Below are 72,089 nucleotides of genomic sequence, written 5' to 3' on the forward strand. Positions count from 1 at the left end.
GAAGGACCTGTATTAGACACACAGTAGACTGAATAAAGAAAACACACGAAGGACCTGTATTAGACACACAGTAGACTGAATAAAGAAAACACATGAAGGACCTGTATTAGACAAACAGTAAAGACCTGTATGTTGGAAGTTTTAGAGATAAAATATTTTAGAAGTTAATACATGATATACTACTTTATCTGTAACATATGTAGGTACAGGAGTATACAATATCATCATATTGTAAAAAAAACCAAGCCGTAAAAAAAGCTTACTCCGAGGGAAAAAATATCAACATGTCAGAAAAACCATGATCAAAACTCAAATTCTTTAAAACGTTTGCAAATTATGAACAAAAGGAACATTTAAATTAAGATTTTCGAAAAAAAGGAGAATAAGACCAGATGTTCCTGAAGAGTAAGCGTTATCGGCAACAGTCGTCATGTATATCTTAGTAAATGTAAAAAGAAATGCCACGTTCTCAGGATAATATTTTATGCAACAAGGTATACAACAGGTGTTTAGAATTAAATTTCTCCTAGAAAGTTGTAGTGTTGGGTTGGAATTAGCAGTATTTTTGCCATCAGGCAAATCAAATGTCAGAAACGAGCATCAATGTAATTGTTATATAGTTTATGAATATATATACATGTAATGATGTATTTTCCATAACCAATCTGCTATACCTGTATATCTCAAACATGACAAATAATTTCAGGAAAAATGCAAATTAACTGTTTACTGCTACCTATAACACAATTGTCGGGGATGTCGGGGATGTCGGGGAAACTATTATATTTATACCAGAAACCTATTGACGAATTCGGGTGTTTTTTTAAAGACATCAATTATTCTGATTTAATCGTTTATTAATTGCCACATCTTTTTTAACAGAAATAAAGAGTTCATATGAAAATATTAACTTGTGTAACTATGCAACCAACCATAAAGGGTCACATGACTTTGTGATAAAAACACATCCGCAAATCAAAGGCCCGCAAGGCCATATGACTTGTGTGATTACATCAGATAAGAAATGGGAGTTGTAATGCTGATAACAGGGTGGTTATGTGATAACTTCCCGTATAAAAATCACTTTCATAACATGCATATTTATTTGTTGTAATTCTTGCAAATTATTTAGCATCTTTTTTTAATAAAAAAAGTTTTGTGTTGCCATGGTGATATGACAAAAAGTAATTTTTACTAGAATAGAGATGTACTCAAGAAGCTGTCACTATATTGTATTACATAATACGACAACAAAAGTATTGTGCCAGGGATCGGTGTCATCATATAAATGACGGGAGTGGATGATATCGTCACGGAATATATATATCTTAGATATATATAATTCTTCGTCAGAATCGGAAAGATAAATAAATAAAATAGAAAGCACACCGTGAATAGTAACCAATCCAATTGAACTATCGACTTGTATAACATTTCTCTTAATAAAACAAAACATATGTTCTATAGCTGGTGAAATATGTATATCTGTATTACTTTATAGATATAATATACTAAAATTTAAAACTTAAACGCTAACATGGATAGACATTCTTCTGCCTATAGAAACATACAGATAATTAAACTCTGTAGACTAATTAACACCCATACCGACTACTGTTAACAGTTTACAAAGAAATACGTGTATGATTGACATAAATTAATTAACTTAGATAAACTAATACACTTACCATTGTAGATAAGAAGGTTCCTAACAACCTGATACCAACAGACACATCCATAGACCTTTCCAAACTCCATATCGTCCGTGAATGTGGCTGGAATTGAGCTGTCAGATCGTCACACTGAACAATGGATAGGTAACTTCGCCATGCTCAGATGATTTACGGTAGATTTTCACGAGGCCATAAAAGACGTATACCTTTCTCCGTAACTACGTTCGATTAATTTCGAGAGTTGATCCTCTTCCAGCCAGAGGCATGTGAAGAGTGTGATCGATTTGAGGAACACAAGGATGTCGATTGGAGAGGCGTCTACCATCACCGCACGTATTCATACCGCTCACAAGGATGGCTAACTATTACATATACCAATTTTCAATGGGATCGTTCTACATAGTTTGAAATCAATAATTGATCGGGATGTGTTTTAAAAGGATTGTGGAAAAGACAAATTAGATATATCAGTAAGCCAATAAAGGAAGTAAACTTCATCACAGAGCTGTTTTGTTCTTGTATGAGTGACAGATAACCAAATGATTAGTTTGCAAATTACTCTACTTCTGATAAAGCCGATGTACAGTTAACAAGGTGCAAACGCACATTTACGTATCATGTTGATGAATATGGCTTGAAAAATCAGTCTCGTTATTCGTTTTCAGAGCTAATTTTAACATTAATAACAATTCTCTGAAATTAATTGACGAGCAGATTTCGGCACTTAGAAAGTATTCATGACATGCAAAAAACAACAAGATAATCCAGGTACAAATTAAATAAAACTAGGGCAAAAGATTTTCAAAGATATTCATAAATAAATACAAGAATAAGACCAGATGTTCCGGAAGAGTGAGCATCATCTGTTTCATCGACGACATCCACCATGTAAACCTTGGTCAATCCGAATAAGTAATGTCACATCCTCAAAAGAGAGGTATACAACAACGGAACCAAACAACAAACTAACGAACATCACACACATCCAGTTTCATATCCCACAAAGAAAAAGGGTATTTCTCAGTGTGATCACAAAGAAGACTGTTCTCCAGATAATTTTCATCATTCTGCATGTCTCACAATCCTTGTTGTGACTTTGTTAATTTTCAACGTCTTGCATCAAAATCATGATATTAGGAACAGATAATTCAATACCGAAACAAATGGGACGTAGAAACATCATAGCTTGGAAATGTATTGATACTACTAGGAAATGGTCAAACACCAGGAGACAACTTGATAAACAGCAGGTCCTTGCTGGTATTTCTGACGCCAAATTATTAAAAATTTTAACTTGTTGAATATGATGTAATGTGATAAGATTAAAACATTTAATTAGTTGTATGTGTGATAGTCAAACCACTAATAAAAAAAATCATATAAAAATGTTAATAACTGTGTATAACGAATAAAAGTATTGTATTAGAGTACGAAGACTTGTTGAAGCTGCTTGTATGTAATTTAAAACGTTTTTGCAAAAGTCAGACAACAAAATAACCCTTTTCATTACAAACCTGTCTATGAAATATAATGCAGTGATGATATGGGCCTAATTTACGGAAGCCCCGAGCCAGGAAAATAAAAAATAAAAAGTGACTGTGAGATATCAACATGTTGTGTTACCATCTACCTGTCTGCTCTAACTCAGTGGTCCTACAGGCTACCTTAAACATGTATCATTTTGTAACGACGTAAGATATGACATCAACAAATGTGTTATGGATTTCCCAGTATTACTGATATTATGGACTCGTTTGAAATGACGCTTTTCCATCGAATATTAAATCCATTCCACTCATTTAGAAAATTACAACAATATGACACCCTACTTTGGTCTTAAAAATCGAAAACCCTTTCTTTTTCACCATGAGATGTCCTAAATTGATGGGATTTTCATTATAATTTTTTCCCGAATAGCTCGCAAGTTTCATTACCACAATAACCTATATATAGACAATAGGTACACCAAAGACATGAAATTTCCGGTGTGAAGTCGCGGAATGTTGAATTTCACTCAATTATATATAATGCATTAAAACCACAACTGCTTGTCATTTTGGTGACGATTTATGAACACCAGACATCAGTGATCGGTTCTTTACTAATATATTTTCCTGCCTAAAAAAACTGATAATGAAGTCGGTAATCTCCGTCACGATCCATGTGTGTCGAAATTGATTTTGCAGTGCAGCTATTGTTGGGTAATCTTCGCACAAGTACAATGTTCACGGATATTGTTCTATTGTAAAGTAACGCCTGTTTACAATAAAACCAGATGTTTCGGAACATTGATCTTATTGCTACCAATATCAAGAAAATGTGATCATATTGACAAAAAATTGATCAAAATTTTAAAATCGGGCAAGGCATGATTTACAGGGACTCTGTTAAATAGCATAAGAAAAATAACATTAGGCGTTCCTAAAGAGTAAGTGTCTTCTGCTTCATCGACAACATCCGCCATGTACATCTAGGCCAATCCAATCAAATATTTAAAATGTATTTTGATAAATGAATATCGCGTTTTAAAAGAAATCAAGTTTTATATTAAGATGCAAACTAAGCTGCTAATTGGGTTGGTTCCCATTATTTTAGTGGTATATAACTTAAGAACATATGCTTGATATACATACTGTACTATATATCGAGGTCCAAGAATCTATTAAGCACTGACACGAATGTTCGTGTTAGCAGAATAGTGGCAAAGAAAATCTGTTTTTTAAAACTGTGGAATATGAACCTCACGAGAACGTGATTTTCCAGTTTGTTTGACTGATATGTAAAAACCAGCTTTATAACATCTGTAAATGAGATACAGTTATAGAATGGCCTGAAATAGTGTTTTAGAATTAGAACAAGCAGGGTTACATATTGTACAACGAGTTAATAAAGGCCGAGCTATGGTATTTATTCGTCTATGGGAAAAGAAATAACAGTGACAGGTCATGACATCAAATCGACATCATTTACTAGAAAGACGTTTCTGTCTGCCGTACGTGTCAACTTATAATGGTAAAGTCTACATGGCAGACATCCATTATTTTAAAAAAATGTAAAATTTCAATGCCCTCGTGCTACATCCATATCTAAAGTCATGTTTACCTCGAATATCAACAAAGATACCCAGATTTTTGTTCATTTGTAGCCAATTTCTTTCATGTCAAATCCAAGATAGCTGTGCTGTCCCCATAACAACCCTATAAATCATATTGAACACGAATGTTGTATGGCTATCGTGCATGAGGAGCTCCAAAATTAGACGTGATTAGAAAAAAAAATCACCATAATATGTTATTCATCAGATTGTCCGTCATTTATTCTCCCGAACATATACAGATATAAGGACAGGTCCGATTCAATTACCTTTTCGCTTTTTTCCTCTCGTTTCTAAGATGTGCTGCCTTTTTCCTCTCCAATTCCAGGACATGTCGCCTTTATTTCCACAGGAAGATCTCTGATTGTTCCTGGAATGAGATCTGTCCTTTACAAGACATTTGCGATAATGTTTTTCTCGTGTCTATTACTGTAATAGATATTGTACAAAAGACAAACAACTACACAGTAACTTTAATTAAAGATCAAGAGTTAGGTACAGCATAGCCAAAAATAAATTAAACTGCATCATGCAGATGTTTCGTCTTTCTAGGACTCCTCAGTGATGTTACATCATACAGCTGTTTCGTCTTCCTAGGGCTCATCAGTGATGTTACATTGTACAGATGTTTCGTCCTTCTAGGACTCCGCAGTGATGCTACATCATACAGCTGTTTCGTCCTTCTAGGACTCGTCAGTGATGCTACATCATACAGCTGTTTCGTCCTTCTAGGACTCGTCAGTGATGCTACATTTTACAGCTGTTTCGTCTTTGTAGGACTCGTTGGTGATGCTACATCATACAGCTGTTTCGTCCTTCTACGACTCGTCAGTGATGCTACATCATACAGCTGTGTCTTCCTTCTAGGACTCGTCGGTGATGCTACATCATACAGATGTTTCGTCCTTCTAGGACTCGCCAGTGATGCTACATCATACAGCTGTTTCGTCCTTCTAGGACTCGTCGATGATGCTACATCATCCAGCTGTTTCGTCCTCCTAGGACTCATCAGTGATGCTAAGGGCCTAACCATTGAAACCTAGGAGACGATTGAGGAAAAGTGATGAAAACAGCTGTATGATGTAGCATCACATGTGTATATTCTGAACCGTGTAACTATTCGAATGAATTAAAATGTGTCATGCAGATTACAGCAAACCTCGGGATCTAAAAGTCCACCATCCGTGGCTATCTCACTTCCATCGTATTCGAATTTGTCCGAAATGTCTAATCTTTTTATATGTTAACATAACGTAGTTATTAAAACAATAATCAAACATGAATCAGACTACATGCGTAAAGTATATCATGCCCAGGAGAAATCAGACATTACAAATAAAACTGTTCGACTTTGGCATGTTTGTAAATGTTCAAGAAACTGTGTTAATACGCAATCTCGTTATCTCCAAACAAACCGTTGTAATAGCTGACAATCATTGTGGGTACCTTAATACTCTGATAAGGTTAAGCATCTCAAGTTACTTCTGTATAATACTGCATGTTTTAAGGATTGACACACAATCTTCATAAAAGGTATAACCAATCGTAATTGGATACAAAAATCCATCGAAATTAATCAGGAAATCTCTTTTTCTCCGTCTCGGGAAGAATATTCTGAGATTGAAGTTAATTTCTGAGATCGAACTGGATATCAACAGACTCGGTTTTATAGCATGAATCACCGAAAACAACATGCTATTTCTGTAAAAATGTTATCAGAAGGAAAGGAATTGGATCAGATACAACCATTTAAGAAAGAAGTTATGTCGCAAACTTCGGTAAAGTTGTCATGCTTAATAAGAAATTTTAAGTAAAGTAGATGATATGTTATCGTTTCGATGTGATTCTATATAATAATAATAAAAACTAGAAATTGTTGTTAACAATTTGGCGGGCTTTTCACTTCTTTGGCGACAAGTTGACCGGAAGTTGACATGTATACTGATAACAATATATGAACTTTGTATCTTGAAACTTTAAGGAGATATAACTACATAATAACGAAGAAAAACAGTTTTTAAAGGTTCAAACATATTTGACTCCTGTGACCTTGAATATTGGTCAAGGTCATATTTGCAAGCCTTATAATGTAACATCTGATGATCAATATATCCCTAATATTAGTTCTCTAGACCTTGTGAAACTTGACAAGAAGATTGTTGAACACTGGTACCCTTTTTTGTATATTTGAACTTTGACCCCTTTGGGAAACCAGAAGTTGACATTTTGAGGGAAGTTTTCCTTATGACAATCACTAGGAAGTATCCACAGAAGGTTTATAATCAATTTTCATCATTGTATGCCTTCTAGAAATTGAGAAACTTCCATTTAACGATTTTTAGTTAATTGACATATGTGACCTTGAAAGTGGGTCAAGGTCATTTATATTATCAAACTTTTTTCCAGTTACATATCCTTCTTGTATATGAAATATCAAGCCTCTAGGCCTTTCAGAACTTGAGAAGAAGTTTTTCAAAGATTGGTACCCTTAATAGCACTTTTCAACTTTGACCCCTACCGAAGACCGGAAGTTGACCTTTGATCCCAGTTTTTATCTTGGGAAAAGTGTTTTCTTATAAATTTACATAATATGATTACAACTGAGCTCACTAGCTTAAACAGTTCTTGAGTTATGGCATTTTAAGTAAAATCGGAAATGACATCATGGTGGCCATTTTGTTTTTCCGATGAATTTGTAAATGTCACTAAATGGTAGGAGATATCTGGGGAAATCTTCTCAGTAACAATTTGATAAAATATAGCCCTTCAATATTGTTCTAGAACGAGTTTTTCCTATTTGTCGGCATTTTTAAAAGATCAAAGGAAATTTTCAAAATTGCGTACAGCGGTAATGGTAAACGTTTCAGAAAAACTGAAAACACTAAATTCATCGGAAGGACGTTCTACATCGATCTGAAGAAGAAAATTTCAATAAAAATTGAAAAAAAAAAACAAAAATTTGTTAAATTTTGAAAACTACCCAACAGCGAGCTTTTTTATTGGACATATTTTCTGATAACATGTCATGACAAAAATTTAGATAAGGAAATTCTCTACAAATAATATAATTGCACAAACTCTGTGTAATCAACGGTTTTCGACATATTGCCGTTTTTTAGTTTTTAACTTATGACGTCATGGCGGCCATATTGGATTTTTTACCTACTTACGATTTAAAAGATTACGAACCCACAAAATTGGAATAATAATAATAAGAAGAAGAATAATAGGAAACCGAACAAAAACAATAGGTCTTTTCACCACTTAGTGAAAAGCCCTAAAAAAAGATAAGCCCCCGCAGAATTGGATGGAACTTTACAAGGAGGTACTGGCTGTGTGGAAATATTAGAGTGGGCTCGTTTGAAGTACTGTTGTCAGCATTACGTTTATGATGTAGGTTCACTTGAAGTAAGAGTTATGAATATTTACATAAACAAAACATTTCCATGACAACTGAAATTCCAAATCACTGAAGTTTTCAAGCCTTGCAATCGCCTTAAGATGGCCGCAAGTTTTTAAAACGTTAGTGATTGTGAATTCTAGTTGCCATGGTAATATTTTGTTTTTATACTTATATATAAGATACGTAAAACATTCCTCTAATTTGAATTCATAACGAGACACTATTCTATCCTATATCCTACACATGCAGACCACGAAATTTAAATTTGTTAAAATATTATTCAACCATTTTGAAAGACAAATGTGAAAATTTTGACTCGTAAAACTTACCAGTTATACGATATTTATATTCCAACAAATATAATAGATATACCCCAAAAACACGTTTCAATATAACTGTTACATGTAACCTTAATTCGCTTCGCAAACAACAAAGTCAACGTTCTCACAACGAGGTCGTTGACGTCACAATACCGATCGCGTGACAATGTTCTGTTAACTATCACGTTATATATCACATATGGCATGCCATTGATCAGCTACTGATGCGAACACTTTATGGTTGTTTGATACGTCGATGTTTTACTGTCGAATCAACAGACAACTTCGTTCAAATTAGGTTTAAGATACGTTAACATCATTGGACTAATGCCCCTATCCATCTCTATTTTGACATTTCTTTCGATCACTTTGGATTTCCCTCAGTAGTCTTCTTGGCTTCTGAAGTTGAGCCTCTACCATCACTAACAAATCCTTCAAGGACGAAATAGCGGTATGATGCAGTTTGGCTCTACTGTATCTAACTCTAAATTTGTATTTAAAGGTGCTATTCACTTGTGTGTATTTTGTACAGTCTTCTAACATTCAACATGAGGCTGTCGTGCCGAATCTTTGACAAAGCCGATATACAGCCGACAAACAACAGCGCTTTGTAACATCAGTCCAACAATATCACACGAATATTAAACTTCATGGGACTTTTGGATCGGGGAACTTTAAAATGCATTTCAAGATGTCGTTGTTGGCGACGATGTCGATCATGGACCTGACCTACAATAACAGTTGACTTCGAACATAAGCGTAATGTTGAAGGCAAGTTTCAGCTAAATCAGGAGAGACGCTACAAATGTAACATGACGAAGGACGCCGGGCGAAGCGTGATGTAAAACAACATAAAATTCGACAAAAATCTGCAGATAAATACCGAGTTAATTACCCAAGTTTTTCTTATACTTTCTATTTCTTTAAGTTGACATTCTGTGTTATATTCTACCTATATCTCAGAGCAAACATATGTCCATTCTCAACAACGCAACACTAGCGCAAACAGAAGGCCATTAATTGTAAAGTCAAAAGTCAAGCTGATGGAGACAGACAGGAGAGGCTTGGTCGTTACTGCATACATGAGCATGGCCTTAATACCCCCCCCCCCTTTTTTTTTTTATCTGATTTAGTTAAAAATGGAATACATATTCTGAAGGGGGATGGGGGGTGTGGGGTGTGTGTGTGTGTGGGGGGGTGGGGGTGGGGGAGGGTGGGTTCAAATATTTGAAACGCTAAATGGTTTCAACTAGAGGTTATGAACTTCGTTTCGAACTTGTCAGCCAAGGACAGAATACTGTAAACATAAATCTTAAGAGGTTATCTGATTCTAGCGCTTTTTGTACAAAAAATATTGAGCTAAAATATGACTCCGTTATTTGCAGTTTCTGTTTGTTGTTTAGATAAATCTTGTGCATGGGTTGCTCCATCACTAAGCAAAAATATCAAACACTAAAAATGTGCTAAATTTTGTGGTACCAGGTGATTTCGGAGGAGAGATAAGTTAAACTGTATTCTTACAACGGATTTAAATTCATGCATTAATTTAGAGGTATATGTATGAGTTATGCAAGCACAACTAACAGGAGTAAAAATAAAATTGATTAATGATCCCCGAAAATGACTTTAATGGACACAAAATTTAATCAAAGGGCAATAATTCTGTAAATTAGAAGTAGACCCTGGGTTTGGTATACAACCCATTCTCTAAGTATGATCAATGTATACACCAAGTTTCTATAACTCCTAACTGATGCAAAAGAGAGGCATGGTTATTGTACACTGCATTTCTCCTCATCCAGATCTATCTTTCCATGAACTTTTATGTTGATACTTGATATAGTGCGTATGATCTGCTCCGGACAAAATCATCATGGACGGGCAGACGGACAAAGTGCCGACTATATGCTCCCCCTTCGGGAAGCATAATTGAAACACTGATAAATATAAAGAAATTGACAATATGTTTCACAACTTTCCTAGAAGAGAGGACATCCGGGCGGGGTTCATTTCTATATCAACCACAAAATCAATTTAGCGGGGATACAAATCTGTGTACCATTTCAGTTAATAGATAGTAAATATAAAGACTGCAGTGCTAAAACTGAACACCAGCAAGCTACGTAACGTTATTCGATATTTAAAATGCTGGAAGCGACAACACTATCGAAAAATCTCATCACTTCGACATGTCCTGCTAATGTAGTTGGCAAACTACCATTGTAACAGACACCGATTCTCTCAAGTTGAGGCCATATGATGCGCTTGATCTCCATTATGATGGTCGACACTACTGTACGGCTAAGGTTTCACGTATATAGGTCTAACACTCCATTATGATGGTCGACACTACTGTACGGCTAAGGTTTCACGTATATAGGTCTAACAACACGAGATGGAATGGCAAAATATGTAAACTGGCCTTCAATATGACACCAAGGAAATTCTACAATCGTATGAAACAACACCCAACACGTGTTTCAGTGCGTATGAAGATTGGTGGGAGAATAAACAATTTTAGAAAGTGTAGTCTTGACTTGAAATAAGCCCAGTCTGGACGAGAAAGTCTGCATTTCTCTTATTATGAAATATCAACTTTTTATGTAAAGACATTCCTGACAGATATCAACCATCACGTGAAAACTATCACGTTTTCCTCTTTCGAAGGCCATTGTACTAACATTATGGTAATGTTAAAGGAGAATGATACAAGTACAAATTCTGAGCTATCACTCCAGGACTCCAGCGAGACTTTCAACCCTCTAAGGACGTCCACGACCACCTCTTCCTCTATCATTTTTGTTTTATAACATAATGCCCAAAGAATGGCCCAACTTATATTTTACTCGATTGGTCCTGATAAGAGTCCGTCTTAAACAATTCATATTTCTCTAAATCTAGAAATCCAGTAGAGCATCTCTATCTCCCTCTTCTGTCTCCCCCGCTTTCTCTCTGTCTCTCCCTCTCTGTCTTTCCCTCTTTCTCTCTCTGTCTATCTCTCTCTCCATCGTCATTGTCTTCGTTCGCTACAAATAAAAACAAAACAAGAAAAAAATGTATTTAAATTCGGTGGCCTGCAATAAATAAAAAAAAATTTAATTCGATTGCTGCGTCTCCTCCGAGTTTGATGATGAAATCACAGAAGTAGGCATTTTCTTTAAAATGAATTCCTTGAATTACTCATCCCCTCTCGCCAAATCCCAAAATTGATTTTATTTTCATACAATAACGTCATACCTAACCTACTAAAAGAAATTTAACACAAAAATATGAATAAGATTAGTAGGTGTAGATATAGTAGGCTGTTTTAATGCCAATTATTTGAAGCAATATTGATAAATATTTTAAAGGCAAAACACTCGGTGTAATGTTACGCTTTAAAGTGTTAGCTATTGCATGTTTTCAATAGCATGCCAAGTAGTCTTCAACTGCCTGTTTTACGGAAGGTTTCGGTTGCCATAATGATCTCATTGAGAAACATTCTGTTTCTTTGTGAGGTATTAAGCTAGAAGTGTTTGATGCTCGTTAGTTTGCCTGTTCCATTGTTGTATACCTTGTTCTCATTTGAGAACGTGACATTACGTACTTGGACTGGTCTTGGTTTGCATTACGAATGTCGTCGATGAAGTAGAAGATGCTTACTCTTCCGGAACACCTGGTTTTATTATATTTGTCCTTTTTTAAGAGTCTCCTTGTAAAGCTTCCTTTTGTCCATTTTTTGCCTAATTTTATGGAACTTGAGTTTGGATTATAATTATGTTGACATGTTGGTATTTTCTTGAATTTTTGTATTGATAGAATGGAAATTTTTATGTACATTATAATCATAATATTTTAAGTTTCAATATGAGCTCACACTAACAATCATAATCAATTGTGAAAGCATATCTTTTTGTCGATTATGGGGACGTGTTTATCTACATTCTGTCATTAGTCGAGTTCTCGATATTATTTGCTTAATCATTACACGATGTCTCCATTTCGTGTTTCAGTATCCAATTTAGATATAGAAAATGCTGGCTCATCTTCCAGAAACTTTCAAATTGTTAATTTTAATTCCAACTGTCGCCGTAAAAACAAGCAGATGAAGAACTACATTAAATATATTTCTTATATTCTAAACGTAATGGAAGTGTTCTGCTTCCTTATATAACCTCCTTTCTGATTCTACTTCGATATGTTTCCTGTTCGTTCTACTATACATTTATTTGATATGGGGTGGAGTTTCTAGCATATATTGGTGTCACAAGTGACAAATTGAAACATGATAAAAAACAATAACTATATATTGTCGACATTACGAGATTTAATACAACCGTGACACTACATATTTCGATTGAACAAGGTTTACATGGCGAGTATTGTCGATGAAGCAGAAGGCGCTTACTCTTTCGGAACACCTGGTCTAATTTAATCCTTTTCCATGTGTCCACGTGTATTTTTTTCATATTTTGCCCCAGATTCATCTAGTGTAAACTTGGATAATGATTATGTTGATGTTTTCTTACTGTTTTTGCCCTAGTTTTATTAGATTAGGGTTTGGATTATGATTGTTTTGATATGTTGATTTTTTAAAAACAGAGTGGTCATTATAACGTAAGGCTTCTATATCAATTTAAAGTCCCGCTGAATACAACGACCATCATGGTTCATCTTAGCAATATTAAAACAATAAATGGTAACCAGATGGCGTATACTGTTGATACGAAGTATACCTCATCTGGAGGCAGTTTGTTGTTTGTATTTCTGATCTCCAAAACTGACGTCAACAAATTCAAATCCGAGGACAGCCGTAATAATACAGTTCCTCGTGTCATTGTAAGTAACAACTGTGTGATCTGATAAAGCCACACGCTTAACCTAATTATTTATATCAAACTTTAACAAAAAAATTACTTTGAGACCGACGCCTAGCAGATAAAGTTGACAAACTTGGTAATCAAGTATGTTATGGCGAAATAGCATGTTTTGTAGCAAAATCACATGTTTGACAAAACAAATTGTTCTGTTATAACTTGATAGCTTTGTAAAGATACATTTTTGTGAATCTAAGTCAAACAACTTGGGATATGACAGTACACAGTATATTATAGTGAAGTGAAAGTGACCGACGGCCAGATTTGTTTACCAAGAAAGACATCCAGACGGACGTATAAAGTCTGATGTTCGTCCTTCTGTTTTAGATAGAACTAAAATGGAAACATGTAGTAGAATAGAAATATACTATTATTGAGAAGTACGTAACGGACATAGCGAGCTGACACCTGACAAAAGTTGACTTTTTATATGACATTTATGGCAAAACTGTGGGTGCGTTATTGGGTCAATTTAAGTAAAATATGTCCGTAGTTTTGTGGCTTCCTCTGCCATGTCTTTCTCACTGCGTCTTCCCGTCGACAGGTCGTTGTCGTGATTCTGAAGCTGAAGAACAGCAGAAACATTACCAGCTTTTGACAACTGTGGAATTATTAATTTTTGTTAGGGTTCCATACATTAATTTCAGGGGCATTCATGTGATACAAGTTCATATGTTTATGAAATGATGAACAGCTGCAAATTTACATCAATGTATATATATTTCTCCATGTTATCAAGTGTCAAATGATAAGCAATTTTCTGGAAAAACACGAAATTTTAAAGCATCAGGAACATAAAGAAAACTCTCAACACTTTTCTAGAGCATATTGTACTTAGAACTAAACAATATTGTGAATTAATGTTTGTATTGTCACAACTGATATCTCGAGCATTTAATGTCGAATGATCTCATTCTACTTTAAAAGAGAAAGAAAAGACAACAACTTACCTTTGAATATATTTCATCGTTTTGCTCAAAATCCCCTGCTCGTCTTGGCAATATGTGCACATGGACATGCTAGAAATGATGATTACACAAATATTTAATGAAAAATTTTAATCTTTCGTAGGAATGTTTTACAGTCCAATTACTAACGGACGATAAGAAATTGACAGAGACAGATGGCAACACCACAGAGACTAGCATTACCGAAGACATCACCGTAAAAATCCAACTATGGACCAGCAGTTTAGCTTCTATGGAAAGCTGATTGCGACGTACATTATATTCGTTTTTAAAAAGTTTCATTTGTTACCATTCTCGGTATCGCAATCGCCTTTATAACTATCATTACGTAAATAATCAATATCATTTGGTGAGTCCGAATAAACACTTGTACAACCATTCCCATTATTAATGGACTGTATATGTGTTACAGGGGAGCGTATTTCATGCATTTTCCTATATACATATGAATGAATAGACTACTTTACAACCATTTTTTCTCCAACTGACACTGTCATTGGCGGATTACATCTGCCACATACATTTTTTCTGTATTCGGCAGTGACGGAAAACAGTTGTCTTTTAGCACGTGCGGTAATTCGACAGAATAACTTTCTGAATTTACTTTAAAAATACTCTTAATAATGTAAATAACTATTGAAATAAGTGATTTATATGTTGTAATTAATGAGTTTATTGACGAAAATTCATGAAATCCGTTCGAACTACATTTCTACGCGGAGCAATTATTTTGGCGTAAGTCATCAAACAAACTTCAGCGTAATGTCAACGACAGGTAAATAAAGCTTGAACAACAAAACTACTGAAGTTTTGATTGTCTGTTTTTCAATCAATACTGCAGGATAGATAGAATTCATTATCAGTATCTCGCCGGAGGCTCGCTTCTTTTGGTTCTTCTTCACCCTCGCCAAAATACAGCTTATATTTTAAGACACTGACCATGTATACTCTATATACAAAATTATCTCCTATTTCTATGACGTCAAAGTTGACAATCAAGCCATTACTGGTGACTGCATATTGTGTCACCATGTAGGCAGCGATATAGGCCTACTGAAGTGGTAGAAGAAACCGTGAAACGAGTGAAGATTTGATATAAAAACACATATGCGTCATTAATAAAGATATTTCTAACGTTTGCTGTTCATATACATAAATTATCTGTATCCCATTTCATATCTACATATAGAGTATTTCACTTTCCTTTTTATTTCTGAAAAGAGAACATCGCTTACAATTTCTGAAGTTTTTGATAATAAAAGCCCTTATCCGCGTCTACAGTGATAAGTATATTAGATTTGCTTTGACCTTAAAACGTCTCTTGTTATCTAGCCAGCTTCCGCATTACATGTCATTTCTGTGCGTGAATGTATACATTTTCCCTTATAAGGAAAATACAGAATTACGGGAGATTGCTATTGCTGATAAGACAAACGGGTGTAAGAATCCGGACGAATGACAAATTCGTCTTTTACATAGAAGTCCTTGACCGAAGTTTTACAAACATTGCTGTCATGTCTTCAGGTGAACATAACGAGTCTAGGGTTCAATGAAAGGAGAATTATTGACATTAAAATTTTATCCTTAATTCCGCGACATCTACAAAGATCACAGAGAAGTTTGTACAAAAGAAACACACGTTAGATATTGTAGTGCATGCAACGATTAAGAGTATCATCTCATATGCAATGTAGAAATCGAAAACCAATTTGATTTCAATCTTATTGTTATCTTAGTTTTTATTGCATTTAAGACTGGATTATGTTTATGTTGACTTGTTGATATTTTCTTGTTGTTTTCATTGTTTCTATCAATACTTTTATCGTCAGCTGTGTCTGTTGATATTCCCTCATTTTTCTTGCAACTATTGATGTTACTTGATTAATAAGAGAACTTAACCCCATACACAGGAACTAATTTGCAATGTTTACCACAGTTTAAACTTCGAGCAAAAGAAATAGACAAGTAATTCTAAAACTAATTTGTTTGTTTCCATCCTTTATTTGTTGTTTGAAAATCTCTGAGTTTGAATCCAGTTTAAAAAAGAAGCTTATGAAAAGTAATTCATGACATTATGAAGAAACTTTTCAATCTATTTGGTGTCCTGAATAACCATCTATCAATTTATAATTGCTTGGATGAAACTAAATACAAATATATACGTTTCTGTTTAATTAAGACTTTTCAATAGTTAGGAATTTTTTTTATTAAGAAAAGTATTATTTATATCAGTCAGCAAACAAACAAAAGTTATTACGGAATTTTCCATCCATATGAGAGGAATGTACAAAAGACACCAACGAGAATAATGAAATCTGTCTTAAAATTTGTGATTTAAGCGTGGTAAATTTCGTGACCGTTTTCATAAATTGAAATGGAAAAGATATATATCGCATAACGCAGATTCCAAGTATTCGTGAAAACTTTGTATTGGAATAAAAAAATCGAAATGATTTTCTCAATCAATATCCTGTTGTCACAATGCATATGACGTCAATAAGCTATAGTGTCACCATAGAAACCATGGAAACCTTCAGCTCCTCAAGGTCATATTACACTTGCCAAATAATGATGATTTTCTTAAACCGATAATATGAGGAGATATGTGATAAAATCTATGAAGTTATCCTGAAAAAAAAGAATTCTGAAAAATACTACTACTAATTAAGTGAGACAGTTAAAAGTGTTCCAGATATTTCCAAAAACACATCTAATGTTATCTAAACCCCTGAAAAATATCTATTTTATTTACCAAAGCGGTGGATAACAAACTTCATCATAGTAGTAAAAAAGCCAACTATATTAGGTACTAACTTTAACCGTTTGTCCGGCTTCAGGTCCGTCCTGCATGCTGACCGTCAGAGAGGACGCTCCATAATGCTGCTCGACAACACGCGCCACCTTTTGCACAGTTGAAAACAAGTCCGATAACTCCGTCTGTGACAGATCCCCAAATCTCTCTACGCATTTTATTGTTGACACTAGTACATGTGCTATTCATTAAGGAAAACATTGTGAAAACCGAGAATTAGAATTCGATTTTTTATTAATTATCATTAAATCCTACCAAACGAATACCAAGTGGTGAAATCTGGTATAGATACGTTCTGTCATTGTGTAAGGAACATCCTGCCAAGGAACACTGATGTTGTGGTATATTTTGTCTGGTATAGATAAATGTGTCTGTCTGTAGACTCGTACGTTCTGTCATGGTGTAAGGTACATCCTGCCAAAGAACACCGATGTTGTGGTATATGTAGTATATTTTGTCTTGGGACGTTGAAAGTAATAATTTTGTGTTTATTTTGAGATGTTTTGTGGTATTGTATGTGCTTGTGTACATGTTGATGTAGTGTATAATTAAGCTAGGAGTCCTTTCAAGGATTCTCAGGGATTATATAAAAGACAAATATGTTATTAGAATTGTACAGTTTTATGCATTACTGAATTATCAATATATTATAACATAGCTCAACAATGAATCAAACTGCATTATACCGCTGTTTCCTCCTTCTATGACTCATTGGTGAAGCCATGAACTATAGGATGCGGCAGAGGATAAACAGAAAAGGTTGAAATTAAAGAAAAGGTGGTGTGCACTAAACTCACAATGTTCGGTACCAGGTGACATATACATAAAAGTTCAAGGTGAAAACTTAATCTCTCACTTCTTTCTTAATGTAACCAGCGTGCCCCGTCTTATTTCATTTGAATAGCAGCACGGTTCAGAATATACACATGTACTTGACTTTCCGCTGATATCAGTTAACAAAATTGAATGGGGTTAGAGCGCCTCAACATCTACGTTTCGACATTACTCTTGATCAGTCTTGATTTGTCCTTATTAGTCAACAAGATTTTAAACTTAGCGTACCTAACGAGTACAGCTTCAATGTATCGTTTGGTTCCAGTGTATCTAATTCCACGCGACATTTGATTCGGCTACTGTGGCCATTGTCAACATATGGACAATGCCCCTACAATGTGTCTGAACAGTGTGGCACTTTACAACCAATCACACGGTATACAGAATTTACGGCACCACGAAGGTTCTGAGTTCAAGTTCCTAATTATACACTCTTTTATGGCAAAGACATACATTTCAGCAATTCATTTTAATATTAATATATTATCAGATATAAAAAAATTCTGAATATCTTTACAACTTGACGACTTTTGTAGATTAGAGAAGATTACGAATTTTAAAGATATGAGACTCTCGATTGGATTTTGCTACAGAAAGGTTTCTTGAGTTATAGCACATTACAATCTGACGAAAGATTTTAAATATAGATAACATGCACTTTCAAATTTTCAATAAAAAAACCCGGTTATTTTCCTGACTATTCAAAGTCCAAGACATAATTCGACAGTTTTTGTAAGGTACTTCAAAATCGCAATGGATATCAAAACTTAAAAGCATTATCAAAATTGCATGATGAAGCCTGTGTATTCGATGCAGTTTACTTGTTCTGTGAAAGCAATGAATATGTGTAGTAAATATTCTATATACTTTCAGTACAAGTATATTTGCACCATGGCAATTATTAGCATGGCGGGAATCCTCGATATCATTATGTAAAAACCGGTCTTATTCTACCAGTACTTTATCATGGGACTTCCTGTAAATCAATGTTATGTCAATTTTTGGTCACCATTTCATCTATTTTGAGTTTGAATCAGATTCCGTTGACTTGTCGATATTTTTGTGCTGTTTTTGTTGAAAATACATCACGATATCGAGTATGCTTATGTTCTGTATGAGAATCTATGTGTTCTATAAGAGAATTTATGTGTTCTATATGAGTGTTTATGTGTTCTGTATGAGAACCTATGTGTTCTATATGAGAATCTATGTGTTCTATATGAGAATCTATGTGTTCTGTATGAGCATTTATATGTTCTGTATGAGTATTTATGTGTTCTGTATGAGAATCTATGTGTTCTGTATGAGCATTATGTGTTCTGTATGAGTATTTATGTGTTCTGTATGAGAATCTATGTGTTCTGTATGAGTATTTATGTGTTCTGTATGAGAATCTATGTGTTCTGTATGAGTATCTATGTGTTCTGTATGAGTATTTATGTGTTCTGTATGAGTATTTATGTGTTCTGTATGAGTATTTATGTGTTCTGTATGAGCATTATGTGTTCTGTATGAGTATTTATGTGTTCTGTATGAGAATCTATGTGTTCTATATGAGAATCTATGTGTTCTGTATGAGAATCTATGTGTTCTGTATGAGTGTTTATGTGTTCTGTATGAGAATCTATGTGTTCTGTATGAGAATCTATGTGTTCTGTATGAGAATCTATGTGTTCTGTATGAGAATCTATGTGTTCTGTATGAGTGTTTATGTGTTCTGTATGAGAATCTATGTGTTCTGTATGAGAATCTATGTGTTCTATATGAGAATATATGTGTTCTGTATGAGAATCTATGTGTTCTATATGAGAATCTATGTGTTCTGTATGAGAATCTATGTGTTCTGTATGAGAATCTATGTGTTCTATATGAGTGTTTATGTGTTCTGTATGAGCATTATGTGTTCTGTATGAGTATTTATGTGTTCTGTATGAGAATCTATGTGTTCTATATGAGAATCTATGTGTTCTGTATGAGAATCTATGTGTTCTATATGAGTGTTTATGTGTTCTGTATGAGAATCTATGTGTTCTATATGAGAATCTATGTGTTCTGTATGAGCATTATGTGTTCTGTATGAGTATTTATGTGTTCTGTATGAGAATCTATGTGTTCTATATGAGTGTTTATGTGTTCTGTATGAGCATTTATGTGTTCTGTATGAGAACCTATGTGTTCTGTATGAGAATCTATGTGTTCTATATGAGTGTTTATGTGTTCTGTATGAGAATCTATGTGTTCTATATGAGAATCTATGTGTTCTGTATGAGAATCTATGTGTTCTATATGAGAATCTATGTGTTCTGTATGAGCATTTATGTGTTCTGTATGAGCATTTATGTGTTCTATATGAGTGTTTATGTGTTCTGTATGTGTGGTGTGTTTATACGTGAACCAGTATGAAGATGTAAACCAATAAATGACTGATACTGTGAATCGATTCGATTTGTATGGTAAAATGTGGATTCAATTTTTTTTGAAAAAAAATAGTAATCCTGCACTACTCTACATCAATATAAACTTTTTATATCGATATTTGAAATTCATTCTTCAACAATTTTATTTATTTTATGAAAGGATATGACCCTGAACTACCGGTTTGACGTTGACAAAACAAAAACTCTTAGCAGAGCGATGGAACACACAGGAACTAGGGATGACATGTCCTCCGAAATCGTACACTGTACTGTTAACAGATTCTATAATAAAAAACATACATATCTGTATTTTATTTTATTTATGTCAGAATTCAGATATAACCTACTGTAAAATGTAAAATCTTTTTGTTACTTTCGAGGGAGATCACATACAATGAGTTAACACTTCAAAGAGCAATTTGATCTTCCAGAGTTACTGCCCTTCGTTTAGTACATGATGGTATAGCGTTAAGCTTGAAAGCCGACGGGGACCGAAAATGGTAAAAGAGTTGATAATATTTATTGAAATACATAAACTTTACCTGTTGCTGGATTTTGTATATCCACGAAATGAAGTGAATGGGAATTTATTTCTTGTTATTTCATCCGAGATCGAGGAAATGTATCATTCTACAGTTTACCGATTGCACGTGGCCCGTGTGATCATGGACGACTTACCGAGATTGTTTAAGTGTATGTGGCCATAAAGGTCATGACGGCGGTGATTCCAGACCGGCATGTCTCTGCGAACTTTACGTAGAAAAGACAGGTCGACATCAGCCACACAAAGCCCTGGGTCTTCCTCACATTGTGCCACAATAGTTCCCCATGGATCAATGACCTTAAAACAACAACCAATGTAAGGAGATGAACAGACTGCAAGTGCCGACTACTTATTTCCGAATTATCATTCTTATGTAATGAAATACGGTTAAAACTTCATCAACAGCTTGCGGACCCACTACCTCAACACTTCAGCCAAACATCATACACTGAATTTAACTCTCACAAAACAATTACCTCAACACGTCAACAGAGCATAACATTTATCTCTCACCGAGACGGTAATCCAAAACATCAACCAAACATCAAATTTATCTCTCACGGAGTCACTACCCAAACTTACCAACAGAATATTCAATTTAACTCTCAGGGAACCAGTTCTACAATATCAGTTTTGTCTCTTATGGTACAACTTCCTCAACACACAGAATATTCAATTTAACTCTCATGAAACTACTGCCTTTAAAAATAAATCAAACGATTAAATTCTTATGCAGCCACTACTCAAACATATCAATCAAAAAGTTTAACACTCGTGGAGTCACTACTTTAACACATCAATCAAACGATTAAACTCACGTAGAGTCACTACTTAAACACATCAAACATTTAATCCATCTCTAACGGAACCAATACACCAGCAAGCACATTAACAGAACATTAAAGGTATCTTACGAAACCCCTTCCTAAAGACACCGTAATAGAACTGAATTAATCGAGATTTATGTATAAAGACAAACGAGATTATGTTGACACAGCAAATATGAATTAAAGGATGCTTTTTATTAAATCACGTCTGATCGCATTAACAGACATGAAAACTGCGTCGATTACTCCAATCAAGAAAGCATGAAACCTTATCGAATCATATCTAATATATCTTCTTACCGATGAAAACATTTCCTGTCTCATGCCACACTTGTCAAATCTATTTGTTGAGAAACTGTAAGGAATGCGTTTCCGTTCGGCTAATAAGAATCCTTATATGTGACATAATGCAAAATTGATTTGAAACAATTATATACATCAACATAATGTTCAATTACCTCATCTGCGGTGTACAGATTGAACGAGGGATATTGTTATACAATCTACTTAAGACACAATGTTGCTTGTCACAACAAATAGTCATTCTAAATCGTAACAAGCTGACGTAGGACTAACACATGTTTGATAAGGTATTCTAGACAGGATGACAATGATAACACCTCAGGGATTAAAAAGCGACATAAGATACAAATGTGCTTTTAATATAAATCAACAAGGTTTATTAGTGTTTCTGTCTCTTTAAAGACACGTGTAATGCCATTCCTTGAGAGTCCAAATTGTATCTTCGCTCCATAATTGAAAGTAATATGTAAATATGAATTTATTAAAACTAAAAAAAAACCCTCAAAACATCAATAAAATACCAACATGGCAACATAATCATAATTCAAATTCCATAAATCTAGGGCAAAATATGAACAAAATAAAGATTTACACGGAGACTCCTGAAAAGGTACAAGGAGAATAAGACCAGGTGTTCCGGAAGAGTAAGTGTGATTACTAAAATGTTTTGCTGTATCTTTAATTTGGAAGTATTTAGATATTTCTGTAAATTATAAAATTGATTTTATGTGAAATAGTTGTAAATTACTTGGCTATGTTGGGATTTAACGATTTTCAGCTTGATAATCCTTAAGACCTGAAGTCTCAATCCAATCAGTTTGTAAAAACCTTCAAAAGTTAAATAATCATTTTACATACCATACCCCACTCTGAACCCACAAAATTGCTTTGGGCCCAAATCTGATGTTTTTGAATGACATACAATTTGAAGTTGTGTACTAAAGCGTCTTAGCACTATATGTGCGTACGCCTATCCCCGAATGATCTCAGAGTGTCCAAACTTGGCACTCCGCCTTTGTATATTAAGCTTACAGGTCACATGTGCCTTGATTCACTTAGCCTTAATTTCAATTCACAGTGTGAATCCGCATCTAGAGTTACCTCAATATTACAATATTAGACTCAATATCCTTTATATTGCAACTATAGTTGTCGTTCTTTAAACTCTGAAGTAATTCCAGATACCATTAGTCCAATCACCCCTCCTTCTACTTACCATAGTGTGACCATATGAGGCACGCTTGTCATTATGTTTTCCTGTTTGTGCTGCAGCAACAACATAACACTGATTTTCCACTGCCCGACTGCGTAGCAACACCTAAAAACATTGACAAAAACTTTGACCACAAACAATAGTTGTACCTAGTCATCGACCAAAGCATTGACCACAAATTTCAATAAAAGGACCGAGAGACTTTATTCCCTTTTTAAAAGTTGAATATTTTCTTTTCTCTTCTTTCCTAAGTTTTTTGTCTTAATGATATGAAAGTGAAAATTCTTCAAGAAATAGTCATAGTTATCTTTAAATTGTCACCTGTCTGATCAGTCCCAAAATTTAAAGGACATAACTAGGCAGAATGGGTAAGCTATGTATAAAATTTGAGAAAGGTCTACCTTCTGACTAAATAGCGATATCAAACCCTTGTCGTGAAAATCACCGACGGTGGATTATCGGTCTTTGTTTTTTTTCAAAAACAGAAAGAGCACAACAGGGGCTCAATGTATATTTACATACGAAATTGGATCCATCCAGTCCTTCCCATGAAATAATGATAACAGATTTTCATAGTCAAAATCAACCGTCGACCATCTTGTTTTTCTGATTAGTAAAAAAATTCAAGAAAAAAAAAAAAAAAAAACGGCACAACTTTACAATAAGGCTAAGGTATGCAACATCTTTGATAAAGATTCATCAAGTATTTTTCTCAAGAAATAAGGATGACAAACTTTAGTTGTGAAAAAATGTCGGTAGCCGTAAAGCCGTTCAGTTTGCCTTACCATATCCAAAACAGTAAAACTGGAGACCATGCAATCCAAGAAATTTCTCTCCAGTACTTTGATATTTGAAATCAATGACGACAGTCAGTCAGATTCGGATCATCCCCAAACTCAAGAAGCCACAACAAGGGACAAAAGGGTACCTTCATATGAAATGTGGGAAAAACCCACCCAGTTTTAAAGAAATAACAATGGCAATATTCCCTTGTCAAATTCCATTATTGCCGACTGTCAATCATTTCACTTTTATGTCAGTCCCATAAGAATACCACTAGGGATCAAGGAGAATCTAGCAGAACATATCAAATTTATGAAAAAATCCAATCCACTACTTTAAAGACAAAGCGATAACAAATTTCCATAGTGAAAATTCCTGATGTCCACATGTCAGTCATATTTGATTCCCGACCATTCCCAAAATCACAGGAGCACAACAACTAGCAACCGTGGGAGACCAACCGATGAGATTTGAGAAAGATCCATGCAGTACTTCTATAGAATTAGTGATAACAATGAACGGATCACGGACACGAGATACTTTGAAGAGCTCACCAGCTGATGATGATGTCCAATCATTAATACCTACAGCGTGACCAAAACACTGACCACTATTTTACCTTCTTAACATCTGGTCAGTTAACAATGTCTTGACCAAAATCATTAACAATTAACTCCTAAGCCCGGATTCCAAGTGAGCTTGTCCTAAAGTCACTGTGCTGAGTGTGGTGAACATACCTTCCAGTGACCTCTGCCTATAGTCAGTATGATGTGTGGGGTGAAATTGCCTTATATTGAACTAATCATGTAGTCATTGTGATGGCTGAAGTGAACTGCATGCAAATGTAGTCACTGTGGTGAATGAGGTTGACTTACCTCCCACTGAGCTCATCCTGTAGTCAATGTGGTGAATGAGGTTGATTTACCTCCCACTGAGCTCATCCTGTAGTCACTGTGGTGAATGAGGTTGACTTACCTCCCACTGAGCTCATCCTGTAGTCAATGTGGTTAGTGATGTACTTACTTCCCAGTGAGGTATTATGATGGTCGCTTTGATGTGTGAGATGAGCTTGCCTCAAAGTGAGCACGTAATGCAGTCACTGTAATAGAGGAGGTAGACTTACCCCATTGAGCTTGTCCTGTAATCTACAATGTGAGGGGATAACTTGACTCCAAGTGAGCTCGTCATGTAGTCACTGCCATTGCTGAGGTGAACTTATCTCCCATTGTCCTGTAGACACTTTGATGGACAAGATGAACTCATCTCCTTTAACTAGTAGGCAGTGGATAGGTGCAGCGAACTTACCTCCCAGTGAGCTCGTCCTGTAGTCACTGTGAAGGCTGATGGGTAGGTCAGGATTTCAGCTCCCTGTTGTGCGAGTGCTATCGACATCTCTGGAAACCTCAGATCGTAACACTGACCTTGTTAGGGATATATCACTTTATGTAAAGCATTCAAAATAGTAATCACCAACAACAAACGAAGCTATATGTTCTAACCCAATTTTCAAAAACGTTACGAATACATAATGAACAGGTGCGAATTCTGTGTCGTTTGCCGAGATCAGTATATATGGTAATGTTACATTCTCTTTCACTAGACACGGGTATTCATGCTATTACGGGGATGAATTTCCTTGCCAGAGGGGCAGAAAGGGAGATCCCCAAGTTAAGTAGATATGACATCACATCATCAATGCATGTTCACCAGAACATCAATTTTATAACATCAACAATACAGAGCATCATATGTATAGAAGCCTGCAGGGGTAAGAAAAAAACTCAGTACCAGTATTTACCATCTTTTGCTTGGAATATCTTCAACTTTTAATTTTGACAAATGTTTTGGGTGTGCACATTATACAAGCAGAAGCTTTGTTTTACCATTTTCAGCCCCAAAAAGTACTTGCGCACATTACATCGGATTTTACAGTATTTGCCATCTTGCCTGGAAGGGGATGAAATATTTTTGAATTGTTTTGAAAATGAGAAAAATGATGAACGTGTAAACTAATTAGGCATCAAATTACATCGCATTTACCAAGATGTCTTATTGTACATGTTTTCTTTAGATTAACAGCCTTCATGCTTTAGATAATGTAAACTTAAGTGAAAACAATTTAGTCATTTAATGATATCTTAAGCATACAGTTCTGGCTTTATATAGACTTCGTATAAAGGATACAATTCCTAGTCCAACATTTCCAACAGGGGAGGAAACAGGGCAGGTAATTCTGTCTCCAGGAATGGTGTAGTCACTCTCACACAACCGGAGGTCACCAAGATCAAGGTCAAACAAATGAACTTTACTATAGGTTGCTTTAATTTCCCCTTGGTCGTCAATGACAACGTGTGTGTTTAGGACACGGTTACTATCGTTCTCGTGGCCCTGTGGGATAATTGAGAGCATCAGTTTAATTATGGTCGATCATCATTCATATATAGCAGAGCTTAATTGTATAATATCTTATACTATTGTACAAACTTATTTCTGATAAGCCTTCATAAAAAAACAATGTTACAATCTGGAAAATATTGTCTATGCTTAGTTAAGCTGACATAATCAACCTCATGAGAAGTGAGCTTGATACTTGATATCTAAAACAAAACATACAGGTTACCACTGAATAACTAGTGGTTCTCAGCAGTATAAAATCGATACAAGTCATGTAACCAACGATGTAAATAAGAAACTTTAATGGGAAAATAGATTACTCTGGAATAAAGGTGTCTCTGATCTTTACTTCACAATCGTCATTTGGCGGGTGCCTAGGTAGACGTGACATTTTCTATACATCGATATGTCATTTGGCGGGTGCCTATGTAGACGTGACATTTTCTATACATCGGAAAGTCATTTGGCGGGTGCCTAGGTAGACGTGATATTTTCTATACATCGGTATGTCATTTGGCGGGTGCCTAGGTAGACGTGACATTTCCTATACATCGATATGTCATTTGGCGGGTGCCTAGGTAGACGTGATATTTTCTTTACATCCATATGTCATTTGGCGGGTGCCTAGGTAGACGTGATATTTTCTATACATCGATGTCATTTGGCGGGTGCCTGGGTAGACGTGATATTTTCTATACATCGATATGTCATTTGGCGGGTGCCTGGGTAGACGTGATATTTTCTATACATCGATGTCATTTGGCGGGTGCCTGGGTAGACGTGATATTTTCTATACATCGGTATGTCATTTGGCGGGTGCCTGGGTAGACGTGATATTTTCTATACATCGATATGTCATTTGGCGGGTGCCTGGGTAGACGTGATATTTTCTATACATCGGTATGTCATTTGGCGGGTGCCTAGGTAGACGTGATATTTTCTATACATCGATATGTCATTTGGCGGGTGCCTAGGTAGACGTGATATTTTCTATACATCGATATGTCATTTGGCGGGTGCCTAGGTAGACGTGATATTTTCTATACATCGATGTCATTTGGCGGGTGCCTGGGTAGACGTGATATTTTCTATACATCGATGTCATTTGGCGGGTGCCTAGGTAGACGTGACATTTTCTATACATCGATATGTCATTTGGCGGGTGCCTAGGTAGACGTGATATTTTCTATACATCGGTATGTCATTTGGCGGGTGCCTAGGTAGACGTGATATTTTCTATACATCGATGTCATTTGGCGGGTGCCTGGGTAGACGTGATATTTTCTATACATCGATATGTCATTTGGCGGGTGCCTGGGTAGACGTGATATTTTCTATACATCGATATGTCATTTGGCGGGTGCCTAGGTAGACGTGATATTTTCTATACATCGATATGTCATTTGGCGATATTTTCTATACATCGATATGTCATTTGGCGGGTGCCTAGGTAGACGTGATATTTTCTATACATCGATATGTCATTTGGCGGGTGCCTAGGTAGACGTGATATTTTCTATATATATATCAAACCAAAATGTTTTTTTTTGTTCGGAGTCAGAAACCTGATTTTATACTCAATAGATATACAAAAACAAAATATTCAGATGAAAAATCAAAACGCGCCATTCCAATATTCACTTCTTTAAAAAGTTACAGTTTCAAAAAGGTCAATATTGAATTTAAATATATAACAATATATTAATATTGATTAAATGATAGTATAGATATCTGTGAGGTATCTCCAATCTGATCATAATGGATCTGACAACAGCTGATGAATCTTTTCTTATACAGAGCCAGATCTGGCAAAACACAGATCATCTTTGGGAGAAAATGTAAGCAAAGTGACATTTTATAAACAAACGCTTAAATAAGACAAAAAATTCAGTTTCAAAAACATTTTGCAACAAATATATCATTATTTTTAAGTATGAACTGTAGGGTCGTGACATCTATCTCATTCAGTATGGTATGAAATGTTGATGAATCTTTTCTTATACAGAGCCAGATCTGGCAAAACACAGATCATCTTTGGGAGAAAATGTAAGCAAAGTGACATTTTATAAACAAACGCTTAAATAAGACAAAATAATTCAGTTTCTAAAACATTTTGCAACAAATTTCATTATCTTTAAGTATGAACTGTAGGGTCGTGAACTCTATATCATTCAGTATGGTATGAAATGTAGGGTCGTGAACTCTATCTCATTCAGTATGGTATGAAATGTAGGGTCGTGAACTCTTGTTCATTAATATCTGGTCATAGCTCTTCAATATCAGGGGTGACAGGGCATATAACAGGGTCAACGGACCTTATAATCAATCATGTATGAAGAAGACATTCTGTGTTATGTTTGAACATTATTTTGACCAAATCTGATCCAAAAATTGATTTACACTTTTTGAAATACTAATCAAAAGTAAAGAAATATCAGGTAATTCTAGCTTTTATTTAAACAGTAACTCTTCAGGAATTGTTCCCCACTCTCATCTCTCCCCACCCCAAGTTTGGATTTCAGCTAATAAGAGAAAGTTGGAGACTTGCTTGTTCATGAAATCCACCAATAGAAATCCAGATGCTTGTTTGTTGGGCAAGTTTTCGGTAATTACTGATTGTCTCTCCTTCAATGCTCTCTGCCATTTCCATGCTCCTCTGTTTCGACTCCCCGATAAAGTCTGCAGCTTCAGGTAAAAACACCATCTGTATTGAAGTGTGATATAATGGTTTACATCAGGATGTTACAACAAGGACAAATAATAGCAAAACCTACACCATCAATATCAATGTATTTAGTAGTCACTGAGTTCATGGCTGGTGATAAAGCACCAGAAACTCCACTGTAGGTATATATTTGAACAGCATGTGAAATTTGTCGTTATTTACACTGTATAGCTATAGTAAACTTTTAATCAAAGAAAGTTAAGTTTTTCTTAAAAAGAGAAAGTGAGAGTTCTTTTGATAAGAAAAAGTTTGAGTTCTTTTGATAAGAGAAAGTTTGAGTTCTTTTGATAAGAGAAAATTTGAGTTCTTTTGATAAGAATTTGAATTTCAGTTAGGAATTTTTTTATATTTCTAATATCCACTGTGCTATAAATTTCTTTTTAACAACTTTGTTGTTGTTCATTGATTTATCTGTTAAATGGATTTTACTGAAGAGAAAAGAGGGGGGATATGGAGATGAAGAGGAGGGGGATATAAAGATGAGGAGTAGGGGAATAGGGAGATGACGAGGAGGGGAATATGGAGATGACGTGGAGGGGAATGTGGAGATGAGGAGGAGGGGAATGTGGAGATGAGGAGGAGGGGAATGTGGAGATGAGGAGGAGGGGAATATGGAGATGAGGAGGAGGGGTAATATGGAGATGAGGAGGAGGGGGAATATGGAGATGAGGAGGAGGGGAATATGGAGATGAGGAGGAGGGGAATATGGAGATGAGGAGTAGTGAGATAGGGAGAAGGGAGAGGAGGGGGAATATGGAGATGAGGAGGAGGGGAATATGGAGATGAGGAGGAGGGGGAATATGGAGATGAGGAGGAGGGGTAATATGGAGATGAGGAGGAGGGGAATATGGAGATGAGGAGGAGGGGAATATGGAGATGAGGAGTAGTGAGATAGGGAGAAGGGAGAATATGGAGATGAGGAGGAGGGGAATATGGAGATGAGGAGGAGGAGGGGGAATATGGAGATAAGAAGGAGGGGGAATATGGAGATGAGGAGGAGGGGAATATGGAGATGAGGAGTAGTGAGATAGGGAATATGGATTTAGAGGAACAGATGGGGAAGGAGAAAGGGAGCAGACAGGGTTATTGAGAAAAGGAGAAGAGTTAACATGGAAATATTAGTCAGAGAGGGTTATCGAGATGAGCCAAAGAGGGGTCAATTAATGGAGACAAGGAGGTGAAAGTTCATTGACAATGGTGATGATAAAAGTTTATTCTGAAGATACAATTAGAATCAAAACTCTAATTAGTTATTAGAATAATTAATAGGCTTTTTTTCTTAGAAAAGATATTTCTACAATACAATTCATATGATGTTCAGGGACCAGATGACAGAGAACAGCTGAATGCCTAGATGTCAAATTAGAGAAGGTTTTATGATACAGAACAAATGTAGTTTAAGAGCACAAGGTTTCAGAATACAGAATACTTAGGAGTCAGACTAAATCATTGTAGCTTTGCTAAACAGTCTTCCCTTGGTTTTCTTTCCTCTAATTCCGAAGGTTGAGAATATCGAGACCCTAAAAACATTATAATGGGGATTTCTCAAACAATAATCATTCTTGCTTGATTTTAATTACAGGTATTTGTTTAATGAAACCCTTTTGATCTTGTCCAGCTTGTACAGATGAAAACTCAATTGTGAAAAGATATACTATATTTCTATATTTGATATTATTTTTACTGTTTTACTTATCAAGTATATTTCATTCTGCCTCATATCATCAGAAACAGTGTCATCTTGGACTGAGTTGAATTCTAAGTTGTCAGGCACTCATATAGAATTTTACTGAACAATCAAAGTGGGCCTGTTCCCAAATGAAGCTGATAAATATCTAGTTACCCCTGAACAACAAACAGGTGGGCTTATTTGAAAGTGACCAGGTGTGTATAATGTGTAAGTATAGGTCAAAGGTCATTTTTACCCTTTTCAGTTTTATCTACGTATTAGGACGGAAAATTCCAACGAACACTCTAACATAAATTTTTGTTTGTAAGCTGGATTCCAAAATTGATTTTCTACAGACACTCTGACCACTTGTATAGAAACAATTTTGTTTACACCTGTTAAAGTTGCTTACCTGTACACCATTATCCTTGGCCTGGTGTATAAATTGTCTACAAGTTTCAAAGTTTTTTTTCTTGTCAGCAGTACAGGTAAGTTGAACAACCCCTATTTTAGATTTTGTTGATGTTACTGATGGGGCTGCTGTTTCTGTAGCCATGCTTGCTCTCACCACTCTGATCCAGTCTGCTCTGATGGAGGACAATGACTGCCAAGCAAGGCGAGACAATCTCCTACTGGTGAAAGTCAGACACACAGTCATGACATGCTGTAATGTTTATCTGTGAATGAAAGTAAAGGCATTGTTATAAATGCATTGTCATGACCAGACACCAATGTATAATCTGTAAGATCTCACACACATGTATAGCTATATAGTGACAGCTGGGATCTCCATCCCTGTGTACTTCACACACATGTACAGCTATATAGTGACAGCTGAGATCTCCATCCCTGTGACCAATATTACCATGTACTTCACACACATGTACAGCTATATAGAGACAGCTGAGATCTCCTCCCTGTGACCAATATTACCATGTACTTCACACACATGTACAGCTATATAGTAACAGCTGAGATCTCCATCCCTGTGTACTTCACACACATGTACAGCTATATAGTGACAGCTGGGATCTCAATCCCTGTGTACTTCACACAAATGTACAGCTATATAGTGACAGCTGGGATCTCCATCCCTGTGTACTTCACACACATGTACAGCTATATAGTGACAGCTGGGATCTCCATCCCTGTGTACTTCACACACATGTACAGCTATATAGTGACAGCTGAGATCTCCATCCCTGTGACCAACATTACCATGTACTTCACACACATGTACAGCTATATAGTGACAGCTGAGATCTCCATCCCTGTGACCAACATTACCATGTACTTCACACACATGTACAGCTATATAGTAACAGCTGAGATCTCCATCCCTGTGACCAACATTACCATGTACCTCACACACATGTACAGCTATATAGTGACAGCGGGGATCTCAATCCCTGTGTACTTCACACAAATGTACAGCTATATAGTGACAGCTGGGATCTCCATCCCTGTGTACTTCACACACATGTACAGCTATATAGTGACAGCTGGGATCTCCATCCCTGTGTACTTAACACACATGTACAGCTATATAGTGACAGCTGAGATCTCCATCCCTGTGTACTTCACACACATGTACAGCTATATAGTGACAGCTGAGATCTCCATCCCTGTGTACTTAACACACATGTACAGCTATATAGTGACAGCTGAGATCTCCATCCCTGTGACCAACATTACCATGTACTTCACACACATGTACAGCTATATAGTAACAGCTGAGATCTCCATCCCTGTGTACTTCACACACATGTACAGCTATATAGTGACAGCTGGGATCTCCATCCCTGTGACCAACATTACCATGTACTTCATACACATGTACAGCTATATAGTGACAGCTGAGATCTCCATCCCTGTGTACTTAACACACATGTACAGCTATATAGTGACAGCTGGGATCTCCATCCCTGTGACCAACATTACCATGTACTTCACACACATGTACAGCTATATAGTGACAGCTGAGATCTCCATCCCTGTGTACTTCACACACATGTACAGCTATATAGTGACAGCTGAGATCTCCATCCCTGTGACCAACATTACCATGTACTTCACACACATGTACAGCTATATAGTGACAGCTGGGATCTCCATCCCTGTGTACTTCACACACATGTACAGCTATATAGTGACAGCTGGGATCTCCATCCCTGTGTACTTCACACACATGTACAGCTATATAGTGACAGCTGGGATCTCCATCCCTGTGTACTTCACACACATGTACAGCTATATAGTAACAGTTGAGATCTCCATCCCTGTGTACTTCACACACATGTACAGCTATATAGTGACAGCTGGGATCTTCATCCCTGTGACCAACATTACCATGTACTTCACACACATGTACAGCTATATAGTGACAGCTGAGATCTCCATCCCTGTGTACTTCACACACATGTACAGCTATATAGTGACAGCTGGGATCTCCATCCCTGTGTACTTCACACACATGTACAGCTATATAGTGACAGCTGAGATCTCCATCCCTGTGACCAACATTACCATGTACTTCACACACATGTACAGCTATATAGTGACAGCTGGGATCTCCATCCCTGTGTACTTCACACACATGTACAGCTATATAGTGACAGCTGGGATCTCCATCCCTGTGTACTTCACACACATGTACAGCTATATAGTGACAGCTGGGATCTCCATCCCTGTGTACTTCACACACATGTACAGCTATATAGTGACAGCTGGGATCTCCATCCCTGTGTACTTCACACACATGTACAGCTATATAGTAACAGCTGGGATCTCCATCCCTGTGTACTTCACACACATGTACAGCTATATAGTGACAGCTGAGATCTTCATACCTGTGTACTTCACACACATGTATAGCTAGGATACACATTCATTTGCAGTGCGAAAGCTACATTTATATACCACATCTGACAAGAGACCTTGAGCGTAGGAATGCAACTGGAAAGAAAATAGAGTTATTTTACCAGGGATTTAACCCTCGACCTCTCTGTCTCTAGTTGGATGCTCTACCACTGATTTACACGGAAATTCTCTAAAATGCAAAGCTAGAGTTTGACAATGATTCCATTTACAATTGAAATCTGACACAGGAACACTAGTCACAGATTAATTTTGGAATAAAAAAATAAGCATATACCTGTATAGACATCATACATTGTATATCAAATATATGCAAGATTTTAACACAAAAAAAAATCAGTTTTTTTTTTTCATGAAAGAGCAGTTGCCTGTGCAGGTAGGTTACAGTTGGGGCAATCACTGTCCTCCATATATCAGTAAATATCCGGAATTTATTTAATATCAAGAAAATAAAAAATTGATAACCAGTTTGAATTATTGAGATCCATCAAACAATGTCGATATTAGATTTAGTTCTGGGTATTTTCAATTATTTCTGGGCATTTAGATTTATTTCTGGGTATTTTCAATTATTTCTGGGCATTTGGATTTATTTGGTGGCGATTTATGGACACCCATAAATAGCGACATTTTTCCCAATTGGCTTGTCATGCTTTGGTATATACAACTTGACTATGATTGAGATGGAGAGAGGTCAGATTACATATATATAGCGTAATTCAGTTAGCATCAAGATGTCAGCAAGACATTGATGTAAGCAATACGTTACGTGTTGAAGATCTATATCTAAAGTTATCTTATTCTGTTTCATGACTTAATACTGTGACATTTTCAGACGCAAGATGCGCACAGCATTATAGATATTTACCTGCGGCTGGTTGCAGACATCAAAGTGAAAGTCACCTCGCGTGTAACACTACAAGTCAGCAGTTACTGAAAGAGTAGCCTCCCTTCTCCCTAATGGTGCAACGTACATCTGCCAAGAGTAGGCAAAACAGGTTCGAAGCTCGACGGGGACAGAAATGTTAAAATTCTACTTTATATTTTTATAAGTTATTATTTTAAAAAATGAATACATTTATTTTGAAAACTATCACCATGAAAATAAAGCTATGATTTCTTCAGCCAACAACTTGAGCAGCTCGAGTGGTCTGTATGGACGGTGACATGTAGCTAGGCATGTTTGAAGAGTAATGATAAGGGAAAACGAAACGAAAGCTAAAAATAAATAATTCCCCAACCCCCACATATTCCATTATTACATACGAAAATCTTAATACCCTTCACGATTTTACTAACCTGTAGGACTATGTTTCAAGAAACGTATTGATATTAAGGTTCGCTAAAACCATAGGTTAATTACGGGTGAGTCATGGTATTGTAAGTGTTCATATTCTAAGCAATTCAGAAGGGGACCCAAAGAAATCCAACCAACTGTGTAAGTGACCAGTCTTTGACGGCTGGATCACCGAACGTTCAGCGGACTGTGGTTATTGATTTATCATTCGAATTACCCCTCACCTGGCCATTTTTTCATGAATATTATAAACAAAACTTAAACATGCAAAAAGCGTAAAAACGTATGTGGATTTAGTTATTATAGGAATTTGATAAATAATGCACATATGACCTTCAATGTACAGGTACATTTATTTGTACCTCTATCTAATTGAACCAGCATAATTGTCATCTTTATCCTGTAGATATTGAGAGTCCCCCTCATTAGTTTTGGTAGTAGAATGCACGTGTCTTAATTTCATCTATCTATATATCGGTATTAGGATACACGTGTCGTATTTTTATCTATTTGTCAGTATTAGGATACACGTGTCTTATTTTTATCTATATATCGGTATTAGGATACACGTGTCTTGTTTTTATCTATATATCGGTATTAGGATACACGTGTCGTATGTTTACCTATATATCGGTATTAGGATACACGTGTCGTATTTTTATCTATATATCGGTATTAGGATACACGTGTCGTATGTTTACCTATATATCGGTATTAGGATACACGTGTCGTATGTTTACCTATATATCGGTATTAGGATACACGTGTCGTATGTTTACCTATAAATCGGTATTAGGATACACGTGTTGTCTGTTTACCTATATATCGGTATTAGATTACACGTGTCGTATGTTTACCTATATATCGGTATTAGGATACACGTGTCGTATGTTTACCTATATATCGGTATTAGAATACACGTGTCGTATGTTTACCTATATATCGGTATTAGGATACACGTGTCGTATGTTTACCTAAATATCGGTATTAGGATACACGTGTCGTATTTTTATCTATATATCGGTATTAGGATACACGTGTCGTATTTTTATCTATATATCGGTATTAGGATACACGTGTCGTATGTTTACCTATATATCGGTATTAGGATACACGTGTCGTATGTTTACCTATATATCGGTATTAGGATACACGTGTCGTATTTTTATCTATATATCGGTATTAGGATACACGTGTCGTATTTTTATCTATATATTGGTATTAGGATACACGTGTCGTATGTTTACCTATATAACCGGTATTAGGATACACGTGTCGTATGTTTACCTATATATCGGTATTAGGATACACGTGTCGTATGTTTACCTATATATCGGTTTTAGGATACACGTGTCGTATTTTTATCTATATATCGTTATTAGGATACACGTGTCGTATGTTTACCTATATATCGGTATTTGGATACACGTGTCGTATTTTTACCTATATATCGGTATTAGGATACACGTGTCGTATACACGTGTCGTATGTTTACCTATATATCGGACTGTGACGATGATAAAACTGATCATGTTTACATGACCATTTAACATGGATTGCTTACCAGACATGAATGATTTATAAAATCAATAATTACAGTCACACACTATATCACTTTCCTGTTTTATCATCTTCTACCATTTACAATGTGTAAATAAATACACGGGAAATAAAACTCTGTCAAGGTCAATGATAATGACGTCATAGCATTTATAATGACATCAGGCGGAATGGAATCCATTTAATAAATATGAGAATGATAAAACATATTATACAAAGTTCTTGTGGATTGAACCAGATAGTCTCCATGTATGATACTCCGTCGAATTTGATAAAAGGGTTGAATTTTACATAGATGACTTTTATCCGAACGCTACAGTCGAATTTAACACCCGTCAAACTCGGATATCATTACAACGGTTAATTCAAATCTGGAACCTCCAGATCAACAACATACTTTTTATGCCAAGAATTTCCAGCTGTCTATCTAACTTCAAAGCATCTTTTTTTGGGAAAGGTCGTTGTGGTGTAATGGTTAGGCAGCGCTTTGATGCTTAGATCGTCAATTCGAGGCCCGGACAGTGTACGACTGAAAAATTGTCTTCGTGTTGCAGAATCCAAATATATAGTTATTGTGTAACTTACATGCATGCATGAATTTATAAATTATTTACATCTAAACATATTAAGGAGGAACTTGTAGACGTTCCTGGAAAAGATTAAGATAACACATGATATAATATATTACGTATAATCGATTTGTGTAGGAAGGAAGAAGGAGGGCACTGACACAGTAGTGTCTTCATAATCAAATCTCATCGATCAGACCTGGAAACAGACATATACTCATAAATGTTTCAGAAGAAGCCAACGGGAACGAGACATAAGATATAAAATAGTACCATACATATATAAATGTGTCAACCATAACGCTATGATATTTGTATACGGACATCAAATATGTGTTAACAAAGATGGTACCATTCCTATAACTCGTTCGCTGACAGAACCAAGACCTGGTGTCTATAATTATATTTACAGTGGAAGAACCCAGACCTGGTGTCTATACATGTATTGACAGTGGAAGAACTCAGACATGGTGTCTGTACATGTATTTACAGTGGAAGAACCCAGACCTGTTGTCTATAATTGTATTGACAGTGGAAGAACCCATACCTGTTGTCTATAATTGTATTTACAGTGGAAGAACCCAGACCTGGTGTCTATACATGTATTGACAGTGGAAGAACTCAGACCTGGTGTCTGTACATGTATTTACAGTGGAAGAACTCAGACCTGGTGTCTGTAGATGTATTTACAGTGGAAGAACCCAGACCTGTTGTCTATAATTGTATATACAGTGGAAGAACCCAGACCTGGTGTCTATAATTGTATTTACAGCGGAAGAACTCAGACCTGGTGTCTGTACATGTATTTACAGTGGAAGAACTCAGACCTGGTGTCTGTACATGTATATACAGTGGAAGAACACAGACCTGTTTTCTATAATTGTATTGACAGTGGAAGAACCCAGACCTGTGCCCGTATTCATGAAACCGTTCTCATACTCAAGCATGAATTTTGTACTCAAGCCTTATGTCTTGTTTAAGTTAAAAATTAATAAATAAGGCTGATTTTACCAAAGTTTAAAAACAGTTTAGAAAGGACTTCAAGTCAAAGTTATATTCAAGGTTTAAATTTGACATTTGTGTTATTTTATATGATTTAGGTGAATAATAAAAAAGGTTTGCTTGCGCACAAAATCTATGCTTGAGCATTGGAATGGTTTCATGAATACGGGCAATGGTGTCTATAATTATTAAATGATGATGATGATGATTATGATGATGATGATGATGATGATGGACTGTATAAGGTAGGTTGTTAGTCGACAAATCATTGTAGTAGAAGAAATGTTTTTATTTTTATTTATTTATATAAATTTGTTTCTTTATCTGTGAGAGAGAGAGCTCTTTTGAGTTGTCTAATATCCACATATCAGTAAATCCCCTTCTAGAGTGAACAGTATCACAAAATAAGTGTAAACTTGATCTTGATATCTAAGAATGGTACATAGGTAACACAAATCTTGAATAAAAGATGAATTGAGAAAGTAGTCGAGACATAACGTTGTTATGATTCCTTTTGAAACATGAATCCAATATAAACAAGGAGGTCCGAATTTTTATCGTGAGCTGAAAATCTGAATTACAATATTGAAGTAGCATTAGTTGATGCTTTCTTTTAAGGAAATGCTGATATGTAAGTAGTTTGTCCATATTAATTTGGATTCAAACACGTAATTAATGATGTGTCATTCTTAATTTGATCGCTGATGTGTCAGTCCTTAATTAGATCGCTGATGTGTCAGTCCTTAATTTGACCGCTGATGTGTCATTCTTAAATTGATCGCTGATGTGTCATCCTTAATTTGACCGCTGATGTGTTATTCTTAATTAGATCGCTGATGTGTCAGTCCTTAATTAGATCGCTGATGTGTCAGTCCTTAATTAGACCGCTGATGTGTCAGTCCTTAATTAGATCGCTGATGTGTCAGTCCTTAATTTGACCGCTGATGTGTCATCCTTAATTAGATCGCTGATGTGTCAGTCCTTAATTAGATCGCTGATGTGTCAGTCCTTAATTAGACCGCTGATGTGTCAGTCCTTAATTAGATCGCTGATGTGTCAGTCCTTAATTTGACCGCTGATGTGTCATTCTTAAATTGATCGCTGATGTGTCATCCTTAATTTGACCGCTGATGTGTCAGTCCTTAATTAGATCGCTGATGTGTCAGTCCTTAATTAGACCGCTGATGTGTCAGTCCTTAATTAGATCGCTGATGTGTCAGTCCTTAATTAGATCGCTGATGTGTCAGTCCTTAATTAGACCGCTGATGTGTCATCCTTAATTAGATCGCTGATGTGTCAGTCCTTAATTAGACCGCTGATGTGTCAGTCCTTAATTAGATCGCTGATGTGTCAGTCCTTAATTAGACCGCTGATGTGTCATTCTTAATTAGATCGCTGATGTGTAAGTCCTTAATTAGACCGCTGATGTGTCAGTCCTTAATTAGATCGCTGATTTGTCAGTCCTTAATTAGACCGCTGATGTGTCAGTCCTTAATTAGATCGCTGATGTGTCAGTCCTTAATTAGACCGCTGATGTGTCAGTCCTTAATTAGATCGCTGATGTGTCAGTCCTTAATTAGATCGCTGATGTGTCAGTCCTTAATTAGATCGCTGATGTGTAATTCTTAATTAGACCGCTGATGTGTCAGTCCTTAATTAGATCGCTGATGTGTCAGTCCTTAATTAGATCGCTGATGTGTCAGTCCTTAATTAGACCGCTGATGTGTCATCCTTAATTAGACCGCTGATGTGTCAGTCCTTAATTAGATCGCTGATGTGTCAGTCCTTAATTAGACCGCTGATGTGTCAGTCCTTAATTAGACCGCTGATGTGTCAGTCCTTAATTAGATCGCTGATGTGTCATCCTTAATTAGATCGCTGATGTGTCATCCTTAATTAGACCCCTGATGTGTCAGTCCATAAATAGACAGCTGATGTGTCAGTCCTTAATTAGACCGCTGATGTGTCAGTCCTTAATTAGACCGCTGATGTGTCAGTCCTTAATTAGACCGCTGATGTGTCAGTCCTTAATTAGACCGCTGATGTGTCATTCTTAATTAGACCGCTGATGTGTCATTCTTAATTAGATCGCTGATGTGTCAGTCCTTAATTAGACCGCTGATGTGTCAGTCCTTAATTAGACCGCTGATGTGTCATTCTTAATTAGACCGCTGATGTGTCATTCTTAATTAGATCGCTGATGTGTCAGTCCTTAATTAGACCGCTGATGTGTCAGTCCTTAATTAGACCGCTGATGTGTCAGTCCTTAATTAGATCGCTGATGTGTCAGTCCTTAATTTGACCGCTGATGTGTCATTCTTAAATTGATCGCTGATGTGTCATCCTTAATTTGACCGCTGATGTGTCATTCTTAAATTGATCGCTGATGTGTCATCCTTAATTTGACCGCTGATGTGTCAGTCCTTAATTAGATCGCTGATGTGTCAGTCCTTAATTAGACCGCTGATGTGTCAGTCCTTAATTAGATCGCTGATGTGTCAGTCCTTAATTAGATCGCTGATGTGTCAGTCCTTAATTAGACCGCTGATGTGTCATCCTTAATTAGATCGCTGATGTGTCAGTCCTTAATTAGACCGCTGATTTGTCAGTCCTTAATTAGACCGCTGATGTGTCAGTCCTTAATTAGACCGCTGATGTGTCATCCTTAATTAGATCGCTGATGTGTCAGTCCTTAATTAGATCGCTGATGTGTCAGTCCTTAATTAGACCGCTGATGTGTCAGTCCTTAATTAGATCGCTGATGTGTCAGTCCTTAATTAGACCGCTGATGTGTCAGTCCTTAATTAGATCGCTGATGTGTCAGTCCTTAATTAGATCGTTGATGTGTCAGTCCTTAATTAGATCGCTGATGTGTAATTCTTAATTAGACCGCTGATGTGTCAGTCCTTAATTAGATCGCTGATGTGTCAGTCCTTAATTAGATCGCTGATGTGTCAGTCCTTAATTAGACCGCTGATGTGTCATCCTTAATTAGACCGCTGATGTGTCAGTCCTTAATTAGATCGCTGATGTGTCAGTCCTTAATTAGACCGCTGATGTGTCAGTCCTTAATTAGACCGCTGATGTGTCAGTCCTTAATTAGATCGCTGATGTGTCATCCTTAATTAGATCGCTGATGTGTCATCCTTAATTAGACCGCTGATGTGTCAGTCCTTAATTAGACCGCTGATGTGTCAGTCCTTAATTAGACCGCTGATGTGTCAGTCCTTAATTAGACCGCTGATGTGTCATTCTTAATTAGACCGCTGATGTGTCATTCTTAATTAGATCGCTGATGTGTCAGTCCTTAATTAGACCGCTGATGTGTCAGTCCTTAATTAGACCGCTGATGTGTCATTCTTAATTAGACCGCTGATGTGTCATTCTTAATTAGATCGCTGATGTGTCAGTCCTTAATTAGACCGCTGATGTGTCAGTCCTTAATTAGACCGCTGATGTGTCAGTCCTTAATTAGATCGCTGATTTGTCAGTCCTTAATTAGACCGCTGATGTGTCATCCTTAATTAGACCGCTGATGTGTCAGTCCTTAATTAGATCGCTGATGTGTAATTCTTAATTAGATCGCTGATGTGTCAGTCCTTAATTAGACCGCTGATGTGTCATCCTTAATTAGATCGCTGATGTGTCAGTCCTTAATTAGACCGCTGATTTGTCAGTCCTTAATTAGACCGCTGATGTGTCAGTCCTTAATTAGACCGCTGATGTGTCATCCTTAATTAGATCGCTGATGTGTCATCCTTAATTAGACCGCTGATGTGTCAGTCCTTAATTAGATAGCTGATGTGTCAGTCCTTAATTTGATAGCTGATGTTTCAGTCCTTAATTAGATAGCTGATGTGTCATTCTTAATTTGATAGCTGATATTTCAGTCCTTAATTAGATTGCTGATATTTCAGTCCTTAATTAGACCGCTGATGTGTCAGTCCTTAATTAGACCGCTGATGTGTCATTCTTAATTAGACCGCTGATGTGTCAGTCCTTAATTTGACCGCTGATGTGTCAGTCCTTAATTAGATCGCTGATGTGTCATTCTTAATTAGACCGCTGATGTGTCAGTCCTTAATTTGACCGCTGATGTGTCATTCTTAATTAGATCGCTGATGTGTCATCCTTAATTAGACCGCTGATGTGTAAGTCCTTAATTAGATCGCTGATGTGTCAGTCCTTAATTAGATCGCTGATGTGTCAGTCCTTAATTAGACCGCTGATGTGTCATTCTTAATTAGACCGCTGATGTGTCAGTCCTTAATTAGACCGCTGATGTGTCATTCTTAATTAGACCGCTGATGTGTCAGTCCTTAATTTGACCGCTGATGTGTCAGTCCTTAATTAGATCGCTGATGTGTCATTCTTAATTAGACCGCTGATGTGTCATTCTTAATTAGATCGCTGATGTGTCAGTCCTTAATTAGACCGCTGATGTGTCATTCTTAATTAGATCGCTGATGTGTCATTCTTAATTAGATCGCTGATGTGTCAGTCCTTAATTAGATCGCTGATGTGTCATTCTTAATTAGATCGCTGATGTGTCATTCTTAATTAGATCGCTGATGTGTCAGTCCTTAATTAGATCGCTGATGTGTCATTCTTAATTAGACCGCTGATGTGTCATTCTTAATTAGATCGCTGATGTGTCAGTCCTTAATTAGATCGCTGATGTGTCATTCTTAATTAGATCGCTGATGTGTCATTCTTAATTAGATCGCTGATGTGTCAGTCCTTAATTAGATCGCTGATGTGTCAGTCCTTAATTAGATCGCTGATGTGTCAGTCCTTAATTAGATCGCTGATGTGTCATTCTTAATTAGATCGCTGATGTGTCATTCTTAATTAGATCGCTGATGTGTCATCCTTAATTAGACCGCTGATGTGTCAGTCCTTAATTAGATCGCTGATGTGTCATTCTTAATTAGATCGCTGATGTGTCATCCTTAATTAGACCGCTGATGTGTCATCCTTAATTAGATCGCTGATGTGTCATCCTTAATTAGACCGCTGATGTGTCATTCTTAATTAGACCGCTGATGTGTCATTCTTAATTAGATCGCTGATGTGTCATCCTTAATTAGATCGCTGATGTGTCATTCTTAATTAGATCGCTGATGTGTCATTCTTAATTAGACCGCTGATGTGTCATTCTTAATTAGATCGCTGATGTGTCATTCTTAATTAGATCGCTGATGTGTCAGTCCTTAATTAGACCGCTGATGTGTCATTCTTAATTAGATCGCTGATGTGTCAGTCCTTAATTAGATCGCTGATGTGTCAGTCCTTAATTAGACCGCTGATGTGTCATTCTTAATTAGATCGCTGATGTGTCATTCTTAATTAGACCGCTGATGTGTCAGTCCTTAATTAGACCGCTGATGTGTCATCCTTAATTAGATCGCTGATGTGTCAGTCCTTAATTAGACCGCTGATGTGTCATTCTTAATTAGATCGCTGATGTGTCAGTCCTTAATTAGACCGCTGATGTGTCAGTCCTTAATTAGACCGCTGATGTGTCAGTCCCTAATTAGACCGCTGATGTGTCATTCTTAATTAGATCGCTGATGTGTCAGTCCTTAATTAGACCGCTGATGTGTCATTCTTAATTAGATCGCTGATGTGTAGACCGCTGATGTGTCATCCTTAATTAGATCGCTGATGTGTCAGTCCTTAATTAGACCGCTGATGTGTCATTCTTAATTAGATCGCTGATGTGTCAGTCCTTAATTAGATCGCTGATGTGTCAGTCCTTAATTAGACCGCTGATGTGTCAGTCCTTAATTAGATCGCTGATGTGTCATCCTTAATTAGACCGCTGATGTGTCAGTCCTTAATTAGATCGCTGATGTGTCAGTCCTTAATTAGATCGCTGATGTGTCATTCTTAATTAGACCGCTGATGTGTCAGTCCTTAATTAGACCGCTGATGTGTCATCCTTAATTAGACCGCTGATGTGTCAGTCCTTAATTAGACCGCTGATGTGTCATTCTTAATTAGATCGCTGATGTGTCATCCTTAATTAGACCGCTGATGTGTCAGTCCTTAATTAGATCGCTGATGTGTCATTCTTAATTAGACCGCTGATGTGTCATTCTTAATTAGATCGCTGATGTGTCAGTCCTTAATTAGATCGCTGATGTGTCATCCTTAATTAGACCGCTGATGTGTCATTCTTAATTAGATCGCTGATGTGTCATTCTTAATTAGATCGCTGATGTGTCAGTCCTTAATTAGATCGCTGATGTGTCATTCTTAATTAGATCGCTGATGTGTCATTCTTAATTAGATCGCTGATGTGTCATCCTTAATTAGACCGCTGATGTGTCAGTCCTTAATTAGATCGCTGATGTGTCATTCTTAATTAGACCGCTGATGTGTCATTCTTAATTAGATCGCTGATGTGTCAGTCCTTAATTAGATCGCTGATGTGTCATCCTTAATTAGACCGCTGATGTGTCATTCTTTAGATCGCTGATGTGTCATTCTTAATTAGATCGCTGATGTGTCATCCTTAATTAGATCGCTGATGTGTCATCCTTAATTAGATCGCTGATGTGTCATTCTTAATTAGATCGCTGATGTGTCAGTCCTTAATTAGATCGCTGATGTGTCAGTCCTTAATTAGACCGCTGATGTGTCATTCTTAATTAGATCGCTGATGTGTCATTCTTAATTAGATCGCTGATGTGTCATCCTTAATTAGATCGCTGATGTGTCATTCTTAATTAGATCGCTGATGTGTCATTAGATCGCTGATGTGTCCTTAATTAGATCGCTGATGTGTCAGTCCTTAATTAGATCGCTGATGTGTCAGTCCTTAATTAGATCGCTGATGTGTCATTCTTAATTAGATCGCTGATGTGTCATTCTTAATTAGATCGCTGATGTGTCATCCTTAATTAGACCGCTGATGTGTCATCCTTAATTAGATCGCTGATGTGTCATTCTTAATTAGATCGCTGATGTGTCATCCTTAATTAGACCGCTGATGTGTCATCCTTTATTAGACCGCTGATGTGTCATCCTTAATTAGATCGCTGATGTGTCATCCTTAATTAGACCGCTGATGTGTCATTCTTAATTAGATCGCTGATGTGTCATTCTTAATTAGATCGCTGATGTGTCATCCTTAATTAGATCGCTGATGTGTCATTCTTAATTAGATCGCTGATGTGTCATTCTTAATTAGACCGCTGATGTGTCATTCTTAATTAGATCGCTGATGTGTCAGTCCTTAATTAGACCGCTGATGTGTCAGTCCTTAATTAGACCGCTGATGTGTCATCCTTAATTAGATCGCGCTGATGTGTCATCCTTAATTAGACCGCTGATGTGTCATCCTTAATTAGATCGCTGATGTGTCATCCTTAATTTGATGTGACCGCTGATGTGTCATCCTTAATTAGACCGCTGATGTGTCAGTCCTTAATTAGATCGCTGATGTGTCATCCTTAATTAGACCGCTGATGTGTCATCCTTAATTAGACCGCTGATGTGTCATCCTTAATTAGACCGCTGATGTGTCATTCCTTAATTAGACCGCTGCTGTGTCCTCCTTACTTAGATCGCTGATGTGTCAGTCCTTAATTAGACCGCTGATTTGTCAGTCCTTAATTAGACCGCTGATGTGTCATCCTTAATTAGATCGCTGATGTGTCATTCTTAATTAGTCGCTGATGTGTCATTCTTAATTAGACCGCTGATGTGTCATCCTTAATTAGATCGCTGATGTGTGTCCTTAATTGTCAGTCCTTAATTAGCTCGCTGATGTGTCAGTCCTTAATTAGACCGCTGATGTGTCAGTCCTTAATTAGATCGCTGATGTGTCATCCTTAATTAGACCGCTGATGTGTCAGTCCTTAATTAGATCGCTGATGTGTCAGTCCTTAATTAGACCGCTGATGTGTCATTCTTAATTAGACCGCTGATGTGTCAGTCCTTAATTAGACCGCTGATGTGTCATCCTTAATTAGACCGCTGATGTGTAAGTCCTTAATTAGACCGCTGATGTGTCATTCTTAATTAGATCGCTGATGTGTCAGTCCTTAATTAGACCGCTGATGTGTCAGTCCTTAATTAGACCGCTGATGTGTCATTCTTAATTAGATCGCTGATGTGTCAGTCCTTAATTAGACCGCTGATGTGTCAGTCCCGCTGATGTGTCAGTCCTTAATTATGTGTCAGTCCTTAATTAGACCGCTGATGTGTAAGTCCTTAATTAGATCGCTGATGTGTCATCCTTAATTAGACCGCTGATGTGTCAGTCCTTAATTAGACCGCTGATGTGTCAGTCCTTAATTAGACCGCTGATGTGTCATTCTTAAATTGATCGCTGATGTGTCAGTCCTTAATTAGACCGGTGATGTGTCATCCTTAATTAGATCGCTGATGTGTCATTCTTAATTAGACCGCTGATGTGTCAGTCCTTAATTAGTTCGCTGATAATTTATCCTTTAATTAAACCACTGATGTTTCATTTCTTAATGTCCAAGCCTGTGAATCATTTCCTAATGAGGCAGCTTATGGATCATTTCTAAATGATACACCAATGAGGCTATCTGTGTTTACAAATGAGGATACTAATGTTGTTCTCTTTGATAGAGGCTACCTATGTGCCATTAACAAATTACAAACACAAGTTTTGTCATTTCAAATGAAAAATCATGTACATGTTTAGGTATCAAGGTGTCATTTTTATAACATTTAGGTTCCAGGTTGTCGGGTGGCGCAGTGGTAACGCACTCGCCTTTCACCTAGCCGTCCGGGGTTTGATTCCCGGAATGGATGTGAAAAGGTATTGGGTAACCTGCCCAACCACGTGGGTTTCCCCCGGGGACTCCAGTTTCCTCCCACACTAAGACTCCTCGCGCGCTTCCAACCGAGCCAACAAGAGTGGTTCATATAATCTGGAAAAGCTTCGCAATTGTATATTTTGAAGCATGCACGTGCTTATTTGAAATATTTAACAGGTGAACATGTTTTTGTACAATTAAGTAATCCAAATATTCTACATACATGTAATTTTTTAAAAAAAATCAAAGATTCGAAATAATTTTGAAATATTCTATTTCTTTGTTTGATATGACGCTGAGCATGTTTGGTGCTCGCCAGTTTGCCTGTTGGTTCCGTTGTTGTATACGTATACGTATGACGTTACTTACTTTGACTGACCAAGATTTACATGGCGGGCGTCGTCGATGAAGCAGAAGATAATCACCCTTTAGGAACATCTGGTTTGATTCTTCTTCTACTTTTTCAGCTTTTCCGTGTAAATCATTCTTTTCTTCATATTTTACCCTAGTTTTATGGAATTTGAATTCAGATTTGAATTATGTTGCCATGTTGGTTTTTGTTAAACACATCATCCTGGCTTACCATACATTCACCATGTTGTACTTAACTTTTGTTTGGTAATATTTCAGGTACAGAGACTTGCATACATGGACAATTTTATGAAAATAAGGACGACCCAAAAAAATATTTCAGTTGTGGGTCTGGCGTTTTGGAAGAGCAGATCCGCCCTGCTGGATTAGAGTTTGATGTTAACATTTTAACGTGTAACTGGCCGTGACTGTTGTACATATAATATCAAACAATGATATCATGACGTGTAGCTTCGCTATTCCGAAGCAGTTCACACATCACAGATATATTTAGTGCTCATTTGTATAAAAAAAATAATAACTTGAAACAGATAAACAATTATTCTAAGATATACTATGAATTGTAGGTTATTGGTCCGCTTCTAGACTTTAAGCTTATTTTTGAAATTCAGAAACTAATCAGATTCAATCAGTGATTAATGATAAATAAAGACTGACACAGGGGTAAGTACATACAGATTCAGGCAAGTGATGAACATAACTTCTCAAAATCTCCATTTGTTTTTCATGATATTCTTTATCAAATTAGAAAATCTTGATTCCTCCTCATTGCTTTGTCTTTTTTACTACTGAATGGCATGTACACATTACCGACAGGACAACATGCATCTTCTTGTTGTTACTTTTACCTAATGCTGCAATATTGGACAGTCTGCCTGTCTATCTGTCTGTCTGTCTGTCTCTCTCTCTCTCTCTCTCTCTCACACACACACACACACACACACACACACACACACATATATACGTGTGTATGGATTTGGTAAATTAAATGAATCAAAATTTTCAGTATGTAGTATCTATTGTTGAATGTTCTCTAACTTGTTAACGTAGAATTATCCTGTAAATAGTCATTTTTTTTGTATTGTTATGGAGGAGCGGTAATAATAACATCTTTAATTAATGATAATATCCAAAACATTTAAATCAGTTTATTGTCAGCTATCACACTGACCCACATGTGTATACACAGCTGTTCATTCGATATGAAGTTATACATTAAATGCTATTGTAACTAACAGCTAGCTGACAAGGATTAGTCGTCTGTGACGTCATTGTCTATAATATTGTTCTATATGTGTGTAACGAGACTTAACCATTGCACATATATGTGTATGTTCTTTTAAACTTTACCGTGATGTTAACTTGTACGGACTAAAGTATTGTCATCAAATACATATATGAAGTGAGAAAGGTATCAACAGGCCGGAAGTAACGTTTTTCGATATGGGATCCCAGAGAAGTAGTCTTGCGCGTCTACTTATCTTCATATTACGTAAGTAGAGATTGGACACATTGAAATAGATTTTTTTTAGTTTAAGCTAAAATTTTTCATCACTTGACTTATCTTTCTGTAATGGAAGAGTATCTGTCCTATTGTCTTGATTAATTATCATCGGTCCAAACACTACATCAGAAACATAATTGTGATTAAGATCGTGGTGACATAAAAACCTTTGCGATACGACACTGCACCACTTTGATAAGAAGCCCGTCAGCGTTCAGTGGACCATGACATCAATGTAAGCTGACCTTATATTTGTGCACGACTTCCTTCCGTTTAAAAATGACGTCGGCGCGTTTCGGCTCAGGCTCTATCACTTCGCCGTCCCGATCTAAATCATCAACATAGTTTATGAAGGACATGAATTGATAACGGAAGACTCTGTTTATCAGCCACAACTATCTGATGTGTTAGGCTTTGGTAAAAGTATTGTTCCGGCAGATGTCACCTACACTATGTAGCTAATGACCTGCTAACACCTTTCTGTCACCTCAGCCTCCTTTCCAAATACATCTCTTTTAAAGTCTAATTGTGTTTTTGAAGTATGTAGACTGGTGTTAATAGGAAGCAACCGGTGCCTTTTGTAGTCGAAGCTTTTTTTGTCGTGCTTTCGGCACACCTCGGTGTTTTTCCATGGCGATTTGCATTTTCATGTTTTATTGAAAAACAAACTCCGCAATATAGCTTATAATCCACTATCTGTGGATTCCTATTTTTCTGTTGTTGTGACAAGTTTGTGATGACATTTGTGAAGTCAGCCACTGTAATTACACCTTGTAGATTACTTCTGATCGTCACTGAATCTGTACACATCGAGTGCAGTCAAATTGACCTTTGTAGTGACCAACTTCTGTTTGGTAGTTCAATACCGAAAAGTAGTACCCTTCCACGTGACCCGTCAGACGAAATAGGGTAAACATCATTTGACGAATAACCACACACATAAACGTTGTCATTCTTGTCCAGTCAAATACCGACAGGATGCCTCAGACCAGAGCCTCAGTATCTGTAGACTGCCTCGTTACTGTCCACACGTCTATACAGGTCGAAGTAACCTCCCCTGTTCCTTATTGATTTGTTAGCCTTTCCGTCTTCAGTCAGGACCTGGATACTACAAACCGCACTGACCAGAATATTGTTCCCAAGAAATGCTACACCGCGGATATCAAGTGGAGCGCTGTTGCTGTTTATAACGGAAAGCTGAAAGTTCTTCAGTGCACACTTCAGTATGGCTGCGTCAGGTAAAGCCACAAATATCTCACCAACAGAACGCCCGTGTGCTGTATCATTTTGACTCCCCATAATTTTATATTTTCTCCGGTAGTGATACATGCCATCATACAACAGAAGTTTTTTTTGTTAAAACTATCTCTGAGAAGTCGTTGAAGATGTCTTCCGGTAGCTTTGGATGTCATAATCCTTGTTATCGTACGGCATGCACGCGAGAAACCGAGCCAGTCCATATATCCACTTCACTCGTTACCTGAGTCGTCTCTACTGTCAGATGTTGCAGATCTAGAGAGCCTGTGAAGTCCGAGGTTAAAGTGTTGTAGCAGTAGACACTGAAAGCTTCGTCTCAGTAAAGGTACCTGTGTTCTTTTCAACACTCTATGATGTTGATGATGCTGTTGATGTCACGACAATATTCCCCAGTTTTATAAACTTCATGATTTTATCAATAACTGTCCCGAACCTGAGTTTGGTGTCGATTCGGTAATTTCTTTGTGGTTAGGTCTAGATGACGGTATGTGCTGATATGTGATGTCTAGTCCGATCCCTGATGAAAATTCTGTGACGTTCTGATAACTGTTGATTTTTGATTTGTTCGGCACTGGTGTGGAATGTGTTGACACATTTCCGTCTGGGGGATAACTGTTTCCTTTGTGCTTTACATTTCTTTTTGGGTTCTGATTGTAATGCTGCGTTAAGATTATCAAGCTTGTCTCCAGCTTTCTGTATGTCTGTCACCTCCGTCGATATTTCCTTTTCGGTGTCAACTTTTCTATTTCTAATACCATCTTCTTAGTCTCCCCTGTCAACTGCTTCCATTTTGTGTTATGATAACTCCGTGCAGACCTAGTCCTCCTGATGACGTCCTCTATTGGTTTAGTTACATTGCCTATGTGACACACATCTCACGATTTTGCTGTAAGTTTAGCAAACAATTCATTTCTAGGAAAACATGTTTCTACATTCGTATCGATGTCTTCCGGAACAGTCGGCGCCTCACAGACAGGGCACGGGGAGTAGTGTCGATCCTCGTCCACTGTGACGTGTCAGGTACTACGTCAGCAGAAAGTGTGGTCACAGCGCAGAACCATCGGTTCTTCATAAGGTGATGTACATATCAAACATCTTTATTCTGGAGTCGGGTCGCCTTCTGCCATGCCTGTATCGGAAGTCTATCGGATGTTTTTTTTCTCTGTAACACAAGGACACGTCTCTGGACATATTAATAAAAAATTATTGCACTCTCAAACGATCATCAAATTTGTTTTCTTAAACATGGAAATTAGGTTTCCTATTTACTGGATTTTTCTTTCCAAACCACACCATAGCGTCACCTCCGATTACAAAACAAGAAAACGTTGCCCAAGGGAGGTAACTCGTAAAAAAAGTACTATGGTGTTTTTATTCGGAAGTAAACATGCTAATTCTCATATGTGTACATGTACGTTGAAATGATAGAACTAAACACCAGAGAATGCAACGATATGATGACGAGGTGATTTACTGCCCTGACCACTTGAGTCGAGCTTATGTGAACGAGACAAAAGACGTTTTAGTTCCGGAGCTTTTGGTAAACGATATGGATCCGCTTACCTACGTACCAAAGGACTCTGAATTTACCAATTGTGTATTTTTATTGCAATCATAGACATGTTAAATGATAAATAGTGGGAAGAAGTTTTCTTCTATAGTTATATACTGTATCTAATTCAGCACAATGCAGGGACAATGATATAATACATACATGCCCATAGCCTATAAATCAAAACTTTAAACGGAAAGATGTAATGTATTGTCAACTTGATGTGGAACTCTCCTATACTCTGAGGTAATAAAAGAGTGTAGTCTAAAGATTTAATTAAAAAGACGACATAATATGATATGTTTTTCTGTCACCAAGGAGATGCTATACCTAGTCTGTTTACCAGCATTCGTATCGCTTGTTGGAGTAAAATTCAATCCTATCTTGTTCCGGTAAGACATGTGATCTATAGGATTAAGGGTAATTATTACGTAGATTAATTAATAACTCTAAATTTACTTCCATATCATAATACCTTATATTTAAGTTTAATTTTTGAGGTCCGCCGCACTTTCTATAAAGCAATCCATAACTATTTGTCTAACCCATAGCTTCTCAAATTACCAAATATGATGAGATCATATAAAGTAAAACAAAAAAATAAAATGCAAAAGTAAATAATAATAAATAAAATCAAATAAAAAAAAAGAAATAAAATGAGGATGGGCCCTAACAAAGAAACCTTATTTTCAGTTTTCAGGTGCCACCTATAACTCTAGTCGTTCATCCCATGTTTGATTCATGAAGAAACTTGGGGGAATTCAAATGGGTCGAAATGAATGCAAAAGTCTGGAGGGGAATGTGAACTCTAGAATTCTGTACTGTAAGGTAGTTATGCCATACCTCGATGAGACGCAATACCGAGTGGTACAATGTATTAGAAGTTATCCCTCTTTGTGTGTAGTGTTCAGACAACAGCATCCACAGGGGACACAGATAAGGTTATCAATACATTAAAAAAAAAAAAAAAACAATATGACGTCATTGGTACCGACCATCGTTCGACGGTTAATAACGAGATTATTTTATCACGCGCAAATTCTAACAATTTGTTTCAAAATCTGATTATGTAATTTTACAATTTTGTCCAGTATTGTGTGATCCGTTCTTACTTCAACCCTTCTGTAACAGTGACACGCAGAAATAATTCTGGTGTCCGTTTCTCGCGTGCATTTGTCTACCTAGAGTCCATTTCCCCCCTGCACTAATCCACTTAGAGTCCATTTTCCACCTTCACTTATCCACCTAGAGTCCATTTTCCACATACAATAATCCACTTAGAGTCCAGTTTCTACCTGCACTAATCCATCTGGAATCCATTTTCTACCTGCACTAATCCAACTAGATCCATTTTCCGCCTGAACTAATCCACCTAGAGTCCAGTTTCCACCTGCACTAATCCACCTAGAGTCCAGTTTCCACCTGCACTAATCCACCTTGAGTCCATTTTCCACATGCAGGAATCCATTTAGAGTCCATTTCCACCTTAACTAATCCACCTAGAGTCCATTTTCCACCTTCACTAATCCAACTAGACTCCATTTTCCACATGAACTGATCCACCTAGAGTCCATTTTCCACCTGCACTAATCCACATAGAGTCCATTTTCCACCTGAACTGATCCACCTAGAGACCATTTTCCACCTGCACTAATCCACCTAGAGTCCAGTTTCCACCTGCACTAATCCACCTAAAGTCCATTTTTCACCTGAACTAATTCACCTAGAGTCCATTTTCCATCTTCACTAATCCACCTAGAGTCCATTTTCCACCTTCACTAATCCACATAAAGTCCATTTCCCATCTTCATTAATCCAACTAGAATCAATTTTCCACCTTTACTAATCCATCTAGAGTTCATTTCCACATCCACTAATCCACCTAGATCCATTTCCCCCCTGCACTAATCAACCTAGAGTCCATTTTCTACCTGCACTTATCCACCTAGAGTCCATTTTCTACCTGCACTTATCCAACTAGAGTCCATTTTCCACCTTCACTAATTCATCTTGAGTCCATTTTCATCATGCACGAATCTATTAGAGCCCATTTCTACCTGCACTATTCCACCTAGATCCATTTTCTACCTGCACTATTCCACCTAGATCCATTTTCTACCTGCACTATTCCACCTAGATCCATTTTCTACCTGCACTAATCCACCTAGATTCCATTTTCTACCTGCATTAATCCACCTAGAGTCCATTTTCTACCTGCACTAATCCACCTAGAGTCCATTTTCTACCTGAACTGATCCACCTAGAGCCCATTTTCCACCTGAACTAATCCACCTAGAGTCCATTTTCCGCCTGCACTAATCCACCTAGAGTCCATTTTTTACCTCCACTTATCCAACTAGAGTCCATTTTCCACCTGCACTAATCCACTTAGAGTCCAGTTTCCACCTGCACTAATCCACTTAGAGTCCAGTTTCCACCTGCACTACAGGTATTAAATTTTCGTGAAATCCCAGAGTAATCAGTTCACTCGTAATTAATACACTTCTTGGTCAGCCGAGAACGTTCAGACAATAAGTGTCAAAATTTACATCATAACTATAACTTGTAGATAGGACGGGGATCGTTTGTTTATAGAGCAACCAAATAACATGTAATCTATTATCATCCGATCCCAAGGGAACTATTTTCTTACAGAATTGAATACAGAGGAACATTGCCCCATTATGTGTAAAGTAGGTCATATCCTCCGTCCGATTATTCCGCTTTAAAGAGATAATTCTCGACAAAATATATGATAATGATTAGTGTTATTCTGTGCTAGACACCCTGGTATCCTCTGGGGTAGTTATAGACTCAATCTGCTTGTACTGGCCACCGACAGATAATTATAGAACAGGCTGACCTAACAATTCCCTGGTCACTTGGGGATCACAGAAACTCGAAAAATATTATTAAAAACGGACCATAAATCTGTCAAGAATTATGTTTTATTTAATATGTGTCATAAAATCATGATTTATAAAGGTATGTTAAATGTGTACGAGTTTCCTTGCGAACAATGTCAAAAGCTGACCGATACATGCAGTACAAGGAATATTATGGGATGTAAGTATGTACGTTGGAGCCTCGTTATCTCGAACACGTATAACCCGAGGACCTTGTTTGATACGAAGCATTTCGTCGGCCCCTGCTAATTTTTACACAAAATAATCAAACTCACATAAATCGAATACTTGGTTATCTCGAAGTTTTCTCAGGGGCTCCACCGAGTTCGAGATAACGAAGTTCGACTGGATCCCCTCTACAAAAATCAAATTGATGGGAGGAATTATTTCTAATCTTTGGAGGGGAAGATGGTCACACTGTTACAGGTAATATACAAACATTTACAGTACGAGATGGTGAGCAATCAACCTACTTTTCGGTTGTATTATAATCCTATGTACTGTAAGGTCAAAAATAGTATGACGAGATGGTAAACAGATAATAGAAAAGGAACACAAAGTTATTGAAAACAAAATTGAGAAGCGAGGAAACAATATTCAGCGCAAAGCTGACCCCCGACCGGTTATCGAGTGAGTCTCGAGGACACATATTGAAGCACATAAAGGAAAGAACAAAACAATTACAACGGTTTTATTCTCATAAACATTACTGTGTAGAGAATACAATCATATTCTGTGGAAAAGGCATATTATTGACAAATTGGAAAAAGCCGAGAAAGAATTACTACAGAAGTTTTCAGGAATTCACTGCCCATCACAATATCGTAAAAATTCAAAATTCGCATTTGATGATCAAATAGATCGTAGTATGCTTTTCCAAGACACCTTCTAGTACAGAAAGTTGACAATACTATCAAGGTATTGGCCTATTGTGAAAATACCCTCAATTTCAGATCACCCCTAGCACCAGCCAGAAGTTGGGCGTGGTACGAATTTTGCTCGACAGATGTAAAAGGATTGTCACAGAAGAACAAGACAAGAAACAAAAACAAAATCACATCCATAGGGCAAGGCACATACCCTGATTGGGTAATCCGGAAAGTTAACAATGAATTGGGTGAAAACAAAGAAAAGACTAAGAGACGAAACACCAAAGAAAAAAAGGACAAGTAGCCATCCTGTACATTACATGACATGGTAACAGAACACCCGTGAAACCTCACAAGACTCTCCGAAGTATCTAAGTCCATCCTAAGGAAATAGACAATTCGGGTCTGACAGAGCGAAAGCAGTTCCTGTCCCAGATCTTTAAATCGGCACTAAGATATAATTTCACGCAGAAAGAATCATATCGTGGTCCCGGCATACTTCAAATTACTCAACAGGGAAAACAAACCTTTTCCGGCGGCTGGTCAAGGAGGCCATCTGGATACGCCGCAATGGGTCAGTACTAGACGAGGTGGGGGCACAGATCCGAACAACTGTGAACAGGTTTTAAGCAAAACTAGTACAAAAACTTGCACGCTAGGTATGTCAGTGATGGTATCTTCACATGGTCATTGTTTGGTGAGAGGTGACCGTGTAGAGGTATGTCAGTGATGGTATCTTCACATGGTCATTGTTTGGTGAGGGGTGACCATGTATAGGTATGTCAGTGATGGTATCTTCACATGGTCATTGTTTGGTGAGAGGTGACCGTGTAGAGGTATGTCAGTGATGGTATCTTCACATGGTCATTGTTTGGTGAGAGGTGACCGTGTAGAGGTATGTCAGTGATGGTATCTTCACATGGTCATTGTTTGGTGAGAGGTGACCGTGTAGAGGTATGTCAGTGATGGTATCTTCACATGGTCATTGTTTGGTGAGAGGTGACCGTGTAGAGGTATGTCCGTGATGGTATCTTCACATGGTCATTGTTTGGTGAGAGGTGACCGTGTAGAGGTATGTCAGTGATGGTATCTTCACATGGTCATTGTTTGGTGAGAGGTGACCGTGTAGTCGTCGAAACGTCACACTGTACTCTTCTACTGGTTGTTTTATAAGATGAAAGTGACTGTGTTGTCATGGAAACATCACACTCTGATCTTATACTGGTTGTGTACAATATACTGTTAATTCGAACTCGCCGTGTTTTGCTTCCCCTACAATATACTGTTATATTAAACTCGCCGTGTTTTGCTTCCTCTACACTTTACTGTTAAAGCGAACTCGCCGTCGTTTGCTTCCCCTACAATAGACTGTTATATTAAACTCGCCGTGTTTTGCTTCCTCTACACTCTACTGTTAAAGCAAACTCGCCGTCGTTTGCTTCCCCTACAATAGACTGTTAAATCGAACTCGCCGTGTTTTGCTTCCCCTACAATATACTATTAAATCGAACTCGCCGTCGTTTGCTTCCCCTACCACATACTGTTAAATCGAACTCGCCGTCAAATTTTAAATAGCCATACCCACTCCTCTACCGATATTATTTTATATAAAAAAATAATGATTTTCTATTTTTCTCGGGTATCAAAAGTTCTGACTAACCCTGTAATACCGCAATTTTAAAGTAAATCGCTACCAATCTAACGCAATAAATAGTTTTAAAAAATAATTCGAAACGACTCAGTGCTAATTCATAATTATGCAGGAAGTCCTGTCCTCTGACGCATGCGCAAAGAACTGTAAATAAACCTGAAGCCTTCCAACATGGTAGAAAGCGTGCGAGGGAAGAGGGGAAGTAAACGTGTTTCGGGTTCTTCCTCACGCTCCGCGCCCTCGACCGGCTGGTTCATACTTTGTATCGCTCTCTGTTTGGTTCTCTCGTGTATTATCACTCTAAAATAATATTCATAAATACTCTTATCATCGAAAATTCGCTTTAGATAGATCCATTTCGCGATGTTCTATATGTTCGTTACCGTATCGTAGCCCCCATTTGAGGGTCTCTTTGCAATTAATCGTAGTTTTTCTCGTAATCTGCACGTTTTTTTGTCATATCTAAGCATTGAAAGATGTGATCAATACATACGTTAGATGATTACCATACAGGATATATAGAGTATTGATTGCATTTATCGGTAAAATTTCTTTACAAGCGATGTCACATGGACGTACTACTCACCTCTTCCTCCATTTTTGTTTTGGTTCTGACCGCGTCTGAACATATCACGTGACTTTTCCTCATCAATATTCATATCCTGCTAATGATTAATGAGACTAATTCCGGGACCGATATCTCCGGTACCCTTTCAATTTCAAGTTTGAAACTTTATACAAGTCTTTATTTATATATTATCTATTAGTATACAAAAACATTTCCAGTCAATAAAATATGAAAAATATCAATAATGGAGTGGGTCTGGCTCTTTAAGGATAAACTTTCACAAAGATATATGCATTTTCTCCAAGGAAGGCTTCACTTTAAAGTAGTTAAAACATAATTGCATTTAACTATTGTTTGCCGTAGATTCGTATCACGTGATTGCCTTTTTTGAGTATTGCCTCTTGAAATTTGCGTACTGCAACCTGTTGTGACATCAGGATCAAATATTGACGTGATGTCAAAAATTTGCGGATTTATTTGTGACGTCATTATGATGGAGACGAGAGGACATCAATTGAAACAGATTTTTTTCCCTCGCAATTCTTGTTGGAATATAAGGATACGAAATTCATTAGCATTTCAAACGCGATTTATGAAACTCGTCAATTTCTTTTGCTAAAAGCAGATCAAAATAAAGAAATAAAAAAATGTATATGTATTACCTAATTAGTATGTGATATTAAAATTGGACCAAATACGAGTCTGTATATGTCTCGATTCTGGAGATACAGAATCTCACGAGTTCGAAATGATGACAGATATCTTTTTCATCACAACTCGACGCCAGATTCATTGCATTCATACATCAGTGGATACTATCAATCACAGATATATATTGTGACTAATATCTCATATCTATTTTCTTTATTGAGAAGGACTTTATTTTTATGATTGAATTAACTGTACGAAAAGCAATTCAGCAAAATTCTCCTTTGTAACCATCCTTTTAGCGAAACAAAATATGACGCTGAGAACAGGGGTGATCAATCCTGTCTTTCAAACGTGTCTGTCGCTTAAGTTCCAAACAATATTTCAAATTAAAAATAACCTCCTTTACCCGCCGCCATTTCATTGATTTTCTCATACGGTTGTAGTGTTATATGGTAGCCAAAATCTTTAGCATGTTTAGAGTTGAGATTTAAACATATCACGTTAACATGGTAAAATGTTGCCTGCAGTTCATGTGATATAAGATTCTGTCATGTGTCGAGATTTAGGATAAGGATATATGTGGGGTCAGAAAATGTCCTAAAACCCTGGACTTTGCCCGGAGTATCCCACATTTTGTAACCTCAGAGGTGAAATATCCCATCCTTCACATCGACATATGAAGGATATCTTTCTCTCGTTTCTCATTGTAAATAGGAGGAAAAAAATGCTTCAACGTAGACAAAGTACCACAAAGGACGCCACATTACACAAACTGACAGAGAAAATGAATTCCGCGTACCTAGATTTGGCAAACCAAGTTTGTCCTAAAAAATTTCAACAAAATTAAATTGTCACTACAAATAACAATGTGTACACATGTGTATACATTGTATCAGGCCATGATGTCAATCAGAAGGGTCACTTCCTGCATTACATGGGTGGTTGTGTAATCAAGAACATAGAACCTGGCTATATTGCCCTGGACACACCAATATTACACGGGTAGAAATGAGAAAAAATGATGAAAGCTTTGCTGAAATCCTCCATAAACGGTATGATGACTTCATTAGCGGACACTTTTCGCGACTTCCAATGTACAACGAGAATACGACGAGAACCTCCCGGCACTTTGATTTAAAAGTGACAGAAATAACAGAGGTATATATGATATATTAGTCAGTAGCTAGAACTAATGGTGACTTTAGTTTAGACGGTTTATTCTGTGTAAAAGGGGAAAACATTTCTTAGTTTGAAATTGAACATTTATACAGATTTCTGACAATAGTATGTCTTATTTCTTTTAATACCTTGACAAACGTCCACAGCCAAAGACAACATGTCTTCAAGACGAACGATTTAGGTACAAAATTTATGTATTAGGGAACACAACGAAAGGAATTTAAACAAAGACATTATTCCTCATCAAACAAGATAAAAAAAAGGCCTTACTTGGCAACGTCCTTTTACAAAAAAGACTATACAGGGACAACGTCTTTCAACAATCAAGGTTATAAACGGTCAATGTTCTTTTACAAACAAGGTCATACAGGGACAATATCCTTTTAAAAGCAAAGTTGCACATCCGCATTGGTCTTTAACAATTAAAGTCATGGTGCAAGGTCAGTCGAAATAAAATTCACAAAGTGAAAATGTCAAGGTCATATGAAGATGAATTAAGTCTTTGTATCTATCATTGGAGTCACATAAACGATTGATTCATACAAGACAACACACAAATGTATCGAAAGGTATTTGTACTAGTTGTATCTGAAAACAACTTATCTACAGCAGGACCCCGTGGTACATAGACTGCTGCAAGGTGCTGAAAATGCGCTCTGATTGGTTAAGTAATTCGATTTCATTTTAAAACTTAAAATATTTTAAAATATTAAAAATATTAATAAACATTTGCATTGGGTTTTTCAAGAGAAACACTGATGAAAATCAGACTTTATTTTCTACAGCCACTGTCGTATGTGATGATTGTTGGATCGCGCGGACCGGACAGACGGAATGGTGTAACGGATACTGCTGTGATACGCCGATCAACGGCTGGGGTTGTTGCTGTGATGAAGGCAATGATGTGCAGATGTAAGTATGTTGACGGACGGATTGACGGACGAATGGGCGTAACGGATTATGTTTTGGTTCGCGTATGAAGCGGCAATGTGTAAACTGATATAACGGTGTTCAATGAAAATGTACCGATGTAAATAAATAGACGGACGATAAGACAGAATGATGTAACTTGTTTTTCTTTTGTATGAGATACACGTACTATAGTATGTCATTTTAAATGTCTGTCTGTAATGGAATTTGTCTTGTTCGACAAGCTACAACTTTGACATTCCTTAGATGTAATGAAGAACATGTTAATACATGAAAAAGTCCACTACGTTTACTTCTTCGCGAACTTTCTTACATTGTATGAAATAACTTACATCATTATTGTCCATAGAGAAGAAAATCTCCATCATTAAGATATCTCCTTAACACAAATACAAGTTAAGAAAAATCCGATGTTTTCAAAATACCTATAGATAATGAGCCTTCGTGAGAAATGACAAGGATTTTCCCCGATAACTGTTATCAATAAAAATTTGATTCTTTATGTCTTGTTTCTTTATCAAGATAAAAAAAGTACAATATTTTTTTTTAATTTTGTCATACTACACATTAATTTCTGTGTTCATTTTCCTTATTTTTTTAACAACAGGATCGCTCTAGGCGTTTTCGCCATTATACTTTGGACGTTGGGAGTGATCCTATATGTTGTCAAAAAGATCCTGTGCTATATCGGGAGAGATTTATTTTCCGAGTTGAATGGAAAGATCAAACGGAGAATAGGTAAGTCACAGATTCGTTTTTCAAATATTTTGTCAAAAGAGGGCGCTGTTACTCCATGTGGATGACGTCGACACATGGTGTGTACTTTCAATTAATTTATCAATTTACGATATATATATTTCAGCGAAATGGCGGAAAAACAAGGAGGAACACTATTCACGTCAACTTGCTGAGGAAAAGCAATTTCGCCGTCTCTTCAAAGAAAATATTTCCGAAATAGAGAATGAGGATTGGCGAAAACTGGTGGAGCTGTACAGTCTACAGGAGGATGAAGACGATGAAACGGGGCATGAAGTTTCTTGTTTGTGTTGTGATAGGTATCGTATTTCATTCAACAAAGTGTAGAGGCAGAACAGGAGCTGACTATGGTTTCTAATAACACTTGTATTAGGACTAAATTCTGATCCTAAAGTTTCTTATAATGTAAATGATTTCACAAATTTCAGTATTGAAGATCAGAATAAAACATATATTTTTCCCTTGTGTCGTTGAAACTTTATCCTCTTCAGTATACACAAAATAACCTGTAAGTTATTTCTGGCAGACAGTTTTAATCTCCGTTGTATGATCGTTGATCTTATTGCGATTTGCTCTGCTAGTAATGCTTTGGCGAAAGTAGAAAAGAAACAAAAGCAAAGCGCGGCTAGACACTAAAAAATAATTCGACACCAAAATGATCGTATACACTATCTGGTTCGTACCAGGATATTCTCAGTCTTACCGACATCAGAATATTCCGACAAACTGCCCTGACTGACACCAAAATATCCTCAATTACTGTCTTATCCGACATCAGAATATTCCGACAAACTGCCCTGACTGACACCAAAATATCCTCAATTACTGTCCTATCCGACATCAGAATATTCCGACAAACTGCCCTGACTGACACCAAAATATCCTCAATTACTGTCTTATCCGACATCAGAATATTCCGACAAACTGCCCTGACTGACACCAAAATATCCTCAATTACTGTCCTATCCGACATCAGAATATTCCGACAAACTGCCCTGACTGACACCAAAATATCCTCAATTACTGTCCTATCCGACATCAGAATATTCCGACAAACTGCCCTGACTGACACCAAAATATCCCCAATTACTGTCCTATCCGACATCAAAATATTCCGGCAAACTACCCTGACTGACACCAAAATATCCCCAATTACTGTCTTATCCGACATCAGAATATTCCGACAAACTGCCCTGACTGACACCAAAATATCCTCAATTACTGTCCTATCCGACATCAGAATATTCCGACAAACTGCCCTGACTGACACCAAAATATCCTCAATTACTGTCCTATCCGACATCAGAATATTCCGACAAACTGCCCTGACTGACACCAAAAATTCCTCAATTACTGTCCTATCCGACATCAGAATATTCCGACAAACTGCCCTGACTGACACCAAAATATCCTCAATTACTGTCCTATCCGACATCAGAATATTCCGACAAACTGCCCTGACTGACACCAAAAATTCCTCAATTACTGTCCTATCCGACATCAGAATATTCCGACAAACTGCCCTGACTGACACCAAAATATCCTCAATTACTGTCCTATCCGACATCAGAATATTCCGACAAACTGCCCTGACTGACACCAAAAATTCCTCAATTACTGTCCTATCCGACATCAGAATATTCCGACAAACTGCCCTGACTGACACCAAAATATCCTCAATTACTGTCTTATCCGACAACTATATATTTTTATGATCTGTTCAACACGTCACCAAAATAATTTCACGCACTGTCCAATTCGACACCAGGGTATATTAATTTAATATCTTATCCCACACCGTGCTATTGCCATATACTCTACGTCTGACACCGAAACATTCTCTCCGACATAAATATATTTCGATGCACTGTCGAATCCGAAACCAGATTTTTTTTCTCTGTTATCAACTTTTGTTTAATACGACACCAAAATGCTTCAATGCACTGTCCAGTTCGACATCACAATACGTTCGTTCTATTATCTGATGAAATAAATGATCATTGTTAGTCCTGCTTTATAAGCATGTGACTACAGAATTTGGTCTGAGGCTCTCGGATCTAATACTCACGTTACCTACACTTGTGTCGTAATGATATAGATAGGCTCTTATTTTTTATATATAAACTTGTCTCAAAGTTACCTGTGTATAACGATTACCTATCTATAAAGGTCATGCGTACGTAACAAATATGTTTCTACAAAGGTAACCTGTGTATATAAATACCTGTCTATAAATGTCATCTGTTTATCACAAACGCCTGTCTATAAAAGTTACCTGTATGTAATAGATAATTGTATGTAAAGGTCACCTCTATAAAGAGATATCTTTGTATAGAGGTCATTTGTTTGTCGTAAATGCATGTCTATAATGATCAAATATATTACAGAAATACCTGCATGTGTTGAAAGGTCGCCTGTATATAACAAGTTCCTGTCTTACATGTATAAGAAATATTTTTCATTAGAGGTCAATGGATTCAAGCCTCGGTGCAACGCAAATCATAATACAAAAGTGTAGTGTAACCTCTATATACAGGTCAACTGTCTATAAAGACCACCGGTCCCTTCTCTTTTAAATGTTTACACAAATACCAACACCGCCACATATTCCAGGGTGATGCTCGTGGTGTGTAAATTTACGATCACCTGTATTAACAAGTTATTTGACTCATGGGAAAAGTTGCATCATACAGTAATATTAAAAACTGAAAAATCATTGAACCATACGTTAATTTGTGAAATGCATTCACAGTAAATGAAGTTATCTTTGTACTTCCTTTTCAATACACACACTTTCGTCTAAAACAGCAAGTGATCATGTATATAGCTTTCACTTTTCGTATTATCTGTCGATCAAACCATTTATTTTAATTTCAGAACTATAGACTTCCACAACTAACAGTATCACGATCTTTAATCGAAATCCCACAACCATTGGATCAGTATATGAAAAGCAAATTAGATTGAACATGTTTGTCCTGCACGGGTCTGACAATATCAGCTCGCGTCTAGGAGCCCCTGGGGAGCTTGGGAGAAACCCCGTGGAATAATTGTCCCACGAACGCAAGCGCTGAAAATGTAATCTATCAGTTTCGAATTCCTGTAGTCGGTTTGTGTAGAATGGCTTAGGTCATTTCAAATCCAGATATGTTCGCTTTGTCACCGATATACAGATGCCCATAGAAAATTGTGAATGATAATTCCAACCAGCAGAAAGTCAAACATTTCTAATTAAAAAACCTTGATAATTATTTTCTTTAAAGATAAATAAAATCCGGTCATGTATGTAATGAAATGAACATGTTGTACGTTTTTAGTACAAGCTGAGGATACTTCGCCGGAAGTAGAATTTCTGCAGTAGCCGAATGCTATACAGAACTAGCTTTGCATGTAAATTGAGTTAATATGTGTTACAGTGAGGAAAAATACACTACATACGCCATCCTCACTACAAATATAAATAATGCATTGCGCCAGAAGGTCACAATGGGTAGATCCGATGTGTAATTTGACAAATGGTTGTAGCACCTGATGAACAATGTCTAGGCTTGAGATATTTTCTTGGAAGAATTAGAAGACCGTCATTTCTTTTGTTTTATATATACATGTACACGTGTATATCATTTAGTAACAAACTTCATATACGCATTGTAACACTTTCATTCGTGATTCCGGATCTCCAGTCCAGCATTGTTTTGTGTGATAGAAACACACACGATATAACGTGACCAGGAGTATAAGAAACATTGTTTCGGCGATTCATAAAAAACGGTCGATCTTAATAGCTTTTCATGTTTTTTTTTATCAAAATTAAATTAAAGTAAAGAGACATTTAAAAAAGATACATCGTTAACATTATTCAGGTGGAAATCATAGAATGCAGATTATTAGATTCATTCTATGTATCAATGGCACAGTTGATTTCATTTGATATTCAAAACTGCAGCGTCGGAAACATCGTGACGTCATCGATTTAGTCGTTTGTTACAATGATGTATACTTTGCATAAATACGTTAATGTGCTATGTATCATGAAGTAACATTAACATACATGTGTCTGATCTTCGTTTGTATTAAAATGTGTTTTCTTGGACGTCTTCAACCAATGTAGGTTTTGACTTTTCGGTCAGTAAATTTTGGTTTTCCTCAGACGCTTCACAGGTATTAAAATGTAGGCCCTTGACATCACTAACGAGTCCTAGAAGGACGAAACAGTTGTATGATGTAGCGTCACTGACGAGTCCTAGAAGGACGAGACAGCTGTATGATGTAGCATCACTGACGAGTCCTAGAAGGACGAAACAGCTGTATGATGTAGCGTCACTGACGAGTCTTAGAAAGACGAAACAGCTGTACGATGTAGCATCACTGACGAGTCCTAGAAGGACGACACAGCTGTATGATGTAGCGTCACTGACGAGTCCTAGAAGGACGAAACAGCTGTATGATGTAGCGTCACTGACGAGTCCTAGAAGGACGAAACAGCTGTATGATATAGTTTGATTATTTATTTCATTCTTCTGTATCTAATTCTAAATTTGTAAATATGTTGATATGTGCTATATACTTCGCTAGGTAAAGTTAAAGCGAAAGGCCATATTGATTACCTATGATAATTGCATTTATATATATGGTCTATAACCGCGTGTTATTTCGTCGTAAATAAAATCAGGTTTTATGGGCCGTATTTGTAAAACCTGTGACTAGGAAAAATAACTTTTCAAACGATAATTTAAATAAGGTTTCACAACAGTGCCTCTTTTGACATTATCTAGATTCTTGTCACATATATTAAGTTAATTGGCCTGTTTTACTTCGACGGTCACATGGCCTAGACACCATTTTGCATCCCCACGTGGTCCGTTCCTGTGTATTATATAAGTATATAGATAAAGACGACGGGGTCCCCGTACCGTTAGTATTATTTAATATTTTTTTTAATATCATGTGACTTTTTCTTAGATTATAATGGTGCTAATCTGTCAAAACTGCCACCATTCTCATATTTATTTGAATGTCAACAACAGGTTAAACTTACATCCGGTTCCGCAATTGCCATTTTCTGTAAATATGAATGACGTCACAGAAAGTGACACCACTGACATACAACGCAGGATATATGTATGATCTATTTCAAAATACCATTGTGGTTTTTAACAAATACTGTCTCCCAGGCCGAAATAATCGATAATGGATTATAAGCGATATTCAGTGAAATTGTTCCCGCTAGCAGTGGAGTTGATAATATTAAATAATCGGCGATTTACAACCTAGACCAATTAACGTGATAAAACACAATGTTCCCTTTAACTGCTTACCCGGCTATTACAGACAGACGTTTTTACTCCACACGAGTCCCATGTCAGATCATGGCAACTACACTCGGTCAGAGACGAAAATTGTACTCCTGCCGGACTTATACTCAAATGTGTCGGCCATTGTTTTGTCAATCCATCACCTGTACAAGATGTATTGAGAGAGAGAGAGAGAGAGAGAGAGAGAGAGAGAGAGAGAGAGAGAGAGAGAGAGAGAGAGAGAGAGAGAGAGAGAGAGAGAGAGAGAGAGAGAGAGAGTCACACTCAATCAAATCCCTATTTTACTTTTTTGCAATTAAGAGATATCATCATCTTTGCTTAATTTCTGATCTCCAAATATGTGTAAATCTAATCAAATTCTCAAAGAGAGGTTGTAACTGTCTTATTAATAGATTTTGATTATGAATGTATAGGGGACAAACATCAAAATAGTAATAAAAGTCTTCACATTGGTTGCTGCATCTACATTCAGCTGTATTACCTTTTGCTCTGAGAATGCGTAATCAAGAGATCTGGCAGGATTTCTCAAACGGAAATGAAGTATGTTTAAATTACGTAAATCTCATACCTAAAAACATTTGTCATGTATTATTTCTGTCTTACTGGTGATTGATTTAAATGTATTGGGAGAAGGAGAGTTCCTTATAGAAATATCTATGTCATACCACATTTTTTGTTGTTGACGAGGAAAAATTTCGTACGCTTAAGAGATAACCTGGAGTTCTAGTGATTGGAAACCATTTGAGAATTGAAAGATTTATGTTAAGATTAAATTTCAACTCTCAAACAATCAACGATTTAATTGTTTCATTATTTTTAATGACCTCTAACGAAACAAAATAGAAACAATGTGGTGAAAGTTTCGATATCATGTAATTTCCCTTTTCAGTTTAAAAAGAAATGTCAACTGAGGTTTCGATCCATGCACCTTTGGAGTCGAGAGCGGAGAGCTTACCACTGTGCTATCGTTACGTTACACGTGACAAAGTGAACATTTAGGAATCTTATTAAGTATGTAGTTTACCCCATCTATTGAACATATTTTATGTTGGTGTGAAATGAAAAACAGGTGTCAAGAAAAACAAAGATGACAATGATGTGGTCAGTACATTAATGACTGATTATGCTAAAATGCCAAAAGTTCAAATATCTCCATATCAACAAGCACTGCACCCCTACCCTTACACTAAAAATCACCCAAATAATATACATTACACAAGTCTGATCTTTTATTGATGACACAAAGTATCTATTCGCTAGTTTTTTGTTCTGTAAGTGTACGTTAAATGTCGTACGACAGATAACCTGTTTTATACTGTAAGATGACGCCAGCAGTATGTGTTTCACATTGTCTATGATTAATGTATAATACAAAAGCTCATCTTGGAATCGGACAATGATAACTGGTTAGGCATATACCATTCAATGAAAAAAGCAAGTTCATTGTAACATTTTACTACGTTGCAATGACAAAACCTTGAAAAAAGTAAAAAGGTTATAGTTCCGCTTTTCTCGATATTCCAATCACCAGCAAATTAAAATTGAATTCATATAGTCCGTGCTGATTACTTACATAATAAGTAGATCCTGATCGAGCGCAGATCGAAAATATCGGGAAAATCTTATTTACATATCTAAATAACTCATTTAAATATGTTGTCAAATTTGGACATAGTGACGTTTTAAAGCCCCCTTTTTAAAAGCAAAGACACGCCCACCATCCTATCTTTGGTGCATTTCTTTTATTGGTGTCATGACGTCGTCTATGTGGTTTTAGAGTCATTTGTATACATGGTGCTGTTTCACTTAAAATTCAATTCAACGAATAAAATCAAACTGTTAGAAGGTCTTCATGTTTAAAATAACCAACTCCGTAGCAATATTTTTGCGAAAAAACTGAAATAAGGCGAGATCTTGAAGCTATTATTTTCTGGTGTTTCGGATCTCTTTCACATACGTTCTACATACGTTATATATCACGTGATACCTAACGATAGCATGTAAAAGCAATGAAATAAAATCAGTTAAACGGAGGTGAAGATCGAAATTCATCACCACAATTTACAAAATACAATGCCCGACATAAGTTAATTGTCTGATTTCATTGGTATTCTGAAATGAGTGCATTTGAAATGAATAGATTTGAAACACCGCTATTAAGATTTGTCCTGTTGTATATATACTAAATACAAGAGCATGTTAAACACGCCTTCAAGAACAAACCAAGTGTGATTTTTCCTGTCAAGCATGGGTTGTCACATGAACAAAGCTCCCTAAAAGAGTGCTCCGCTTGTGCCCATTCCTAATCGCTTCTATAAATGCGGTGTTGCCATATGTGGTACGGTATACTGAGGTTTTATACACGTTCACCGTGTCTTCATGTCATGATATTGATGAATAAATTTGTTATTTTCTGTGCAAGAAGTTAAACTATATTTTTTATTCCAACAGGTTTTGTGTTTAAATTCGTTTATTTAACTATCAATCAATTGCTGTAAATTGCATCGATATTATGTATGATATTTCACTCCTAAGTATGAATGTATATTAGTTAGATAGGCTCATATAGACATATATATATATATGAGTCATAACAGAGTGAGTATTTAATATCTATTGGAAAACAGTTTCTTTGAAACAGTGAACATTGAATATTAAATATCTTTTTGATACAGTGGACATTTAATGTTGATTGGAAAACAGTTTATTTTGTAAAGTAGTTTAAATCACGACCAGTTCAAAAAAGAAAAAGAAATACCGATATGTCAATGTAATCTTGATTAGAATTCAAATCGGATGAAATTTGGACATTGAGATCACACGGGAACCCCTGAACAACTACAATTAGAATAAGACCAGATATTTCTAAAGGGAAAGCACCTTCCGCTTCATCGACTACACTCGCTTTGTAACTACCTTGTGCCAATCATTCAACATGTTGATTTCCATGTCAAGTCTATTTTATAATTATTTCTTACACTTCTACGAAATATTATTTCACAAATATGTACTTTTAGGTAGCTCCATGTGCAAAAATCACCATGGCTACATCTGTGTGGTAAGCATAAACTTTGGTGCGCCACGTAATGGAAAAAAATCTATACTACAACAGTGAAGTGACTTAGGCAGATATACTAAAGTATAGAAGGATGTGATGGTGTATGTAGGGTCTGAAATATACTTAATCATCTTTAATCTTCGAAGGCTGTGGTCACTACGGCCAAGACATTACAATATGTGCCCCAGACAAAAGTGCACGTGCTGGCGCCATTAAGTTTTACATGTAACATTTCATGTCTATGTTCTATGTCATTAAATTCCATTCTTTTATAGAGTCTGGAAACATCAGCAAATATTTCTGAAATTCCGTGACGGTGTTGTCTATATCGAGGACACATCAAAATCTTTATGGAACACCATTGGAAATCAAAACAGAATTATCTTCCCAGATCACAACACTTTAATGTTTTTTATTATTGTTTATATAGATATATATGTATCTTTGTGGATTTTCATTTGAACATATGGCTGTTAAAATAAGCAAAAATGACAATAACAAGATGTGTTTATGAAAAGACCATACACACGGTTGCAACACAATCCTGAAGTGGGACATTAAAACTGTACAGTATAAAGCATGTGCTAGTTGCATACATACCTTGTGAAACACTTATGTCTCCGTTGTGGTATTGAATTTTTACTTTCAAATGTAGGTCAAAGGTCATGGTCAAGGTCACATGGTCAAAACGGTTTGGTATTACCAGAAAAGTCTTGTCACAAGAAACATACATGCCGAATTTGAAAGCCTTACCTCTTATAACGCAGTTGTTATGGGCAAGGTGAAAACGGACAAACAGACTGACAAACAGACAACAAAATCTGTGGGGAAATAAATAGACAGATATATAAATAAAAACCTGCTATCGCATTTATAATTATTATGCAGAGGTGTTTTTTTAAGACATCATTTAGAAAAATAATTAGACAAACCAATTAGATACACAATTTAGGTAATACCCCAACACGTAATATTGATATGTCTTCAGTGGAAACTACTCAGTCTTGATTTTTTTTTCAGAAGAATACTAATCTCGATGTTGTGTAATTTGATGGTCTGCTATTCAATTGTCAGTTAAACAATCTTGTGTGTAGAACGACAGGAAAATGATTGTTTTTACATACATGTAGATTCTTTTTTCCAATATCCTGTACCTAGTTTATTGAATCAGTTGTGAATGAATATAAGGACATTTTCTCTGCTGTATTATAGCGTGTGTTTCAGTCAATACTAATTGTCTCTATTAGACTTCCTTAACATCAATAAAGCGTCGTTTATTTACCATTGGCTGTTTACTGTTATTGTAATGATAAAGTACATGTTTACCATAGTACACATATCTCAAATGAACGTTCTGGAGAATTATTAGAAAACCATTTAAAGAATGATCTTTTGCAGAATCGGTGATTGTTTTTGTTTTCCCTTTGGAAGGGGACATCCCATCCTCAAAACTCCAGGGTTACGAACACTTTCGGCGGCGCAGAGAGCGAAAGTGGTCGTAACCCCTGGAATATCGAGGATTGGGGTATTCTAGAGCTAACAATTGGCCTCCTGTCTCCGACGTAACACTACCCTTCTCTGCCCGCTACTCTTGCCCTTTTAAACTTGCTGATGTAAAGACTTAAACCCTGAACAAGCAAACGGACAGAAATAGGAAAATGTCGTTCACTTTAGTATTTGGGTTGTTTACTCCGGTTTTTATAAAACCTGAAATATCACGATATCGCTGATAGTAACACACCGATGACTCCCGAGTACGACACTAGATCAGGAAGCTAGATGAATAATCAGAATCAATTTCGAATGAATTTGCTAAATCTCCATGATTGTATATGACGCTATATTACATCTGAATCATTCCAACAGAGTTACACCCAGTCTATAACTATGTACATACACCTATCTAATAAAACAGCTCTGTCTACATTAGCATCCTTTATTCCATCAACGTCTGACAGTTTGTTTCGCTAATATATTTGTTGTGTGTCGTAAACGGGATAATTATTCCATGTGTACAACATTAATTACATATAAACTCTACCTCAAGGTCGTTAGGAGCGTCAACACACGCCATCACTATACCAAGTATCTATACATAATTAAAGGCTTAATTTTCTCTGTCTAATTAATGACAACAGAGAGTTGACGGTCATTGGTGACATACAATGTCCTATCACATTAAAGATGTATTACATCGTCATTAACATAGGTTGTAGTGCTACGCCGTATCTTACTCGTGTCTGTGTGACGTTGGTCTCGGTACCTTTTGGGTGTTTCTGTATAGAACTAAGTTGTTCATGTGATTTAGTCGAATGACGAACACTCCGACCACCGACGTAGACGGCTTGGCCTCAGTACCACGACATCCTGAATAAATAAAGACATAGGGCGGTACTTCGATTTGCAGCACAGTGGTAAACAAACATATTGAGGCTTATTGAGGTATATTGAAACGAAAGTGACCGTTAGTGTGATATGTGCCTGATGGTAGAGGGTGAACTGTCCTTTGTTGTTAGAGGGTAAAATGTTCCTGTTGGAAGAGTGTGAAATGTCCCTGTTGGTAGAGGGTGAAATGTCCCT

General features: G+C 36.7%; 1 protein-coding gene and 1 pseudogene across 1 annotated transcript; both read right to left on the minus strand.

Annotated features, from left to right (window-relative positions):
• Window positions 1–12,776: 12,776 nt before the first annotated feature.
• On the minus strand, window positions 12,777–34,631 carry LOC132548027 (deaminated glutathione amidase-like). Its single transcript, XM_060211847.1, has 11 exons — window positions 34,581–34,631; window positions 31,248–31,512; window positions 28,990–29,145; window positions 26,232–26,435; window positions 25,353–25,463; window positions 23,268–23,369; window positions 21,056–21,218; window positions 20,546–20,659; window positions 17,129–17,307; window positions 14,297–14,365; window positions 12,777–13,911 (listed from the first exon to the last, which is right to left on the minus strand). The coding sequence occupies exons 2-11, from the start codon at window positions 31,491–31,493 to the stop codon at window positions 13,819–13,821; spliced, it is 1,437 nt and encodes a 478-aa protein (XP_060067830.1). The 5' UTR covers window positions 31,494–31,512; window positions 34,581–34,631; the 3' UTR covers window positions 12,777–13,818.
• Window positions 34,632–49,636: 15,005 nt separating this feature from the next.
• LOC132548032 (uncharacterized) lies at window positions 49,637–53,168 on the minus strand (annotated as a pseudogene).
• Between the last annotated feature and the right edge of the window lie 18,921 nt (window positions 53,169–72,089).

This window comes from Ylistrum balloti, unplaced genomic scaffold (genome assembly GCF_031769215.1).
Source record: "Ylistrum balloti isolate Yb309-2 unplaced genomic scaffold, AGI_CSIRO_Ybal_v1 Utg369998, whole genome shotgun sequence".
NCBI classification, from domain to species: domain Eukaryota; kingdom Metazoa; phylum Mollusca; class Bivalvia; order Pectinida; family Pectinidae; genus Ylistrum; species Ylistrum balloti.

What these genes read in the sequence shown, in the direction of transcription:
- LOC132548027 (XM_060211847.1), bottom strand. Translation starts at nt 31,493, where the DNA reads ATGACTGTGTGTCTGACTTTCACCAGTAGGAGATTGTCTCGCCTTGCT. An exon ending in TTGGTGGATTTCATGAACAA is followed by an intron (nt 26,436 to 28,989) that starts GCAAGTCTCCAA and finishes ATTATCCCACAG; the next exon opens with GGCCACGAGAACGATAGTAA. An exon ending in CGTCAAACCGGTAGTTCAGG is followed by an intron (nt 17,308 to 20,545) that starts GTCATATCCTTT and finishes CTTAATGAATAG; the next exon opens with CACATGTACTAGTGTCAACA.